This window comes from Nicotiana tabacum, chromosome 19 (assembly GCF_000715075.1).
Source record: "Nicotiana tabacum cultivar K326 chromosome 19, ASM71507v2, whole genome shotgun sequence".
Lineage (NCBI taxonomy): Eukaryota > Viridiplantae > Streptophyta > Magnoliopsida > Solanales > Solanaceae > Nicotiana > Nicotiana tabacum.
This window is the reverse complement of record NC_134098.1, coordinates 87,967,833-88,039,921: the sequence shown is the minus strand read 5'-3', so window position 1 is coordinate 88,039,921 and position 72,089 is coordinate 87,967,833. Positions and strand designations below refer to the sequence as shown.

Sequence of the window (72,089 nt, the reverse complement as noted above, 5' to 3'; positions counted from 1 at the left end):
GAAGTTGAGGGGCAAAAGAGTCTCATAAATAAATAAATAAATAAGGAGAATATAACAGGCTGTCAATGAATGTGAAGGGAAAACGTAGGAATGTGCGGGTGACGGTGGTGAGTGATGACCACTACTTGTCACCACTCACCTTGTTTAAAATGCTGAGTAGTTTTTAGTTGGGGGGTTTCATATCATTTCTCTCCGAAAGGAAAGCCCCATCTGAACTACATTAATTTCCCTCTTCATCACCACCGAATCCCATTAATCATAAACCATGAGCTCTCTTCTTCAGAGTTTTCAGAGCAAGGAAGCTCTGCCGATGTCGCAACCTGCAGAAGAAACAGCAGGAGGAGGACTTGGCGTCCGCAAAAGGCTGTCTTCACTCTCCCTAAGGATCAACATGCGCGCGAGGTCTGCTTGTCAACAACCCATCCTCTCATTCTACTCCACCTCTAACACCTCTTCCTCCTCATGGGCATTTCGCCGATCCAAATCCTTGTCCTCTTTATCAGCCGGAATGGGAGAATACGCTGGCAGTTCGATAAGGAAATGGTGGGAGTGGGGATTGGGCTGGATCATGTCCAAGAAGCCCACGTTCGCCCAGGATCTGGAAATGAACGAAGAGGAGAAAGCCGTATTGGGATGCCACAGCAGAGGCAGTTTGAGGCACGTGTTTTACAAAGTAAGGTCGGAGCTGCGGAGGTTCGTCCGCTCCGACAACAACGTCGGTCTACCTCAAACCTTCCGCTATGACTCTTTCAACTACTCCAAGAACTTCGATGACGGCAAGGCAATGACAAACTGATCATATATATATATATATGCATGCGTCAAATTACCATTTCTTTTGGAAGATCTATAAGCTCTTTTTGTGATGTTGGTTCATTCATTGATTGATTCCAAGTTGTTGATAGATTCGAGTGGTTGCCAAATCATAGATCGATCGGGGAGTTAAAATGTACGTCTCATTATGCAGGCAGACACAGTAAATGTGCTTCGTAGTACTACTTTATATATCCATGTTAAAGTATAATTTGTGGTGAGTACGTATAAATGTATAAATTAGTAGAAATTGAATTAATTCATAGCGGTCCCCTGTTCCTGGAAGCATTGCATTCATCTTCATCGTATAGTCGAACGGAGCAGCTACACAGGCACAGAATGCTAGTTGAGTGAAAGTGAAACCAATCCGAGCCTGATCATGCCGTTGTATTAATTTTTGGTTTTCCCCCTCTTCGTTGTCCTTGTAATTCTTTTCCAGTACCATTCTTGTGCTTTATGTCATATTATGTACTTTCTCCGTTTGATTTATGTATAAATGTAAATTTTGTTGGCCAAAAATTAAAGTCACCGTCCGATTGGATTCAGCCTTTGCATATATGTCTCTAATCAAATGCAGTAGTATAGTCTTTTGTTTAAACGTGTTGATTCTCAAACAATAACCGCGAGGGTCCTATTTTGATCGATTTGAAACCAACAACCTGGGGAGTAATATGAGTACGTATATCCTTAGAAACCTAGTAGCTACTGAAATTAATGATCATCAAGTTTTCCAACTTGTAACACAAAAAAACAATTGCCGTATCATCTCCTCGGAATGAGTGTTCCTACTGATTGAGGTTTGAGAGTTGAGACCAGGCTATATAGATAAAAGTAACCCATGAGTTAAAAACAGAAAGTTGAAGAACGTGTCGGCGGTCATAGTGGGACCGGGCAATGTGTGTGTTCAATAAGTAGTAGTCGAGAGGCAGCATTGGCAATTGAGTGCACATGGGGTACCCACTGGAACGTGCTCACCGACAGCTATTTTGCTCTTTGGCAGTCGGTGGCCGAATATGCGGTTTGGTCTTATTAGCACCTTTTTTTTTTTATAACTCTTTCACATACGCCGCTACTCTTTGTCACAGGGATCTATATATCTATTTTTTCCCTTTTTCTTCTGTGTTTTTCTAGTCAAGGACGGATAGGGTTGAATCTCAGACATTATGTGGATACAATTCCCTTAAATAGTCCTTATATTATTGGAGACGTCAATGATAAAGATAGAATATAAATTTTCTCTCAAACCATTTTTTCCCTTCTAAGATCTAAAATCAAAGGTGAGGTTTCAAAAAACTAGCACATACAGTCAAACATTATTTTCTCAAAAAGTAATTGGAAAACTGTCACGACCTGGAATTCCCACCGTCGAGATCGTGATGACGCATAATATTTCTCTTTATAGACAAGCCAACGTTAGAGAATCATTAAACCAATCCTTATTCCATTAAGTAAATAACAACAATTAGCTAAGATGGAATATAGTGAGTGCGAAATAATATAAAAACTGCATTAATTTCTACCACCCGGATCTAGAGTCACAATTCACGAGCATTCTGAAATTCACTACAAGTAATAGTCTAAAAGAAATACAACTGTCTGAATGAAAAAAACAGTAGAACATAAAAGATAGACGGGGACTTCAAAGTCTGTGAACGCCGACAGATCTACCTTGAGTCTCCGGATAGCGGTCCAGTAGAAAAATCTTGATCAACCCGAGCCGATACCAAAATCTGCACAGAAAGTGCAGAGTATAGTATCAGTACAACCGACCCCATGTACTGGTAAGTGTCGAGCCTAACCTCGACAAAGTAGTGATGAGATTAAGCCAAGGCACCTACAAATCAACCTGTATAATTTAACAGTGTATATACAAATAACAGTAATGAAGAGTTAGACAGGAAATATCGGGAGGAAAAAACATGCTGGGGGAAATGCGAGATAAGGAACTACAGCAGAATGATGACTGGAACAACCAATATATTGTGAATCAACAGAAACAATGAATGCAGTAAAGAAAAAATGTACGGCATCACCCTTCGTGCTTTTACTCTCAATCTCACCATAAAAACAATAGAAACGGCACGGCATCACCCTTCGTGCATTAACTCTCATATCATGGCACGACATTACCCTTCGTGCATTAACACTCACAATATGGCACGACATCACCCTTCGTGCTTTTACACTCATAATATGGCACAACATCACCCTTCATGCATTAACTCTCATATCATGGCACGGCATCACCCTTCGTGCATTAACAATCTCCCTTACCATAATGCAATGAATAAATAACAACAGGGAAATAGAATAACAAGTACAAGCTTTACTTCAACATTTGATTCTACAATATCAATCTCAACTTCGAAATAATTACTCAATTATCACCAGAAGATCCGTAAACATGACAAAAACGATTAATTTAACAATATTAGACTAAACCTGTAGCAATTAGGCATGGGAAAGAGACAATATAAGAAAAATGGGAGAAACAAGGAAAACAAACTGGTAAATTGGCGGCGCATAAGTACTCGTCACCTCACATATACGCTGCTCATATGAATTTCACATAGAAAATAATCTCAGGTTCCTAATTCACTCAAGTCAGGGTTAACCACGATGCTTACCTCGTTCCGAAGGTCACTCAATACTCAATCACAGCTTTTCCTCTAGAATTCACCTCCAAACCACTCGCGTCTATTCAAAAAATGACTCAATAATATCAAATATTACTAAAGGAATCAATTATATTGCATAAATTTAGATTTCCCAAATTTTCTTCCAAATAAATCAAAATTCGACCCCGGACCCGCTTGGTCAAAACCCGAGGTCCGGACCAAAATCCATTTATCCATTCACCCCCGAGCCCGGATATATAATTGGTTTTGGAATCCGACCTCAAATTGAGGTCTAAATCCCCAAATTTTCGAAATTCCTAGTTTCTAACCAAACCCCTAATTCTACCATAAAAACTCTAGACTTTAGGTTGAAAATTCATGAAATGTAACGGGTAGTTGAAAAAAAAAATGGTTTAGAATCACTTACCAACACTTTGGGGAAGAAAATATCTCTTGCAAATCGCCTCTAGCCCGTTTGGTTTTTGAGAAAATGAGTTAATGGCCAATTCCCGTTTTTGGATTCTGTTAAGTGCTAGGCGACAGTGTTCATCGCGATTGCGTGAACACTGCCACGTTCGCGACGGGCAGCCTCCTAAGGACTTACGCGATCGCGGGAGGCTTTACGTGTTCGCAAAGGCTTACCCCGCCTTGCCTTCGCGTTCGCGAGACAAGGCTCGCGTTCACATAGTGTTTCCCAGGTCCCCTGCCCAGCCTAGCTAAAGCTACGGGTTCGCGTTCGACGGGTCGCGTTCCCGTAGAGCAACTCCCCCCAATGCTCCGCGTTCGCGACCATGGTCTCGCCTTCGCGTAGAGTAAAATCCTCCCCAGCCCAGTTTTCCCTTCGCGATCGCGAGAGTGACTACGCGATCGCGAAGCACAACATAATAGATACGAGATACAGCAAAAATACCCGATTTTCTAAGTCCAAAATATCCCGTAGCCTTTCGAAACTCACTCGAGCCCTCGGGGCTCCAAACCAAACATGCACACAAGTCTAAAAATATCATACAAACTTGCTCGCGCAATCAAATCGCCAAAATAACACCTAGAACTACGAATTTAGCACCAAATCAAATAAAATTCTCAAGAGCACTTTAATATTTCTATCTTCACTACCGGACGTCTGAATCACGTCAAATCAACTCCATTTCTCACCAAATTTCACAGACAAGTCTTAGATATTATAATGAACCTGTACCGGACTCCGAAATCAAAATACCGACCCGGTACTAACAATGCCAAACATCAATCAATTTTTAAAAATAGTTAATTTTCAGATTTTTAATTTTCATCAAAAATTCATAACTTGATATAGGGACCTCCGAATTCGATTCTAGGCATACGCCCAGGTCCCATAATTCGATACAGACCCACTGGGATTGTCAAACACGGATCCGGACCCGGTTACCAAAAATATTGACCGAAGTCAACTAAAATCAACTTTTAAGGTAAAAATTCTTATTTTCATCAATTTCAACATAAAAGTTTTTCGAAAACACACCGGACTGTGCACGTAAATAGAGGAGGGTAAAAAATGAGATTTTTAAGGCTTAAGAGCGCAGAATCGAGTTCTAAAACATAAGATGACCTTTTGGGTCATCACATTCTCCACCTCTAACATAACCGTTCGTCCTCGAACGGACATAGAAAAGTACCTAAGCTGGTGAAAAGGTGGGGATATCTACTCCGTATATCGGACTCGGACTCCTAAGTAGCTCCCTCAATAGGCTGACCTCTCCACTGCACTCGAACTGAAGGGTAACTCTTTGCTCATAACTGGAGAACTTGCCGGGCTAGAATAGCCACCGACTCCTCCTCGTAAGTCAAATCCTTGTCCAACTGGACAGAGCTGAAATCTAACACATGGGACGGATCGCCGTGATACTTTTGAAGCATGTACACATGGAATACCGGATGAATAACTGCTAAACTATGTGGCAACGTAAGCCTGTAAGCCACCTCTCCCACTCTCTCCAGAATCTCAAAAGTCTGATATACCTAGGGCTCAACTTGCCCTTCTTTCCGAACCTCATTACACCTTTTATGGGTGATACCCGAAGCAACACTCTCTCTCCGACCATGAATACAACATCACGAACTTTGCGGTCGACATAACTCTTCTGCCTGGACTGAGCTGTGCGAAGTCGATCCTGAATAATCTTGACCTTATCCAAGGCATCCTGTACTAAGTCTGTGCCCAACAACCGAGCCTCCCCCGGCTCGAACCACCCAACTGGCGACCTACACCGCCTACTATATAATGCCTCATAGGGAGCCATCTGAATGCTCGACTGGTAGCTATTGTTGTAGGCGAACTCTGCAAGGGACAAGAACTGATCCCACGATCCTCCGAAGTCTATAACATATACGCAGAGCATATCCTCCAAGATCTGAATAGTGCGCTTAGACTGCCCGTCCGTCTGAGGATGAAATATTGTGCTCAACTCAACCCGCGTACCCAACTCACGTTGTACTGCCCTCCAGAAGTGCGAGGTGAACTGTGTACCTCGATCAGAAATGATAGACTTGGGCACACCGTCAAGACGGACGATCTCACGAATCTAAATCTCTGTCAACCGCTCCGAAGAATAGGTAACTTCCACAGGAATGAAGTGCACTAACTTGATCAGCCTGTCCACAATGACCCAAACTGCATCGAACTTTCTCTGAGTCCGTGGGAGTCCAACAACAAAATCCATAGTGAAACGCTCCCACTTCCACTCAGGAATCTCTATCTTCTAAAGCAAACCACCGTGTCTCTGATGCTCGTACTTTACTTGCCAGAAATTTAGACACTGAGCTATATATGCAACTATGTCTTTCTTCATCCTCCTCGACCAATAATGTTGCCGCAAGTCCTGACGGCACCCGGATGAATAGAATACCGGGAACTGTAGGCCTCCTCAAGAATCAACTCACGAAGTCCATCCATATTAGGCACACAAATACGACCCTGCATCCTCAAAACTCCATCATCTCCAACAATAACCTACTTGGCACCACTGTGCCGCACTGTGTCTCTAAGGACAAGTAAATGAGGATCGTCATCTTGCCGATCTCTGATCTGCTCAAACAAAGAAGACCGAGCAACTGTACAAGCTAGAACACGGCTGGGCTCAGAAATATCCAACCTCACGAACTGGTTGGCCAGGGCCTGAACATCCAATGCAAGTGGTCTCTCACCAACTGGAATATAAGCAAGGCTACCCATACTAGCTGATTTTCTACTAAAAGCATCGGCCACCACATTGGCCTTCCCGGGATGATACAATATGGTGATATCATAGTCTTTCAATAGCTCCAACCACCTCCTCTGCCTCAAATTGAGTTCCTTCTGCTTGAACAAATACTGCAAGCTTCGATGATCCGTGAATACCTCACATGGCATGCCATAAAGATAGTGCCTCCAAATCTTCAGCGCGTGAACAATGGCTACCAACTCTAGATCATGAACAGGGTAATTCTTCTCGTGAACCTTCAGCTGCCGCGAAGCATATGCCATAAACTTGCCACCCTGCATCAATACCGCATCCAGACCAATACGATATGCGTCATAATATACTGTATAAGATCCTGAACCTGTGGGTAATACCAATACCGGTGCCGTAGTCAAAGCTGTCTTGAGCTTCTGGAAGCTCGCCTCACACTCGTTTGACCACCTGAACGGGGCACCCTTCTGGGTTAACCTGGTCAATGGGGCTACTATGGATGAAAACCCCTCCACAAACTGACGGTAATAACCTTCCAATCCCAAGAAACTACAGATCTCTGTAGCTGATGTGGGTCTAGGCCAGTTCTGGACTGCCTCAATCTTCTTAGGATCCACCTGATTACCCTCTGCTGATACAACGTGACCCAAGAAAGCAACAGAACTCAACCAAAACTTGCATTTTGAGAACTTAGCATATAATTGGTTGTCTTTCAGAGTCTGAAGAACGATCCGAAGGTGCTGCTCATGCTCTTCTCGACTGCAGGAGTAGATCAAGATATCATCAATAAATACGATCACAAATGAATCCAGATAGGGCTTGAACACCCAGTTCATCAAATCCATGAATGCTGCTGGGGCATTTGTCAGCCCAAAGGACATCACCAGAAACTCATAATGCCTGTAACGAGTCCGAAAAGCTGTCTTAGGGACATCGGATGCCCTAATCCTCAACTGATGGTAGCCAGATCTCAAATCAATCTTCGAAAACACCTGGGCACCCTGAAGATGATCAAATAAATCATCAATCCTCGGCAATGGGTACTTGATCTTGATGGTGACTTTGTTCAACGGATGATAATCTATACACATCCTCATCGATCTATCTTTCTTCTTCACAAACAACACAGGTGCACCCCAGGGCGAGACGTTAGGTCTAATGAAGCCCTTATCAAGCAAATCTTGTAACTATTCCTTCAATTCTTTCAACTCTGGCGGGGCCATGCGGTATGGCGGAATGGAAATGGGCTAAGTGCCCGAAGCCAAATCAATATCCCTGTTGGGTGGCATCCCCGGCAGATCTGCAGGAAAAACCTTTGGAAATTCACAAACAACCGGCACTAACTCCATGGAAGGAACATCCGTACTAAAATCGCGGACATAAGCCAAATAAGCTAGACACCCCTTCTTGACCATATATCGAGCCTTCACATAAGAGATAACCCTACTGGTAGAATGACCAAGAGTCCCTCTCCACTCTAATCGAGTCAACCCCGGCAAGGCTAAGGTCACCATCCTGGCATGACAATCCAATATAGCGTGATAAGGTGACAGCCAATCCATACCCAAGATGACATCAAAATCAACCATATCGAGAAGTAGAATGTCTACACTAGTCACAAAACTCCCAATGGTGACTACCAAGAACGATAAACACGATCTACAACAATAGCATCTCCCAAAGGTGTGGACACATATACAGGAGCACTTAAATAATCATGAGGAACAACCAAATATGAAGCAAAATAGGATGACACATAGGAGTAAGTAGACCCCGGATCAAATAGAATTGAAGCATCTCTACTGCAAACTGAAACAGTACCTATAATAACAACATCGGATGACTCAGCCTCAGGCCTGGCTAGAAAAGCATAACACCGGGGCTGGGCCCCACTGTCACGCCCCAAAACTGAGGAGCGCGACCGGCGCTCAACCGACAGAACCCGGCCGAGCAAGCCGGTTAGATTTCCTTCTACCCAAACTCATCCATGAATAAAGAGGAGATGTACTCCATTAATCAACACTAAAAAGATTTCATTAATAACTTCCATTTCATTCCTATTAGCAGCTTCATTTATAAATTCCAAAATATTACGAGTTTATAGAATTAATGAAAAACATGATTTCCAAGTACCAACATTACTAGTTCAATTCCCAACATCAATCGTAACCCACAATCTGTCTATAGAGCCTCTAAGTACAATAGAAGATTAATATGGAAATACCGGCAACAAGGCCCCGGCTATACCTCAAAATACGGTACATGAGAAACAAAAGATACATGACCCCGAAATAAAGTGGGGCTCACCAAATAAGCTGAAAAGAGTGTACTGATATCACTGATCAATATCTCCGGCTGTGAAACCACCTGCATCCATTTAAAGATGCAGCGCACCCGGCAAAAGGGACGTTAGTACCGTTGAATAACACTAGTATGTATAACTAAACACCCTCTCAATAGAATGACAAACAATACAAACAAGATTATCATAATATCAATGAAAGCCTTAATCAACATCAAACCTCAATTTAGGATCAAGACAATGTTCAAATTAATTTCCATATCTCATATTGGGAGATTTTTAATATCGATATACCATTGTCCAAAATACCATTATTCACAAAACCGGTACCACTATACTCTTAGCACGGAGTCCGATCACGACCCAATCGGCTAGGCTATCTCATTAGAGACATCAACCACAATTTCTCTCAATATCAATACCACTGTCTTTAACACAGAGTCCGATCACGACCCGATCGGCTAGGCTATCCATTAGGGACAACGACCACAATCACAATTTTAATTACAATTTCAAGCACAATCACCACCATGTATGCGGCATGGTGTCCGATCACGACCCGATCGGCTAGGTTATCTTATTCGAGGCATTAACCTTTTTGTATCAATTATCGCATTTCATATTACTTTCACATCTTTTCATTTCATTGGCACTAATGGCCATAATTATAAGATCATTCTGGGCACGTTGGCCATGTTTAGTATTTCATGCTCACCTTTTCAATTTCAACTATCATCATCATCATTAACAACAAATACAATTCAAATCAAGGTGTGTAGTACACATGTGAGCAATTTAGAGTCTAAGGCACATAGAGATATTTCACAAAATTTGGAATAATAGCCTTCATTTGAACTTGACTTAAAGTCGAAACATTATTAATGCACAACCCATATTTTAACACATCCTCAATTGGTAACATAACATGAATAAAGTATTTGGGATGCTTGTTAAACATATATCTTTCAACCCCATCTTACTCGGAATAGCTAGTTTCATAATGAATCACTCGGGACTTACATAATTTACATGAATATAGTGGGATTCAATTCTAAGAGAAGAGTTTAGCCAACATACCTCACTTGAGCTTCCTTACACTCTAAATGTTCTGGAATTCTTAGCAATTTCAATCTATTTTAGAAATATAACAAATTGCACCAAAATTAGGAAGATGATCATGGTTCTAGCTCACTTGAGCATTTTATCAAACACTAAGTATGCATAAGGTTTCAAGGTCCTTTTTATGAAGGATTCCATCATTCCACAACCCAATTATTACCATTTTTAGCACAACAATTTTCCTACACCCTTTGATAACACATGCATGTAAAATAAATAACCCTCATGCCCAAATATTATCTTGCTAATTATCCATTCCTACACAAAATTCGAAGTTGAGGGTTAGGGTGTAGAATCTTACCTCTAGGATGAAGACCTAGTGAGTTTCCCTCCTTAATCTTCCAAAACTTGAGCAAGAATTGAAGAACAATTATTGAAGAATACCTTCTCACTTTAGGGCACTCTCTCTCACTCTAAAGTGTTAGATTATTGCTCAAAAATAGCCCAAAGAGTGTATTTAATGAAATAGGGTCAGGTTTTAAAAATCCAAAAGTGGAGCTCCGGAACGGTTCTATATGCGGACCGCATATCGGTCGCATAATTGCTGACAAAAATGATCAAAATCTGTCTGTGTATGCGGTCACTATGTGGTGAGCATAACTGTTATGTGGTCGCATAATGCACCGCATAACAGTTATGCGGTCACATAGTCGACCGCATAGCTGCTTCCAGAATGGCCCTCTCCTGCTCACTTCTGCGGCCGTTATGCGGCCCGCAGAGTGATTATGCGGTCGCATAATAGACCGCATAAACGCACCTTTCCGCCAAAAAATTTCCTTTATTTTCTCGTGTATTGTTCAACCCAAAAAGTCCGAGCCATGAAATATCAACACGTAAGCCTAGTCCGGCACTATGAAATATTATTTTCTTAGCAAATTTTACCGCTTTACACTTAAGTACTTCGAAATTTTTTGGGGTGTTACATTCTCCCCCGCTTAGGATCATTCGTCCTCGAATGAGGGTAAAAATCCGTCATTAGCATCTTATGCAACTTAGTTTGTTTTATACCACAAACTAGCAGCCCAAAATTTGACTAACTCCCTAAATTTTCAAAAATTTTGCCAGAGTTTCCTTTGTAATTAGGCATATCCACCTGTCAGAGAGCCCCAGAAACACATCCTAACAGCATATACATAATCCAACGACGTAACATAATATGAAACAACACCAACTGTGGCCTCATAAGCAATATATTTCCAGAACGGAACACCCTCAACATCAAATATACAAATCATACATAATTCATAGAAAGTAAGTCTTATAATTTTCCTAGATCACATCTTTATAAATACATGGTCATTCAAACAAATAAGGATACTTTTTCTTCATTTATTCCTCGGCCTCCCAAGTAGCCTCTTCAACCTGTTGGTTTCGCCACAACAGTTTCACGGAGGTAATTTCATTATTTCTCAATTTTCGGACTTGGCAATCAATAATAGAAACCAGAATCTCATAAGTCAATTTATCATTTATCTCAATAGTCTCAACCGGAACAATGAGTCTCGAATCTCCAACTACTTTCTTCATCATAGACACATGAAACACCGGGTGTACTAATGACATCGCAGGTGGTAGGTCAAGCTTGTACGCCACCTCACCGATTCTCTGAATGATTTTGTACGGTCCGACATACCTCGGACTCAATTTCCCTTTCTTACCAAAATTTTAAGAATACCCAATCATCGTTTTTGAACTTCAAATCCCTACGACGAACATCCGAATAGGATTTCTGATGACTTTGAGCAGTCTTTAACCGTTCCTTAATGATTTTAACTTTTTTCATAGCCTGATGCACGAGGTCTGGCCTTATCAACTCTGCTTCCCCAATTTCGAACCACCCAATGGGAGATCTACTTCTCCTACCATATAAAGCCTCGAACGGTGCCATCTGAATGCTAGCATGATAGCTATTGTTGTATGCAAATTCTATGAGTGGTAAATGATCATCCCAGCTACTTTTGAAGTCTAGAACACAAGCACGCAACATATCCTCAAGCATTTGAATAGTCCACTCTGCCTGCCCGTCAGTCTGCGGGTGAAAGGTTGTACTAAGATTCACCTGAGTAGCCAAGCCTTGCTGAAATTTCTTCCAAAACTTAGCAGTGAATTATGCTTCCCAATCAGAAATGATGGAAACTGGGGTGCCATGCAACCTGACTATTTCTTTGATATACAACTGAGCATACTGCTCCACTATGTCGGTAGACTTAACCGGCAAAAAATGTGCTGATTTTGTGATTCGATCCACAATCACCCAAATCGAGTCAAACTTACGTGGGGTGCATGGTAATCCAACCACAAAATCCATATTAATCATTTTCCACTTCCACATTAGAATTTCTATGTTCTGTGCCAACCCACCGGGCGTTTGGTGTTCGGCCTTCACTTGCTGACAATTCGGACATCTTGCCACAAAGTCCGCCACATTCCTCTTCATATTATTCCATTAATAGACTTCCTTAAGATCATGATACATTTTTGTAGAACTTGGGTGCACAAAATACCTAGAAGTGTGAGCTTCAGTCAAAATTCTTTCACGGAGATCATCCACATTTGGAACATATAGTCGCCCTTGGTACTTTAGTGTACCATCATCCATGCCAAGAGAATAGGCCATGGTCTTATGTTTATGAATCCCCTCTTTCAATTGCGCTAATAATGGATCGTTGTATTGTTTCTCTTTGACTTCCACAACAAACGATGATTCAGCCCTATTTTGCACAATTATCCCTCCTTCACTAGAGTCCGCAAGACGAACTCCCAAACTAGCCAATCGGTGAACTTCATTGGCCAATGTCCTTTGATATGCCTCCAAGTGTGCTAAGCTACCCATAGATTTTCGGCTAAGAGCATCTTCCACAACATTAGCCTTCCCCAGATGGTATAAAATATCAATGTCATAATCCTTGAGTAATTCAAGCCATCTTCTCTGCCACAGATTCAATTCCTTCTGTTTGAAAATACATTGAAGGCTCTTATGGTCCGTGAATATATCCACATGGACCCTATATAAATAACGACGCCAAATTTTCAATGCAAATACCGCCGCCGCAAGTTCTAAGTCAAGTGTTAGATAATTCTTTTCATGATTCTTGAGTTGCCTATAGGCATAAATGATCATCTTGCCACGTTGCATTATTAGTGGAACATCTATATCAGATTTCTCTTTCATATGACCTCCTATGAATTGAGTTATACAAAGATTTCCTTGATATAGTTACAATCTTATTAGTAATTGCAACTTGTTTGTTTTTTAAAATTTCTCAACAAAAGACATTACTAGGTAAGTTTTCTTATAGGACCATCTGTTTCAAATGAATAACATCTACTAGCTTGCACGCATACCCTGATAACATCAACTTGCATGGCATTGCCTCAAATGTGAAGTAACAACGTGCTCAGACCTTTCTTAGCCACCCTCTTTCCTAATTATAAATCTTATAGGGTTTTAAGGAACCACTCTACTTCTCCTGTGAACATTCTCACAATCCCTCTTTACTACTAAACACTTCCCAAGCACATATCAACACCTTTCATATGTATTCAATTCAACAAGAGTCATTGGCCTGAACAAGGCCTTTTCTGAAACTTGAGATCCTCCTAAATTCGTCAACGACCACTTCTTGTTTTCCTTATAAGTGTAGGACTTAGTCCACCTGATTCCATCCTCGATGAGTAACTCACCTTATTCCCAGTATTATAGTCACCAATAGTGTTTCCTGGTATTGCGGCCTAAGAGCTATCATGTTAAACATGTTTGGTTCGTAACAAGTGTTCATCCTTTCTCAATCTGTTTCGAACACTTTGGTCTAGACAATATGTTGATACTATATTTCCTTTGTGACTAGAGCATTCACTCCCATCACATTTTTCCCTTAATTTATAGTTGACAACCTTATTGTGCCACACACTTGTTTGCCTCCCATGAACTTGTAGTATTATTTGCCTGGTTTGTTGAGTTTATCACACCACCACTTCATCACCAGTAGTCTCACTTTCCAATGTAATATGTATACATGAAGTCCCTCTATATATTTTAGTTGATATTCGGCGTCACTCAAATCGGCTGCATTACAGTTGATCCATTATATCTTCTATTAACACTTGTGCTCTAGGCGAGTCCACCATTCTAATACGAACTATTTTGCGATAACCATGACCATCTCAATTTATATATTTTATTCCAATTCCTCTCACCTAATTCTTCCTAGTTAGTGAATAGCTATGCGCTTTTCCATACGCTACGTGGTCTTTTCCATTACTTGGGAATTCATCCTGCTCGCCTCTCGACACTTGTTGGGATATCCGTGGGAAAGTGTGTTCATCCACGTATCACTTAACACTTCCTTGCTTGTAAGATTCTTAAGAGACTCTCCTTCAAGTCCAGATGCACTCTTGGGTTATTATCACATCACATTTATCTCTCCCACTCGTTCCGTATTTCTTAAAGCCTTGGAACTTTAGCTAAATCGCAAATCCGTGATTAACTCATACTAAGAACTCGCAAGCCTTTCACATTTGATCTGTAGTACTTCCTTGGGTTCCATTGTCCCTGACTTTCTAACAAGTATAAAACCCCTTTGCAAACCTTACTCTTAGTTTTTAGTATCGTTGACCTTGTCATGTATATTGTCACGTACAAAGAATTTATATTTCTTAACCTTCCACATTATTTTTATACTAGTGGTTTATCTTTTGCATTTCCTTTCAGAGAATCACGCTACCCGTGATCTCTTTTCGAGACTACACCTGTCTTCAACAAAATATTCAAACATCATTGCTACATGGTCTTACTCTTGTTTCATTGTATTTAAGTGGCCTCTCTATGGCCCTTCCTCCCCCACTTGGGGTGAATGATTCATAATTTGACACAAGTCTTGAATTTAGCAACTTTAGGGACATATGTCTCATGTCCCTATCCCCCATATATATGTTCGACTATTAGGGAGATTTAAGTCACCATGGCATTAACCTCATAAGTTCTCTACTCTTATTCAGCAACATAGGCTTGGTGTCACGACCCAACTGGAGGGTCATGACTAGCACCCGGGCCATACTTGCCGAGCACCAACGTACATTTTATCTAACCTTCCTTATTATCTTTAAGGGCCGACAAGATCAATATAAATAGTAGACATGGATCATGAACATCCAACAATGAAAGATAATGTCATGAACATACATAACATGGGACGACAAGACTGTCAAGAAACTATATATAAGGTACGAGCTATCATGATGCCATGAAAGACTATACAACAAAAATCAGCCGAAAAGGCATTCTAAACCATACATAAGTCGACACCTATCTATGAGCCTCTAAAAGAACATAAGTGCTACAACATTGCCGGAACAGGGCCCCGACATACCCATAATGTCTATAACAAAAATGCATACCAAGACCACGGCAAGTCCGGAGAAGGGATCTCGCCAATAACCGCTGAACTGGACAGCCTACTGTGGTGGGGGAGCTACGTCTACCTGTCTATCAGGACCTGCAGCACGACATGCAGCGTCCACAAATAAAAAGGACGTCAGTACGAATAAAGTACTGAGTATGTGAGGCAAGAAAGCATAAGTAAGAATAGTAATGTAAACATGGATAGAGAATATACAACCTGTGACATCTGGGTACCTCTGAGGGCTACTGACATGAAATACATGATACATACATATATATACATAAACTTTTAAAACATACGCCTTTGTGGGCATCACCATCATCATATCGTACCCGGCCATAATAGGCTCGGTAAAACGTACCCGGCCATCATAGGGCTCGGTAGAATCGTACCCGGCCACGTGGAGCTCGGTAAAACCCAACTGATCAGTGGTTGCACAATAGGTTCCATACCCGGCCAACTATAGCGCGGCTCGGTAGAGTAAAATAGATACATATATATGATGCATGCTGGACTCATTGGAATCACATTTTGAACCTTTCGGAGTGACGTAAGGTCGGTATCCTTCGTACACGTTATTAGGATTAACTCTTCATCAAGAAACTTATAAGAATCAGGAACTACCAACAACATTGATAATATAAGAATAAGAGAAGTAACATCAATACCAATCGTTTCATAAGAAGGGCAGCAATGTAAGTACTGCTAGCTTCTAAGAGTAGAGTATCTTTGGGAGCTCGTTCATTACATTATGTACAATCGGAGTCGTGCAAAAGAATGAAGGGGATAGCCTCACATACCTTGTATATACTGCCCAACCTCAAGCGATGCAAATATCACGACTCCTTAGTCTACAATAAGACAAATGACACTATCATTATCGTTTAAGCGTCGTAACTATTATGTATCGACCACAACCTATTTTACGATGAAACGGACAGCACCTCCCCTATTTATATGACTTCCCACAAGTCAATACAATCACCAAACAGCCCAAACAACATCATTAATAATCATATTGAGCCTCCAAAACAATCCACCAACCAACAACATTACTACCAAGCCTTTCGATATATATTTCACAAGTTCTAGCTTCAACGACTTAGATGCAACTTGGATAATCTTAAATATATATAGAGTAAGAGGTTCCTTACCTTTAAACAGAAAGAACAACTCCAATTTGACCTTAATTTTCCACGAAATATCCCTTCAATTCTGCCACAAGAACAAGGAAGCGAAACTAGCAATTAATTCGGATTTTTCGGCACTAGAATTACTTTAGAAGACTTGAAATTACCTAGGGTTGATATTAAAAACTTGAAGGTGTATTTACAGGACATAAAACACTTAAAACAACCTCCCACACGAGCTGGAACAACACAAAAATCAGCAACAACAAGAAGAACAAGAAACTTACTAGCGCCACGGGATTCCCGACATTTGATTTGTGTTGTTTGCCCTTTGTTTGGGTCTTGGATCATGAGAGAACCTTGAGAGACTGTTTTTAGGGTTATAAGGTCTGAATATACTGAAAAATAATGACTTAAAACGGGGTTGAGGTATCTTATATATGTCCATATGTCTTAAACCGCCTTTGTGGGCCCCATAGAGAGCAGCTTGGCGCACTCTCGCAAAAATGCGAATATCTCTCTATTCCGAGATCGTATCAACGAACGGTTTAATGCGTTGGAAACTAGAATCATAGATCTTCAATTTTATAGGTAGATCACCCCATAATTCCAAGCACATTGGGAGAAAAATGCAGTAACATTTGACCTAAAGTTTAAGTAAAATTATAAACCTAAGTTGCGACAACTTTTATCGACTTTTGTTTCATAACTCGCTTGACTTCAAGACTTATGATGCGGATATTATATGATTCAAATACATTAAAACAAGACCTCTTGGGACAGTTAATCACCTCTAGTGTTACCCGAAAATACGGGTTACAACATCCTTGATTCGTTTAACTTCTAATATTTGTTAACCACTCTTATACACCCTTGTATCATTTAAGACCAATAGGATTAACTTCTTATCATCTCAAAGATAATCTCTTCTTGGATTTACATCGACTAACTTACGACGTGATCTATGGTATGCGAATTTGGGTTGTAACACCCTCTCCCCCTTAGGAACATTCGTCCTCGAATGTAAGGATTTATGGGGTGTCTAACTCATCGTGGATTCCGACGGAGATTTCCGGCTGAGTTTCCCCTATAAAATGGATACTAGCCAAACTTGCAAGCAGTTAAACCCAACCTATGGCCTTACAAGACTATACAAAGCATTATGGATATGTACATTATCTGCATATCACCATTTTGTATTAAAAAAAGAGTATTCACAAGCTATTGCTTACCTCATAGAGCCGTTTCACCTTATAATGCGTCCTTCTTTCCCCCGGCATCCTCCTTATCTTCACTCTGGAATAGGTAAGGGTATTTAGACTTCATCTCCTCTTCTGCTTCCCATGTCATTTCTTCTATATTCTTGTTCCTCCATAATACTTTCACGGAAGCTACATCCTTTGTTCTCAGCTTGCGGACTTGTCGATCTAATATAGCCACTGGCACTTCATCATATGATAGATCCTTTGTAACTTGTACATCTTTGATAGGGACGACCCGAGAAGGGTCTCCAATACATTTCCTCAACATAGATACATGGAATACCGGGTGGACAAATTCCAATTCAGATGGCAATTCTAACTCGTAAGCAACCTGTCTAATTTGTCGAAGAATTTTGTACGGCCCAATATACCGCGGACTCAACTTACCCTTCTTCCCAAAATGCATAACACCCTTCATCGACGAGATCTTCAGGAAAACCCAATCACCAACCTCAAATTCCAGATCACGACGTCGGACATCAGAATAAGACTTTTGCCTGCTTTGTGCCGTCCTCAGTCGCTCTTGTATCACTTTCACCTTCTCAATGGCTTGGTGAATCAAATCTGGCCCATATAATTCTGTCTCACCGACTTCGAACCATCCAACTGGTGATCTACATCTCCTCCCGTACAGTGCCTCATACGGGGCCATTTTAATACTGGAATGGTAGCTATTATTGTAGGCAAATTCTATAAGTGCCAGATGGTCATCCCAATTCCCCTTGAAATCTAGAACACATGCTCGTAGCATATCTTCAAGCATCTGGATGGTACGTTCAGCCTGTCCGTCAGTCTGCGGATGGAATGCAGTGCTGAGATTTACTTGTGTGCCTAAACCCTTCTGAAAAGACCTCCAAAAGTTAGCCGTAAATTGAGCTCCTTGGTCTGATATAATAGATACCGGCACACCATGAAGCCTAACAATCTCCTTGATATACAACTTCGCATAATCTTCAGCCGTGTAAGTTGTCTTAACTGGCAGAAAATGGGCAGATTTTGTAAGTCGATCAACTATCACCCAGATGGAGTCAAACTTATGATAAGATTGAGGTAATCCAATAATGAAGTCCATATTAATCACCTCCCATTTCCAGGTCGGAATCTCTATATTCTGAATCAATCCACTAGGTTTCTGATGCTCAATCTTTACTTGTTGACAATTAGGACACTGGGCTACAAATTTTGCAATAGACTTCTTCATGTTATCCCACCAATACTGCTCCTTAACGTCATGATACATCTTTGTCGAGCCAGGATGGATAGAATATCGGGACTGGTGAATCTCAATCATAATCTTCTCTCGCAACCCTGCCACACTAGGTACACATAATCGGCCCTGGTATCTCAGTGTCCCATCTCCTCCGATCTTGAAAGCTGTAATCTTACACTGCTGAATTCCCTCTCTCAATCTTACTAAGGTAGGATCTTCATATTGCCGTGCTTTTACCTCGGCTACCAAAGATGATTCTGCTGTATTCTGTACAGTAATACCTCCGTCATCAGAGTCCAACAATCTGATTCTCATATTGGCCAGCTGGTGAAGCTCTTTGGTCAACCCTTGTCTACCTGCCTCAATATGTATTAAGCTTCCCATTGACTTACGGCTGAGAGCGTCTGCCACAACATTAGCTTTACCGGGATGGTACAATATCTCGACATCGTAGTCTTTCAGTAATTCAAGCCACCTACGCTGCCTCAAATTCAACTCCTTCTGCTTGAAGATGTATTGTAAACTCTTATGATCTGTGTAGATGTCAACATGGACGCCGTATAAGTAGTGCCGCCATATCTTCAAAGCATATATTACTGCAGCCAATTCCAAATCATGAGTCGGGTAATTCTTTTCATGCTTCTTTAATTGTCTTGATGCATAAGCAATCACCTTCCCACGTTGCATCAATACGCATCCCAAACCTATACCTGAGGCATCACAATATACCACATAACCTTCTGTTCCTTCTGGGAGAGTGAGCACTGGCGCGGATGTCAATCGATTCTTTAGCTCCTGAAAACTATGTTCACAAGCATCAGACCCCTGGAACTTGGTAGCTTTCTGTGTTAACTTAGTCAATGGTGCTGATATAGAGGAAAACCCTTCTACAAACCGCCTATAATATCCTGCTAGCCCCAGGAAGCTGCGGACTTCTGACGGTATTGTAGGTCTCGGTCAATTCTTCACTGCATCGATCTTCTGAGTGTCGACACTAATACCCTCATCAAATATCACATGGCCAAGGAATGCTACTGAGTTCAGCCAGAATTCACATTTAGAGAGCTTAGCATATAACTTATGATCCTGAAGGGTCTGTAATACTATCCGCAAGTGGCCCGCATGTTCCGCCTCCGAACGAGAATACACCAGAATGTCATCAATGAATACGATCACGAACACATCAAGATAGGGCCTGAATACACTATTCATGAGATCCATAAAAGCTGCTGGGGCATTTGTTAGCCCGAACGACATCACCAAGAACTCAAAATGCCCATATCTTGTCCGGAAGGCCGTCTTTGGAATATCCTTCTCCTTAACCCTCACCTGATGATACCCTGAACGCAAGTCAATCTTGGAGAAATACTTGGCACCCTGGAGTTGGTCAAACAGGTCATCAATTCTTGGAAGTGGATACTTGTTCTTTATTATAAACTTATTCAACTGTCGATAATCGATACACATCCTTAACGACCCATCTTTCTTCCGCACGAACAAGACTGGCGCACCCCAAGGTGAAGTGCTAGGCCTAATGAAACCCTTATCCAGCAAGTCTTTCAACTGTGCCTTCAACTCTTGCAACTCTGCCGGGGCCATCCTGTATGGAGGGATAGAGATCGGTTGAGTGTCAGGCAATGCATCAATGCTAAACTCAATCTCCCTTTCAGGAGGAAGGCCTGGGAGTTCATCTGGGAAAACATCTGGAAATTCATTGACCACGGGGATTAATTGTAGAGTAGGCGGTTTCGCCTCCGCATCCCTAACGCGAACAAGATGATAAATGTAACCTTTTGAGATCATCTTCCTTGCCTTAAGATAGGAAATAAACCTACCTTTCGGCGTAGCAATGTTCCCCTTCCATTCAATGGCGGGTTCACAAGGAAACTGAAACCTAACCATCTTCGTACGACAGTCAACATTTGCATAGCATGAGGCCAACCAGTCCATTCCCATTATCACATCGAAATCAACCATTTCTAACTCAAATAAATTTGCCGAGGTTTGATGACTACAAATCATCACAGTGCAACCTTTATAAACCCTTCTAGCAATCACAGAATCTCCTATCGGAGTGGATACCGCAAGTGGTTTACTTATCAATTCAGGTTCAATGCCAAACTTATTAGCCACAAAGGGTGTAACATATGATAAGGTAGATCCTGGATCAATTAGCGCATATACATCATAAGAAAACACAGACAATATACCTGTAACAACATCCGGAGATGACTCGAGATCTTGTCGACCTATTAGAGCATAGGTTCGATTTTGAGCACCATTCGAACTCGACACTGAACCTCTACCTCTACCACGACCTGTCGACTGTTAAAAACCTTGTGCTGGAGGTCGAACTGATGAGGAAGAACCAGACACAGATCCAGTCGGTTGAGCCATACCACCACCTCTTCTGTTAGGACAATCCCGCATCATATGGCCACGCTGTCCGCAAGAATAGCACGCATCGGAACCTCGATGGCACAGTCCAAAGTGGGCCTTGCCGCACTGATCACAACGAGGTGCTGGGGGTCTCGTCTGACTAGTATCTCTATGAAATTGTGAGCCTGATGCCCTCAAACTCTGACCTGAACCAAAATAGGTAAATCGATCATACCGAGGCCTCTGAAACTTTGGAGGAGCACTAGCCACAGGTGGCGCCGAACTCCTCAAAGATTGGGGCCTGATACTGCCTCTGAACTCATCAGAATACCCTACAAATCTCGCCCTCTTATGCTGGCCCCTATCCTGCTCCCTATCTGCCCTTTGCTGGCGCTTACGATCCTCTAGGGTCTGGGCATAAGCCTGAATACGGGAAATATCCATGCCCTCTACCAAGGAGGCTATTGTGCACTCATTTATCAGATGTGGTCCTAACCCGTTCACGAACAGATGCACCCTATCACTCATCTCTGACACCATATGGGGAGCATACCTTGCTAAAGAATCAAACTGTATACTATACTCTCGTACACTCATATTACCCTGTCGAAGGTTCAAGAACTTATCAGCTCTAGCTCGTCGTATCTCAACTGGCAAGTAGTGACGAAGAAAGGCCTCAGAAAATTCCTTCCACACGGCTGGAGGAGCGTTCGGACCCCTAGATCTCTCCCAACTATCATACCAGAAAACCGCTAAATCCTGTAACCGATAAGAAGCCAACTCTACTGCCTCCGTATCACTAGCATGCATAACCCGCAATGTACGATGAATCTGATCAATAAATGTTTGTGGGTCCTCCTTGGGGTCTGATCCGGTAAACACTGGAGGGTCTAGATTAATAAAATCACGAACTCTCGCACTAACCGATTTATCAGCAGCACCGGTATTCTGCCTCTGAGCCTGAGCAGCTACCAAGCTAGTCAACAATTGCACCGCACTGTGCATATCGTGGTCTGTAGTGCTAGACGGAGGAACTGGATGTACTGGGTGCCTCCTAATATCCTCTGGAGGAGACGGAGAGGTATGAGACGGCATCTCACTCTGAGCCTCACTTTGGCCTGCTCTGGCTGGAGGCACCTGAATGTTACCCTCTCCCACAGCTGTATCAAGACGTTTACTAATTGCTTGCTTCCTAGTCGAAGGCATCGCTGAAAGAAAACAAGGTGAATATTAGATATGAACACTTACTACTCAACTCTACGCACGATCTAGATTCAGGAAGAAGGTAACAACCCTAGATGTCACGTAGCCTCCTGATTATAAATATGGCGCGCTACACATCCATAATCAAAACTCTACTAGACACGGCTCATAGACATCCCCTAGGACAGACTTGCTCTGATACCAAGTTTGTCACGACCCAACTGGAGGGTCATGACTAGCACCCGGGCCATACTTGCCGAGCACCAACGTACATTTTATCTAACCTTCCTTATTATCTTTAAGGGCCGACAAGATCAATATAAATAGTAGACATGGATCATGAACATCCAACAATGAAAGATAATGTCATGAACATACATAACATGGGACGACAAGACTGTCAAGAAACTATATATAAGGTACGAGCTATCATGATGCCATGAAAGACTATACAACAAAAATCAGCCGAAAAGGCATTCTAAACCATACATAAGTCGACACCTGTCTATGAGCCTCTAAAAGAACATAAGTGCTACAACATTGCCGGAACACAGGGCCCTGACATACCCATAATGTCTATAACAAAAATGCATACCAAGACCACGGCAAGTCCGGAGAAGGGATCTCGCCAATAACCGCTGAACTGGACAGCCTACTGTGGTGGGGGAGCTACGTCTACCTGTCTATCAGGACCTGCAGCACGACATGCAGCGTCCACAAATAAAAAGAACGTCAGTACGAATAAAGTACTGAGTATGTGAGGCAAGAAAGCATAAGTAAGAACAGTAATGTAAACATGGATAGAGAATATACAACCTGTGACATCTGGGTACCTCTGAGGGCTACTCACATGAAATACATGATACATACATATATATACATAAACTTTTAAAACATACGCCTTAGTGGGCATCACCATCATCATATCGTACCCGGCCATAATAGGCTCGGTAAAACGTACCCGGCCATCATAGGGCTCGGTAGAATCGTACCCGGCCACGTGGAGCTCGGTAAAACCCAACTGATCAGTGGTTGCACACTAGGTGCCATACCCGGCCAACTATAGCGCGGCTCGGTAGAGTAAAATAGATACATATATATGATGCATGCTGGACTCATTGGAATCACATTTTGAACCTTTCGGAGTGACGTAAGGTCGGTATCCTTCGTACACGTTATTAGGATTAACTCTTCATCAAGAAACTTATAAGAATCAGGAACTACCAACAACATTGATAATATAAGAATAAGAGAAGTAACATCAATACCAATCGTTTCATAAGAAGGGCAGCAATGTAAGTACTGCTAGCTTCTAAGAGTAGAGTATCTTTGGGAGCTCGTTCATTACATTATGTACAATCGGAGTCGTGCAAAAGAATGAAGGGGATAGCCTCACATACCTTGTATATACTGCCCAACCTCAAGCGATGCAAATATCACGACTCCTTAGTCTACAATAAGACAAATGACACTATCATTATCGTTTAAGCGTCGTAACTATTATGTATCGACCACAACCTATTTTACGATGAAACGGACAGCACCTCCCCTATTTATATGACTTCCCACAAGTCAATACAATCACCAAACAGCCCAAACAACATCATTAATAATCATATTGAGCCTCCAAAACAATCCACCAACCAACAACATTACTACCAAGCCTTTCGATATATATTTCACAAGTTCTAGCTTCAACGACTTAGATGCAACTTGGATAATCTTAAATATATATAGAGTAAGAGGTTCCTTACCTTTAAACAGAAAGAACAACTCCAATTTGACCTTAATTTTCCACGAAATATCCCTTCAATTCTGCCACAAGAACAAGGAAGCGAAACTAGCAATTAATTCGGATTTTTCGGCACTAGAATTACTTTAGAAGACTTGAAATTACCTAGGGTTGATATTAAAAACTTGAAGGTGTATTTACAGGACATAAAACACTTAAAACAACCTCCCACACGAGCTGGAACAACACAAAAATCAGCAACAACAAGAAGAACAAGAAACTTACTAGCGCCACGGGATTCCCGACATTTGATTTGTGTTGTTTGCCCTTTGTTTGGGTCTTGGATCATGAGAGAACCTTGAGAGACTGTTTTTAGGGTTATAAGGTCTGAATATACTGAAAAATAATGACTTAAAACGGGGTTGAGGTATCTTATATATGTCCATATGTCTTAAACCGCCTTTGTGGGCCCCATAGATAGCAGCTTGCGCACTCTCGCAAAAACGCGAATATCTCTCTATTCCGAGATCGTATCGACGAACGGTTTAATGCGTTGGAAACTAGACTCATAGATCTTCAATTTTATAGGTAGATCACCCCATAATTCCAAGCACATTGGGAGAAAAATGTAGTAACATTTGACCTAAAGTTTAAGTAAAATTATAAACCTAAGTTGCGACAACTTTTATCGACTTTTGTTTCATAACTCGCTTGACTTCAAGACTTATGATGCGGATATTATATGATTCAAATACATTAAAACAAGATCTCTTGGGACAGTTAATCACCTCTAGTGTTACCCGAAAATACGGGTTACAATATCCTTGATTCGTTTAACTTCTAATATTTGTTAACCACTCTTATACACCCTTGTATCATTTAAGACCAATAGGATTAACTTCTTATCATCTCAAAGATAATATCTTCTTGGATTTACATCGACTAACTTACGACGTTATCTATGGTATGCGAATTTGTGTTGTAACACTTGGGATCCAAATCCCTCATGTCAATATCCTTTTTGGAGTGTAACACCACTTCGCACATTTCTGGGATTTTTATAACATTCATAGTGCTAGGGTCTTCTCATTGTGGGTTCAATCAACTCTCCTTTCATAACTTCTTGTCTCCCGTGAGAGACCTACACATTTATCATTACTCTCCAGGCCATGCCTTTCATATATCACATGCCTATGTAACATGTTTACATCTTAGAATCATATACATGGTTCCCACACTATTCACATGTACTAGTTAAGCTTAGGTCTCATTTATCACGTTAATGCCTCTTTGGAGGTGGGTAATCACTTGTAGCACTCTTCCCATATAAAGTATGCTCATGGTACGATATACTTGTCTTATATGGTCATACTATTCATTCAACATGGTACATGTGCCATCTGTTTAATATTCAAGCCTTTACCCTTTCGTCATATCACATGACCACATTACTTGGAATAAACCAAAAGAGCATTTAAACTTACATTGAACCTCAACGCACGAGTTGGAGGAAGAACAATTTCACAACCAGTTTCATCGCACGATTCAGAATATCAAAGAAGGGTATTATTCCTAAATGCCCATGTAGCATCCTAATTATAGATGTGGTCGACAACACGCCGATAATAAGGACTCTACTAGACACGGCTCCGAGACATCCTAGGACACTTTAAAACCTTAGGCTCTGATACCAAGTTTGTCATGCCCCAAAACCGAGGAGCGCGACCGGTGCTCAACCGAGAGAACCCGGCCGAGCAGGCCTGTTAGATTTGCTTCTACCCAAACTCATCCATGAATAAAGAGGAGATGTACTCCATTAATCAATACTGAAAAGATTTCATTAATAACTTTCATTACATTCTCATTGGCAGCTTCATTTATAAATTTTAAAATATTATGAGTTTATAGAATTAATGAAAAACATAATTTCCAAGTACCAATATTACTAGTTCAATTCCCAACATCAACCATAACCCACAATTTGTCTACAGAGCCTCTAAGTACAATAGAAGAATAATATGAAAATGCCGGCAACAAGGCCCCGACTATACCTCAAAACACGGTACATGAGAAACAAAAGATACATGACCCCAAAATGAAGTGGGGCTCACCAAATCAGCTGAAAAGAGTGTACTACTATCACTGATCAATGTCTCCGGCTGTGGAACCACCCGCATCCATTTAAAGATGCAGCGCACCCGGCAAAAGGGACGTTAGTACTGTCGAATAGCACTAGTATGTATAACTAAACACCCTCTCAATAGAATGACAAATAATACAAACAAGATTATCATAATATCAATGAAAGCCTTAATCAACATCAAACCTCAATTTAGGATCAAGACAGTGTTCAAATTAATTTCCATATCTCACATTGGGAGATTTTTAGTATCGATATACCATTGTCCACAATACCATTATTTACAAAACCGGTACCACCGTACTCTTAGCACAGAGTCCGATCACGACCCGATCGGCTAGGCTATCTCATTAGAGACATCAACCACAATTTCTCTCAATATCAACACCACCGTCTTTAACACGAAGTCCGATCACAACCCAATCGGCTAGGCTATCCATTAGGGACATCGACCACAATCACAATTTCAATTACAATTTCCAGCATAATCACCACTATGTGTGTGGCATGGTGTCCGATCACGACCCGATCGGCTAGGCTGTCTTATTCGAGACATCAACCTTTTTGTATCAATCATCGCATTTCATATTACTTTCATATCTTTTCATTTCATTGGCACTAATGGCCATAATTATATGATCATTCTTGGCATGTTGGCCATGTCTAGTATTTCAAGCTCACCTTTTCAATTTCAACTATCATCATCAACAACAACAACAAATACAATTCAAATCAAGGTGTGTAGTATACATGTGAGCAATTTAGAGTCTAAGGCACATAGAGATATTTCACAAAATTTGGCATAATAGCCCTCATTTGAACTTGACTTAAAGTCGAAACATTATTAATGCACAATCCATATTTTAACACATCCTCAATTGGTAAAATAACATGAATAAATCATCTGGGATGCTAGTTAAACATATATCTTTCAACCCAATCTTACTCGGAATAGCCAGTTTCATAATGAATCACTGGGGACTTACATAATTTACATAAATATCGTGGGATTTAATTCTAAGAGAAGAGTTTAGCCAACATACCTCACTTGAGCTTCCTTACACTCTAAATGTTCCAGAATTCTTAGCAACTTCAATCTATTTTAGAAATATAACAAATTTCACCAAAATTAGGAAGATGATCATGGTTCTAGCTCACTTGAGCATTTTATCAAACACTAGGTGTGCATAAGGTTTCAAGGTCCTCTTTATGAAGGATTCCATCATCCCACAACCCAATCTTTATCATTTTTAGCTCAACAATCTTCCTACACCCTTTGATAACACATGCATGTAAAATAAACAACCCTCATGCCCAAAAATTATCTTGCTAATTCCTATACAAAATTCAAAATTGAGGGTTAGGGTGTAGAATCTTACCTGTAGGATGAAGACCTAGTGAGTTTCCCTCCTTAATCTTCCAAAACTTGAGCAAGAATTGAAGAACAATTATTGAAGAACACCTTCTCACTCTAGGGCACTCTCTCTCACTCTAAAGTGTCAGATTATTGCTCAAAATAGCCCAAAGAGTGTATTTAATGAAATAGGATCGGGTTTTAAAAACCCAAAAATGGAGATCCGGAACGGTTCGTCGAACCGCATATTGGTCGCATAATTGTTGACAAAAATGATCAAAATTCTGTCTGTGTATGCGGTCACTATGCGGTCCGCATAACTATTATGAGGTCGCATAATGCACCGCATAATAGTTATGTGGTTGCATAGTCGACCGCCTAGCTACTTCCAGAATGGCCCTCTCCTGCTCACTTCTGCGGCCATTATGTGGCCCGTAGAGTGATTATGCGCTCGCATAATGGACCACATAAATGCACTTTTCCGCCAAAAACTTTCCTTTACTTTTCTGTGCATTGTTCAACCTAAAAAGTCCAAGCCATTTCTATAATCCTCAGCACGTAAGCCTAGTCCGGCACCATAAAATATTATTTTCTTTGCAAATTTTACCGGGCTTTACACTTAAGTACTTCGAAATTTTTTGGGGTGTTACACCCACCACCCTGAACTACGTTCCTGGGACGGCCTCTAGCTAGCTGGTCTCTACCTCTAACGGCTTGACCTCCACCTCTAACAGTCTGGCCTCTACCTCTAGCTGCCTGACCCCTGCCTCTGGCTGGCTGAGCAGGTGGTGCCGAAACCATGGCACGAGAACCCTGATGCTGTGAGCTGCCCGATGTTCGAGGGAAAAATCTAGCAATGTGCCTCGGATAATCTAGCAATGTGCCTCGGATCACCACAAGTATAACATGACCTCGGCTGTTATGACTGTTGACCCTGAAACTGACCCTGTCGACCTAAGTAACCACCCTGATAACTCTGGAGTGGAGGTGCACTAATAGGAGCTGGTGGTGCGCTGTAGGCTAACTGGTCGGAATAAGGCATATGAGAACCACGACCACCCGAGGCACCGTGGGATGCCTGGAGTGCTGAATGAAATGGCCTGGGGCATAAGTACCCCGTCCTCCAGATGAGGCTCCACTGAATCCACTGGAGTGACGAGGCCTCTTGTCAGACCCCTGACCACTCCCTTGAGCTAAAACTATCTCGACTCGTCCGGCAACATTGGCAGCCGCCTGAAAAGAAATCTCACTCCCAGTCTCCTTAGCCATCTGCAATCTGATAGGCTGAGCAAGTCCATCAATAAACCTCCTCACTCTCTCTCTCTCTCTCTCTCTCTCTCTCTCTCTCCCTCTCTCGGTAGGAAGCAGAATAATAGCATGACGGGCCAAATCCACAAAACGGGTCTCATACTGAGTAACAGTCATACTGCCCTACTGGAGACACTCGAACTGACGGCGATGCTCCTCGCTCAATGTGATAGGCAGAAACTTCTCTAGGAAGAGCTGAGAGAACTGGTTCCAAGTAAGAGTAGGTGACCCCGCTGGTCTGGTCAACAAATAATCTCTCCACCATTTCTTGGCGGAACCAGTCATCTGAAATGCAGCAAAATCGACCCCATTGGTCTCCACTATACCCATGTTCCGTAGCACCTCATGACAGATGTCAAGTTACTCCTGGGATCCTCTGAAGGAGCACCACTGTAGTGAACCAGGAAGAGCTTGGTAAACCTGTCCAACATCCATAAATCCTCAAAAGACATAGCTGACCCGTCACGGGTCTGTGTCGCAACAACCGGCTGAACTATTTCGACTGGATGAGCGGCTGGAGTCTGATATTGGGAGCCATCTACTCCGGAGTGTGAGTAGCAGGAGTCTGGGCTCCTCCTCCAGTTTGAGAGACGGTTGGTGCCATGGGAAATGCGCTAGTCTGGGCCACACTCTCCATAAGGTCCACCAAATAGACCAAAGCGTCCTGAAGCACTGGGGTGCCAATGAACCCCTCCGAAACCTGAGCTGGTCTGACAGGCACAGCCTGGGCTGGAACCTCCTCATCAAACTCTGCCAGAGGCTCTACCGTTGGTGCCGCTGCTCGGGCTCTGGGCTGAGCCCTGCCCCTGCCTCGGCCTCTGGCACGGCCTCAGCCTCGACCTCTGCCCCTCGTAGGAGCTGTCACTAGAGGCTCTGGTTGCTGCTCGGCTGAAGATGCAGTACGTGTTCTCGCCATCTGCGAGAGAATAAGAGTAGAAGAGTTCAATCAGTATTGAGAAAACAACATCGCACGACAGAGAAGAATAGAAGTGAAATTTGTTCCTAAACTTCATAACCTCTGGAAGATAAGCACAGACATCTCCGTACCGATCCTCCAGACTCTACTAAGCTTGCTCGTGAATCGTGAGACCTAGGCAACCTAGTGCTCTGATGCCAACGTGTCACGACCCAAAATTTCCACCGTCGGGACCGTGATAGCGCCTAACATTTCTCTTTATAGACAAGCCAACGTTAGAGAATCATTAAACCAATCCTTATTCCATTAAGTAAATAACAACAATTAGCTAAGATGGAATATAGTGAGTGCGAAATAATATAAAAACTGCATTGATTTCTACCACCCAGATCTGGAGTCACAATTCACGAGCATTCTGGAATTCACTACAAGTAATAGTAAGAAAGAAATACAAATGTCTGAATTAAAGAAACAGTAGAACATAAAAGATAGACGGGGACTTCAAGGTCTGTGAATGCCGACAGATCTACCTTGAGTCTCCAGATAGCAGTCCAGTAGCAAAATATCGATCAACCTGAGCCGGTACCAAAATCTGCACAGAAAATACAGAGTGTAGTATCAGTACAACCGACCCCATGTACTGGTAAGTGTCGAGCCTAATCTCGACGAAGTAGTGATGAGGCTAAGGCAAGGCACCTACAAATCAACCTGTACAGTTTAATAGTGTATATATAAATAACAGTAATAAAGAGCTAGATAGGAAATATCGGGAGGGGAAAACATGTTGGGGGAAATGCGAGATAAGGAACTACAGCAGAATGATGACTGGAACAACCAATATACTATGAATCAACAGAAACAATGAATGCAGTAAAGGAAAAATGTACGGCATCAACCTTCGTGCTTTTACTCTCAATCTCACCATAAAAACAATAGAAACGGCACGACATCACCCTTCGTGCATTAACTCTCATATCATGGCACGGCACTACCCTTCGTGCATTAACACTCACAATATGGCACGACATCACCCTTCATGCTTTTACACTCACAATATGGCACGGCATCACCCTTCGTGCATTAACTCTCACATCATGGCACGGCATCACCCTTCGTGCATTAACACTCTCCCTTACCATAATGCAATGAATAAATAACAACAGGGAAATAGAATAACAAGTACAAGCTTTACTTCAACATTTGAGTCCACAATATCAATTTCAACTTCGAAATAATTACTCAATTATCACCAGAAGATCCGTAAACATGATAAGAACGATTAATTTAACAACATTAGACTAAACCTGTAGCAATTAGGCATGGGAAAGAGATAATATAAGAAAAAGGGGAGAAACACGAAAAAAAATAGGTAAATTGGCGGCGCATAAGTACTCGTCACCTCACATATACGCCGCTCTCATGAATTTCACATAGCAAATAATCTGAGGTTCCTAATTCCCTCAAGTCAAGGTTAATCACGACACTTACCTCGTTCCGAAGGCCACTCAATACTCAATCATAGCTTTTCCTCTAGAATTCACCTCCAAACCACTCGTATCTATTCAAAAAATGACTCAATAATATCAAATATTGCTAAAGAAATCAATTACATTGCATAAATTTAGATTTCCCAAATTTTCCTCCAAAAAAAATCAAAATTCGACTCCGGGCCCGCTTGGTCAAAACCTGAGGTCCGGACCAAAAATCCAATTACCCATTCACCCCCGAGCCCGGATATATAATTGGTTTTGGAATCCGACCTCAAATTGAGGTCTAAATCCTCAAATTTCCGAAATCCCTAGTTTCTACCCAAACCCCTAATTCTACCATGAGAACTCTAGATTTTAGGTTAAAAATTCATGAAATGTAATGGGTAATTGAAAGAAAATAGTTTAGAATCACTTACCAACACTTTGGGGAAGAAAATATCTCTTAAAAATCGCCTCTAGACTGTTTGGTTTTGAGAAAATGAGTTAATGGCCAATCCCTTTTTTGGATTCTGTTAAGTGCTGGGCGACAGTGTTCATCGCGATCGAGTGAACACTATCGCGTTCGCAAAGAGAAGCCTCCTAAGGACTTACGCGATCGCGGGAGGCTTTATGCGTTCGCGAAGGCTTAGCCCGCCTTGCCTTCGCGTTCGCGAGACAAGGCTCGCGTTCGCATAGAGTTTCCCAGGTCCCCTGCCCAACCTAGCTAAAGCTACGTGATGATAGACTATAATTACGTATTTAGTCGCTTATTACACTCTAATTTACTGCACTTTAATTGAGTTTGAGCTTTAATCGCTAGTATTTTGCACTAATTGTGTGTTTTATGCCTTGTAGGAGTGATTCCGAGCTATGTAGATGTTATAGAATGAATTCAAGTAATTTGGAGCTTTGAAGTCTTAGTAAAAACCCAAGAAATTAAGCCGAGATCGTGTTTGGGGATCAACGGATGATAGTTAAGAACGAACGAAGAATTGAGTAGGTATATTCTGCATTGTCTAGTAAAATACACATAACTTTTTGCTCCACACTCCATGTGAGCTCCACAATATATGGTTGGAAATCTAATTCAAAGGGCTACAACTTTCATCTTTTACGTTTTTCCAAATTCCAAACAGAATAGGGTAAAAAAATGCGGTCGAATACGCGGCCGCGGATCTAGCTGCGGATGTGAGGCAGAACACTGGGTAAAATCCGCAGCCAAATCTGCGGTTGAATCCGCGGCCGCGGACGTCCTGACCTGGAAAAGTGTCCTTTTTCGCGTAGGAGAAGGTATAATTATTTGGGCCCGACTCTACTTGGTATATATACATGGAAAAATGTTATTTTGAGGACCTTGGACATACTTTTGACATATTTTTGACACAATTTAGACCTAAGGAAGCAAGAACACACTAGGAGCAAGGCGGAGAATTCTTCTACAAGTTTCTCACTTCCTTCTTCTTGTTTCTATTATTGGTTATGAATTCTAGTATTGTAGTTATGCATACTATTATGAATAGCTAATTTGTTATCTAGGGTTTTGATGGAACCTTTTGTAGGATGAATTCTTGTTATGTTTTAATATAATTTAGCCTTTGAATTTATCTATTTGTTCAACTACGTGTTTATTTCAGTTGATTGAATGGCCATCGATTGACTGTGCCTATTTATTATATGTTGCTTGAGAAAGGATACATATTTAGGTGGTTGTTGAACAATGTCACTCCTAACGTATGTGAGAAATCAATACAGCGGGTTTAAAGGTAGGTTTAGAAATAACAAAGCCTTGACGTGGTCATAGTGAGCGGTTCGATGAAGCCAACAAGCGTAGTTCGAGAGAATATGTCTAGTAAATTGTTGTAGTTGCTCGAGAGAGAATTACAGCACCTAAAGTGCTCACGATCAGTAGAGAATACATCGGCGAAATTGTTGGGAACATAGCTGGAAGGATTCCGACAATTAGGAAAATCATAACTCTAGACCTTCTTAATTTAGTCTCCAACCCTTTGTCTCGTTAGTTGATAATTTTACCGCTTTCTAGTATTTGCTAGTTAATTCGTTAGAAATATAAATCTCAATCTTTATAATTTAGAAAATTATTCAAACTTATTTTCTTAGTGATATTAAAAAGCTATAGCTAATCCTTAGTTCTCTGTGGGATTCGACTCCGGACTTTTAGACCGGATTATATTTGCAGCGACCGCTTATCCTTTTTAGGACTAGAGTTGGGCGTGATCACTACGCGTTCGCGTTCGACGGGTGGCGTTCGCGTAGAGCAACTCCCGCCAATGCTCCGTGTTCGCGACCATGGTCTCGCGTTCGCGTAGAGTAAAATCCTCCCCAACCCAGTTTCCCCTTTGCGATCGCGAGAGTGACTACGTGATCGCGAAGCACAACATAGCAGACACCAGATACAGCAAAAATACCAGATTTTCTAAGTCCAAAACATCCCGTAACCTATCTGAAACTCACCCGAGCCCTCGGGTCTCCAAACCAAACATGCACACAAGTCTAAAAATATCATACGGACTTGCTCACGCGATCAAATCGCCAAAATAACACCTAGAACTACGAATTTAGCACCAAATCAAATGAAATTTTCAAGAATACTTTAATATTTCTATCTTCACCATCGGATGTCCGAATCACGTCAAATCAACTCCATTTCTCGCCAAATTTCACAGACAAGTCTTAGATATTATAATGAACTTGAATCGGGCTCCGGAACCAAAATACGGACCCGGTACTAACAATGCCAAACATCAATCAATTCTTAAAAATAATTAATTTTCAGACTTTAAAATTTCATCAAAAATTCATAACTCGAGCTAGGGACCTCCAAATTCAATTCCGGGCATACGCCCAGGTCCCATAATTCGATACGGACCCACCGGGACCGTCAAAACACGGATCCAGGCCCGTTTACCAAAAATATTGACTGAAGTCAAATAAAATCAACTTTTAAGGCAAAAATTCTTATTTTCATCAATTTCAACATAAAAATTTTCCGGGAGACATGCTCGAACTGCGCACGCAAATCAAGGAGGGTAAAAAATGAGATTTTTAAGACTTAAGAGCGCATAATCAAGTTCTAAACATAAGATGACCTTTTGGGTGATCACAAAAACATGCAACTTTTCTTTAGAAATATTTTTTTAGAACTTATTTCTCTGAAAAACCAAAATCCAAAGACCAGTTATGTGAATTACCCTATGTCAAGAAGTTTTACAAATTTAAGTAGAATTTTACTGTTATCTAATCTCTAAGGAAGAAATGTCCTTAGAAGATTCTATTTTCAGCGGCATTGCATCTTATCATCCTTCAAAAGCAATTATACTTTGATGGACTGAAGGAATTGGGTCACAAGTTCCACTAAAACATGCTCGTTTGATATTTCGTTTTGGTTATCCTTTATGAAATTGCTGTATCATTTGAAATTGCAGCATCCTCTCAGTAGCTTAACTCAACTGAGCAGCAGGCATACCAGAAGCTATGCGGCTGTGTCTCAGGAAAGAAAACTTGTGACCATTGCTGTCAACTGCAATTTATTATGCTGAATTGGAGAAAATCAGTCATTAATCAAGCTTGTACTCAAATGACTATGCCCTGCAAATATAGCTTATGTAAAATTTTACACCAAATCGTATGCTTTTCCTCAAAGACAATGAAGATAATCTTGCAATAGAGCAAACCTCATGGATGAAATACATAATTATGTAAATAAGAAATGTGAACTGATTTGAGAAGGATACATCTGAAGGTAAACCACCTTGTAATTGAAGCAAGCATGACGCCTCAACTAAAGAACACTAAATAAATTTGAACACATCAAGTAGCTGAAACGATTCCACACACTTGTCTACCGAGATTTCAACATTTTGTTGAGGCACACAGCAAGATGATAGCAATCTACAAGCTCTTTCAGTCATCCTCTTCTACTCCAACTTGAGAACATGGCATGCCACTGTCAGAACTGGGTAGGAAACGTGTTATCATTGCAGTTTCGTTGCCTTTGTTCTATTTTCTGAAAAACCTGCAAACTAGTCAGTATCAATGTCAGAATACCTTTTATACATTAACATGACCAAGAGATGCACCTGTTCCTGGCCTAGAAAGCCATAACAGCATCCCGGCAGAAACAGTGAGAATAAAAAATCAAAATAAAAAGGTATAGTACACCAACAAGTACACAAGCACTTGTGTAACTAAAGGACAGGTATAGTGCCCCAACAAGTACCCAGGCACTTGTGTAACTACATGACATCCGAATATTAAAATTGTGTACTATGAACCAAGTAACTCAACTATGATAATATGGCGCAGACTGCAATTTACACGAGAACAAAATACAACCTTGACGCCTAATACATGTTGGTGAAGGAAGAAAAACAAAATGACTTTATTTCATAAAGGAAATAGGCGACAGCGTACACCTAGAATCACATGGAGAAGATGATCCATGCAGGCGAAACCAACTAGTTGGAATCGAGGGTTAATTGTTGTTATTACTCATTACCCTGGTATTAGGTTCAGTGCTAGACTTTTATATTCATGTAGGAATAAGTGTGAAACACAGAGGAACTCTAATTTTATAGAACACCTAATTCGCCTTAAAAGGCAAATTAATCAGTGTCAGAATTAAATGGACTGAATAGAGCTACATGGATAATTCCCTGATATAGATGTTTAATTTAATAGCCAACCTCAGCCAGTTGGGACTAAGGCATAGGTGGCTTCATACTGGGTTAATAAATATAACTATAGTTGGTTTACCGTTCACAAATATTCTACCTAAATTTCAACAAAGTCTAACTCGATATTCTTTTTATAGAGTTAATTAATGGTTAGAAAATACAATTAATTCTACAAGTGCTAATAACCCTCCAGAGTCCAGGATATTCTCAAATGACACATCATACCAAATATTCTGAAATGATACTTCTTCTAATATGAAGGTGGTCTTGAACCCAACTTGCATGACCTCGACTATTCCACCGGATGCCTATATCCTCTTCAAAAGTACATGAATCTGGTAATTTTGTCCACTGAAACTTCCTAGATAGATGGAAAAAAAATACCCAATTTCTTTGCCTCCACAAGATGCGAAGTCTCTTATGATTTTTATTCCAACTTCATTCATCATTAGATCACACCACCCTTTGTGTGCATATTCTGAAATGACACTCTGAAGTGTCTTTGACACTTGTACAGTTAATAATATCATTCAGATTATTAATTAACTTCCACAACTTCATGTTCAGTAGAAAACAGATTATGAAATTTCCAAACATTGTTTGTCCAACAGAGATTTTTACCTAACCTAGTCTATGTGAGCTTCACAATGTTTGTCCCATACCTGGATAAAAGAAGGTCGGTTCGACTGATGGCTAGGATAAAGATAGTCATAATATTATGAAACTTCTAAACATTGAATTTGTCGGAAAGTGCTCACTTAGACATGTTCCTTGCATAGCCATGTAGGACAACCATCAATGTGGTACATAAAACTTTTGCCAAAAGGGAAGAAACTAGTACAGAAAAGATGAGAATCCAAAAAAACTCTGAATCTGAAATACATGTTTTTTGGTGTAAATGGAGCATGTAAAGGAAGCTGAATCCATTCGAGACATGTTACAGTCCGTACAGGATTAGATGGGATATACTTTTGCTGACTGTAATTTTTTGCTACACCGGTACAGTTTTACAGGACACACTTAGTGCTGTTTTATTTATAAAATTATCTTTGCCAATTCAATTTCTTAAGGATAGAACAAGGAAAGATTTTTATTGTCAAAGCAAAGGTTACTTCAGAAAGAAAAAGGAAAATACCTAAATTATGTGTCCATTCAAAAAGCTAATGAGCTCCAGGCGCATCTCTCATGCTAAAATTCAGACTATTTCGCATTGTTCGTCTTCCAATACATGGATTTCCTTTTTGCATCATAGCAACAAATTCTCCATAATCAATGCGCCCATCCTGAAAGGGAAGTCCACCGGGAAAACCAAATAAATAGTTAAAATAGCAAGAATTATAGATGCCAAAGGAATCATTTCATCCATTTAAAACACAGATCTTAAAACGTAATTTGCCTGCATCTGCCCTATACTAAGGTTTCGGAAGACTGATCAAAGTACAACAAAGATTTATTTGATTTGAAGAAAGTCAGAAAAGTTTCTGTGTTCTAACAACACTTTTTTCATTTTTATTATGCTATCACTGCTTTGTCTTGCTTTTTCCCCTCTTTTTGACAATTATCTATGCTTTGTCTTCTTATCCTACACAGACCTATTTGGACTAGAAGTGACACCAAAAAGTGAGTAGCTGGCCTAAGTGCAGTCCGACCAAACAGAACAACAGAGTATTCTTCAACAACAATTTCTGAAACATCTCAATGCATCTGAGCAATTATAAATAAATCAGTACAGCTGCAAGCTATAAAGAAATTTAGTCAAGTTTTAGTATCCTGAAACATAATTGTTATCTCCTAATATGCGTTCACTTTTTTAATAAGTTCCTAAAATACTCCAACTTTATCTTCAACAATAACTGACATACATTATCCTGATCAACTTCTCTGATAATATCCTCAAAGAAGACATCTGTAATGTTATGATCTGCACACGCTTGCTGGAGCTCATCAACTGTAATATAACCACTTGCATCCTTGTCAAAATACTGAAATGCTGCCATGAGATGTTCTTCACGGTCCAATTTGTTAAGGTGAATAGTTGCTGCTATGAATTCTCCATAGTCTATAGTTCCACTGTTGTCCACATCAGCCTGAAAACAGTAATATTATAGCTACATCAATGGCATTAAGGAGTTAGATAAGCACTTCTGTATGAACCTCATAGACAAACATGTTTAGAGAGCCAGTACAGAGATAATCACGGGCCTAATTAAAGACAAGACCCGAACCATTAACAGTAAGGTGGTTGTGATGAAGCATATACCCACCCACCCCCCCACCCAAAAAAAAAAGAGAAGACTGGGCAGCTTTCCAGTGAAGCTTCAGCAGCTACATTGAGTTTTAAGTGCTCCTCCATGAATGCTCGTAATTAATTAAACAAAGTAAAGATCCCAATCCGACTCTAGTCTTTGCACATTGAGGAACAAGCAGATTTTTACCACCAGTTCATGATCTTGTGTCATTGTGCATTTTTATGCTTCTGCCCACCTTTGGGTACAGCCACATCATCAATTGGACAAAGATGCACAAAACAAATATAATTAGTTTGCAGTAAAAGTTTTCTTACCGCATCCATAAGTTCCCGTATCTCTATATCCTTAAGAGTAGAGCCATATTTTCTCAAACCAGCTTTTAGTTCATCAAATGTAATTGCACCACTGTTATCAGTATCCATGGCCTTAAACATCTCCTTTAGACCGGCAATCTCCTCCTCCGACAAGCTTTCAGCGATCACCTGAAAGCAGAATAAGTATGAAAACTTAAATGCATTGCATTATTCAGGTACATGTCTCCCAGAGGAAAGAATCAAAAGTTTCTGGCGTAACTTCTACAATGAGGTTGATCAGACACTGAAGAACCATAATGTACAGAAAAACGACCAGATTTGTGTGCATACCCGCAAAGCCATCTTTTTTAACTTGTTCATTGCAGAAAAATGTTTAAGGCGAGAAAGTACTGCAGGATCAAGTGCTCTATCAGGAGCAACGCCATTTTCACAAATCCAAGGATGACCTGCAGAGAAAACCATAATACGAGATCAGCAGTTGGTTTACATGAATGACTCTTAGATATAAGGTGAGCATACATAATACTTCATGAGCAGTTAACCGCTCTGAAGGCCGCATGCATAACATCTTCCGGATGAGATCTTTTGCACTCTCAGATATTAAGGGCCAAGGGTCCGACTCAAAATCAATGTGCCCTTTCAGAACTGCATCAAATATCCCCTGTTGTGTTTCTGAAGAATTAAGATGGTAAGTGTACAAGGACAAAAACCAGAAAATTGACAGCTATGCTGTATAGGATTGTAACATGCATACCGGCCCAAAATGGCGGAACACCACTAAGCAGAATGTAGAGTATGACCCCTGCTGTCCAAACATCTGCTTCAGGACCATAATGCTTCAAAAGCACCTCAGGAGCAACATAATATGGACTCCCGACCACATCCGTGAAAATCTGGCCTGGAGGAGCAACCAACAAAACTCGTCAAACCAACATTACAATATAAAAAGATATACTCCTGTGGCACCAAATGAATGTCAAAAGGCAAGTAATTATTGGAAGAGAACAAGGTAGCTAAGATGTGGAGATTGACCTGGCTTAAAGAAGACAGAGAGTCCAAAGTCAATGGCCTTGAGAGAGAAATCATCATCCTTGTTAACCAACAAGAAATTCTCAGGTTTGAGATCTCTATGCATAACTCCAAGGGAATGGCAAGCCTCCACAACACCTACAATGATTTTAGTCAATTCGGCAGCATTTTTCTCGGTGTAGTGACCTCTTTGAATGATGCGATCAAACAATTCACCGCCACTACAAAGCTCCATGACAATATGAACATACAAAGGATCCTCATAAGCACCCTTGATAGAAACGATGTTCTTGTGACCTGCCAAATGGTGCATTATCTGAATTTCCCTCCTCACATCTTCAACGTCCTCCTTCGAGATGAGTTTTCTCTTGGCAATAGATTTACAGGCGTACTCGATCCCCGATGACAACTCGGTGCATAAGTAAGTGGTGCCAAACTGGCCTTGTCCTAGTTTACGACCCAGGGTATAGAGATCGCGGATGTTAGGGGTCTTATGACCCAGCACGTAATAGGACTGGTTGGCGCCTGTGCGATTCATCTCTTTTCTGAGAGGTAAATTATTAGGAGGAGGTTGTGGTTGTGACTGTTCTTTTTGGGAGGTGGGGGTGGGGGTGGGAGAGGGAGAATCAGAATCCAGATTGGTGCGCTTGGAATGGTCTTGGGGGGACTGAGCAAAAGTTTTGCCTCCGAAAGATCCACGGCATGTATTGCCCATCAAACAATCACAATCCCCAGCCCTCAGCTCAACAAAGCTTTCCTCATCCAATCCTCCTTGTTTCCTTTTTCGCATCCAAAACTTACAAAAACAATGATTGATAGATCTAACACAAGTAGCAGGCGGAGGAAGACGGTCAAATTCTATCGCTACTGCTGATGACCAAGAAGAGGAAGAAGAAGAGGAAGATGATATAGAGAGGTCAACTCCAGAACATTGTACCGATCTACTCTCCTACTATTTTCTATTTTATTTAGGTAAAACAAAATCTACTTGTAATAGAATGTCTTTTTATTACTACTACTCCCTTGGGAAAAAACTTCAGCTCTTGTTTCTTTTTAAAGCAAGGTGAGCCGTAAATAGTGGAAAATGAAAACGCAGAGCAGGAATGACTGTGTGTGAAATAGGAACTTTGCACTATCATCTCTCACTTTGTTGGTTTTGTAACTTTCATTCATCCTTGTGCTATCACAAAACATTTATATCAAATTATATTAATTTATTATTAATTAACTATTGAGTTATAGAACATGAAGAAAAAAATATGTTATGCATAAAAAATTTCCAAACTAATTGTAGGATCTTCTAGGATATGAGCACATTATATTAAATTAATCATGATGATAATACCATTACAGATAACATTTGTATTTGTATTAGTAATTGCAAAGGTGTTTCAACTGCTCAATCAAGCATACTTTATTCTTAATAAATAATGTGTTATCTTTATTGATATTGTAACTTTGTGTGGGACAAGAGAGAGCGCGTTCTTAACAATTGAGTGGGATACCACTTCCAGCTCTAGCGTCTGACTATTCAACGCATCACATTGATGACATTTAGGCCGTTTGGATTGACTTAAAAAAAATGGCTTTAAGTTAAGTCTTAAAATCACTTTATAAGTGCTGGAACTTATTTTATAAATAAGCAGTTACAGATAAAAGTGCTAAAACTTAAAATAAGTTGATGAAGTGTTTGGTAAACAAGTGCTGGTAAACTCTTTTTCTTGTTAAAATGACTAAAATATCCTTAAAGTTGTTAACATTATAAAGAAGATGATGACTATAATATTATATTTTCTGTTCATAACTTCAAATTCAGGGGTAACACGTAAATTCATTGAATGATTTGATTTTAGAATATAGTTACACCAATTTAAAAAAAAGGAAGGATTCAACAACCAAAAAAATTAAATGTTATGGAACCAAAAAAAGAAGCCAAAAGAACAATATTTATAAAATATCGGAATGTATCAAACATTATTTAAAAAACTATTCTTTGATTCACGTTAAGAACTTCAAGAAATTGACAAATATTGGAGAATGGAAGAAAAAAAATAGTATATTGTAGGGTTTTAACTTAGGGGTAATTTTGGAATTAAGAAAAATTATAAGGGATAAGAATGTAATATCGTTGGTCAAAGCAATATGGCTTTTAAGCCAATTTAGAAAAAGTTGGGTTTTCCAACTGATTTGTTTTGGCTTTTTTAAAGCAAATTTTAACTTTTTTTAAGCCCATTTTTTGGTTGTCAAACACTTTCACAAATTAAAAATTGCTTAAAAGCTGATTTAAGCCCATCCAAACAGGCTCATTGAAAAACCACTCAACTCTTTCAAACATTTCTACGCTTCAACCTAAACTATTACTCCACTGGACACTGGCTTTCGCAATTGGCTCGAGTCCAGCCACCCTTACGTGCATAAACACTACTATTAGCACCACTTGTACCCACTTCCAAATTTCTTCATCTTTTTTCCTTCAAAAATACCCTTACATTTTTTGCCATTGATTTTGGCGGCTTGTTTTTAAAACAATGTTTGTTCGTGAAATATGATTATTTTTTGAAAATAAAAATTGAAAAAAATTTCAAAGTTTCCAAAAACTAGCTAGTTTTTGAATGAAATTTTTTCTTCCACTCACAAAACTTCAATATTTTTTCAAATAAAATGCATGTTCAAACACAACTTCAAACTTCCAAAAATTATTTTTCAATATAAATTCAAAAACTCATATTTCTAATTTTAACCAAATCTATATCCAAAAGCTAGCTTAAATCCATCACAACCCTCTGCGCCTGCTACTCACAAAATATAATAGATTACCACCACAAGTCAACAAGATATACAGGAGAGATGCAGTCACCCAGGACAATTCATGTCCACTTTTCTCATTTGTTTGTCAGCAACTAATAGTAAAATGAACTCGGCATGACAAGTGGGATCCATAGTGACATGTCCAAGTAGTTAAAAAAAATTAATGTGGGGTTTGTTTGGGGGGGGGGGGGGGTTCCTTTGTTGGATCCAAGTGCAAATAATATCTTCTGAACAAACAGAAAGCGTCAATTTTATTTCGTAATACATCTTCAAAATACTCTTTAAATCTCCTTGAGAAGGAGGTGAAATGAAAGAAATGAAATCTTAAAACACATTTGTATTTTATATACAAGATGTGACAGTTGCAGAGTCATCCTTTTCTATTTTCTCTTGTAAGCAATATTGCTTCATTCACAAGTTGCAACCAGACGGGGATCAGATTGCCTGAGGAATGGAAATGAGATTCGTGAAGATGAACTGCATACAAGTAATTTCTCAAACAAGGAGAACAAACTGAGAAACACGCCGAGGAAAGTAACTGAGGGCACAGTTATGAATGACTGAAATTGATATTTTTTCTCACAAACAAGACTTAAGGGAGCTGTTGTTTATTGTAAGAGTAAGTTGGGATCCTTCTGATGTCGAGTAAGCCCCCCACTTGTCGGCCTACAGGTTAGAGACAATATAATTTTTAGCACAACAGAGAATCAAACGTGTTTTATAGGCACCAAGCATCCAGCACTATAATTCTAAACACAGCCTCAACAATTTTATGCTGGATTGCCTACTATTCTTTTGTATTCATGAAATTTCTCTGCACAAAGCTATCAATTGTCACATCAAGAAACTCGGGTTAATTTCACTGATGGTCATTGAACTATCTTTCAATTTCACTAAAGTCATTTAACTATTTTTTGTCACTTAAAAGAAACTAAACTTTATCATTGTCACTTAAAAGTCATTTTGCCTCAAACCCTTACCATAAAAATGACATGGCATTAAATTTTATGATAAAAATCCAAAAATAAATGCCACATAAGCTATTATGGGTCATACCCATTTTAGATCCATTTATCCTTTAAGGTGATTTGACCCATAATCCAAATGGGTTTCGATAAAAAAAAATATTAAGTTCCACGTTAGTTTAAAATGATTATCTTATACTACAAAGTTTTGCCTTTTCTGTTACATAATGCACATTTATAATTATTCTATACTAAAATAATCTATGCTAGAAAATTCTTATTTTGTTTGTATGCCCCATTCAAGTCATTTTATAGCTCTACTGAAGCTAAAATACTATTGTATACAATAGTATTTTAAAATGACTCGGATGGGGCATACCAACAAAATAAGAATTTTCTAGCATAGATTATTTTAGTATAGAATAATTATGAATGACTCGGATGGGGCATACAAACAAAATAAGAATTTTCTAGCACATTAGTTTGGATACAATAGTATTTTAGCTTCAGCAGAGTTATAAAATGACTCGGATGGGGCATACAAACAAAATAAGAATTTTCTAGGATAGATTATTTTAGTATAGAATAATTATGAATGTGCATTATGTAACAGAAAAGGCAAAACTTTGTAGTATAGGATAATCATTTTAAACTAATGTGGAACTTAATATTTTTTTTTTTATCGAAACCCATTTGGATTATGGGTCAAATCACATGGATAAATTGATCTAAAATGAGTATGACCCATAGTAGCTTATGTGGCATTTATTTTTGGATTTTTATCATAAAATTTAATGTCATGTCATATTTATGGTAAGGGTTTGAGGCAAAATGACTTTTAAGTGGCAATGATAAAGTTTAGTTACTTTTAAGTGACAAAAAATAATTAAGTGACTTTAGTGAAATTGAAAGATAGTTCAATGACCATCAGTGAAATTAACCCCAAGAAACTCTTATACCAAAGTTTATACAGTTGATTTCATGTTTTAGAAATTTTAAGCATCTGTGATGCTTGACAAAAATGTTCAGCAATAAAATCCGGAGCCATTACGAATCTTCATATCATAGTTTCTTTATGACTTTTTGAAGTCCAAAAGCACAAAGCGACAATAACGAAGGAAAAGCTTCCTTCCCCAGTTCTGGCCATAGTATTTGAATAGCTAATGTCTCATCACCCTTACTTGACAAATGGACAAGTTCACAAATCAAGGCACAGAATAATCGAGCATTTGGAAAGAAAATTATACAAGAACAAGTACATAGAAAGAGAATGATATACTTACAGTCCAGTTAACAGTTTAATTGTGTCATAGAGAAACCATTGCAGAGTCACAACAGGCCCTACAATTGCAATTCGAACAGGAAGACTTCTAGTAAACAAATTAACAAGCCCAATCTTCTTTATGGCCTGAAAGGATCATATTAAAAAAATTCCAACTAATTAGATTTTTTCAAATATACTTGAATACCATGAGAGTGTTTGATAGAAATTTTACCTGTCTTATTGTGTCAGCCTTTTTGTTGTAAAGAAATGAGACAATATTGTCAGCAGGATTAGATATTACAGTGCCAACAGATCCAGCAACATAGCCTGATAAGCATGTTACGCCAAGTTGCTGGGCTCTTGAGCAATCTTCCTTCCTTCTCTGTATGACCTTCCGGTACATCAGATCTACCGAGTGCTCAAATGTCGAAAACATGATCATGGAAACTGCAAACAGGAAAAGAAGCATAAAGTCAAGTCATAATTACAAACTCCAAAAGCAGAAAGCCAAATATTGGTAACTACAGCTGGTAATGTGATAATTGTATTATAAAGGGAATCTATATGCAGCAAGATTTCAAAGGCAAATATGATTTAATAAGCACTTTCTAGAAATTGTAAAATAGCCACTAAATTCAGTACCAAGTGCAGACTTGTAAGTAGCCGACAATAAAAAAAGCCAGACAGTAAATGAAGAACTGAAGCAACAAAAAAGATCCTATGCAGCAGCCACAAAATGCAAAATGCCACTTTTCAATAGTAAAAACAGATAAATTGAAGAGCAAGACAAATCTACAGGATACACAAAACCCACACCGATTACTCCATTCCATCCCCACCCAAGGGACACTGATATGAGTAAACTTTACCAGGGAAGTCCCAAAACAACCGAATGACAATATGAAGGAAACTATAGGGGAGATGGGAGGGCTAATAGAAAAAGCTAAATTAAGTAAAGATTTTACATGGAAGGTTACGCCCCCAAAGTGGAAAGAGTCCCTTGAAAAAGCTACAGTGAAGCAAAAACAAACTTCAGTATCAATGTGCAAGGTGGGCAGCAATAGAATAAACACTGCATACTTCTTGGACTTTACCCTGAAAGGCCTTCATTCGCGTACAGCTTGCGAAACCCATCAGTTAATCCCCTGGCAAAATGAGGCTGAGTCTGGACCTGAATTTTGACAGCTTCAAAGGGACAAAGTGCCACATCAGCAAATACTTGAGCTGATGCACTGCTGAGGAAGAATATAACACTCCTTTGTTGATCAACCAACAAGTCAGTATAGAACCTTTTAAAGTATTCATAAAGACCAAATTTACATCCTCCTTGGACTCCATATCCAAATAGTTTGCCCGACCAACCTCTCCAAAGAGCAGAACGGCCTTGCTCTCTCCATAGAGTAATAAATCCTGATGAAATGCCTCGATATTTGAGAGGGTTCACCTAAAGCAAATAAAGGTGTTATGAGAACATACCAGAACAGGGAAGTTACTTCTTTTCTTTCTCCCTTTAATTTTAGTTTGTCGGTCATGAGGGGTGCCGTAAGGAGTTTTTCAGATTTTGAAAAGAGGAAGGTGTGTCTTCTAGTGCAAAAATTAGTAAAGAACTCACGAGGTTCTTCAGCTGGAAATCAAGACAAGGATCGTATGAACAGAACAAGCACAAGCACATATCCAGCACCAGGAGATTCTAGTTATCAAAACAGATATTAAAAACAAAGTAAACATCTAAACATTAGACAGAAGAACAAAAACATGACATCAGAAAGAATATTAGAGTTGGAGTTTGTTTCTTAACATGTAGGAGGCCTTTATTAATGAAAGTTTGCAAAATAGGTAAGCAGACACTCCTTCAGAAGAAGTTTTCTTTAATTCTCACTTCAAAAGTTTTATTCCTTTCTCTTTACCAGGTTATGTAATAAGTTGTAAAGAAATTTCTTTTATATTCTTTCTTTTTTGGGCCTATTAACTTTCAGAAGATGAGCCTATTGAGAAAAATCCACAGAAAAGCGGTGTTGTAGTTTTGGAAATTAGATTGCAACTTTTCAACCTCTATGGAGTCTGGACAAGGAAAGCTTCTCAATGTACAATTATTAGGCACCAGAATGGCGCATGCACCTAAATTTTCTGCCAACTGTCATAGCACTTTGTAGTGACTTCAATAAAATGAGGAAGTCACTAACAGCCATTTATTTTAAGTGAGGTTCAAACTACTTTCAGGGCTCAGTTGTTTTCACAAGACATCCTGACTGAAAACAAATATTATGCACTTAAGCCTTAAGCTAGATGGTCAAAGGCTCAAGGAATAATTAAGCTCTACATAGGCAAAAGGAGACAGGGAAAAAAGGAAATTTTAAGGGCTTTTATGTGGCTGGTAAATGAGGGGAGGAATATAAGGTTTTTGTAATTGCCTCAAGTTTAAAGTCATGGGAGATACAATGGCTGGGCCTCTGACACAAATGGAAATACATGAAATGGGTAAATGAGTGAGCTAAAATACGCCTATCCATATCTATATATCTATATCTACATATCTATATAAAGCTCGGAATGTGAAAGGTGATGTGACACCTCCTATGCCCAGCAATTATATTTATCTATTTTCTCCTATTTTTGACAGTTTTTCAGTTTTATTCTTTTTTCCTATTTTTTTACATTTATGTGCTTTGAAAAAAAAAACTAAACAGTAGCTCCTTTTATTTTTTTCTCAACTAACAGTCGCTTATTTACTTCTCTTAATAAATTGTAACCGAAACATTCTCTCGCTTATCACGGTTGTCGTATTTACTGGGAAAAAACGCCTCCATCTCTTCTCCTTTTTTTTCTTCTGTCTTTGATTCTCACTTCCCTCAAGTTTTCCTCCTTCTAAAGTGATTATCCAATTGCTAATATTTTTCCCTTTACCTATTGATGACTATTGCTGAAATGTTGAGTTAATCAACCCATATTATTATTTTTCAATGTAGTAATTCAAGCACTCTGTTTCCAAACTACTATTATCATTAGGAACTGCAGGTAAAATATGCTTGCCTGTGATTATGTAGTTTAATTTTTTATTGTGGCTCCTGTATAACTTTTAATTTTGTCTTTCCTTTTCTCTTAGTAAGGAGATCCAAAAGGCATTCCTTTGACTCAACCTGTCTCCCATTAAAGTTCTTTTGATCAAACCATGAAATTTTGGCAAATTAGGAGACAGACATAAGGTATTACTTTCCTTATTGATTGCCCATTATCTCGATTAGTTCTTAATGTGTTCCTTTATTATTCAACACTGTTGCTGGACTTTTGAGGTTTTTGTTCTCCTTCCCGTGTTTCTACAATTTTGTTTTTCACGTTGACACTACTGCCATTATTTTGATAGGGATTTTAGATGTTTCAATTTTTCATCAGTTTCCAACTTGATCAAAGGGCCGTCAGAGTCTACTACGGTTTAAGTGATAACATATTTTTGATTTCCTTATCTGTTGGTATATGTATATGTTGCTGCCTGCATTTCTTTGTCAGTATTAGAATATTTAAGCCTGCCAATCGGTCAAATTTGTGAATGGATTTTTGCTGAGATCTCTATACAAAGTTTCTTGCTCTTCAGTTATCCTAGTTATGATTTTATGTTTTGATTTGGACAATATCTGGCTTCCATCTTTGGCTATGATTCTGCATTTTTTGGATTTCCCCTGGCATCACTCCAGTATTTTCTTTTTCTCTTTGGTTTCTTATTCTTTGTATTTATAGGAACAACAAAGGAGCTAATCAAGGAAAAGAAAATGTGTTTTTTATTTTGTGATTTTGCAGAAGAACGAGAATTATGCATAAGTGATTGGAGGAGGAAGACTGGGGATTTGACTGGTGAGGAGAGGAGAGTAAGGTAAACGGGAGGGAAGAGCTTTCTCGCCTTTTTGTTTTTAACGAAATTTTGCTAAAGAGAAAAGACATGCTGAATAGGGGGAGAGAAATAGAAACAGGTAAGAAGAAGAGAATTAAGGAAAAGTACAACTGATCACTCTGTTTGCCCAAAAAATACCGGATAAACTAGAAATTACTACTATATTTCAGTTTTCTTCAAAATTTCTGTGTTTGCCCTTGCTGGTTGTGGTTTCTATTCTATGAACATGCTTTTTCCCACAGTTTCAATGTGATTTTTCATATTAATTTTGAATCTAATGTTATGTTCTTTGATTGTGCGGTGGTGAAATTATAGGTAAAGAAGAGTAATCATTCTGGTTACTCCATAGAACAGGAAAATATCTGCCTAAGGAAAAAGGTGAAGAAGTTTAAGAGACATCAGAGTGATAGGAAAATATCTGCCTAAGGTATTGTTCTGTCTTTTTAGCAATCATATTCTTACTTAAACTCCGTTTGAATCTTTTTGTTCCGTGATCTTAAAATCTCATGAAATAAAGGTATTATTCTGTAATTATGAACAATTCAATTTTACTTAAAGTTTGATATGGATCTTTTTGTTCAGTAATAATAAAATTTGCATTTCATATGTGTAAAATTAGGATAAAAATTGGTTTACCTTATTTGTTATATATAACTATTTGCTACATTCTTTTGTGTATGGAAAGGGAAAAAAGTAAACTAGAGAACAGGTCTTGCAACACAATTGGCTTCTCCGTCAATAAGCTTTCTGATACTTTACCTGCTTAAATCTCTTTTATTAAAGGTACCTACTTACACAATACGTACCTATTCTTCTAAATATTTTGTTTGGTGAAAACATTTCAATTGAGTGAAAACAAAAGTGAAATGGGAAAGCTTATAGGTATATTTAGTTGTTGATTATCATTTTGCTATGTTTGGAAAGAATAAAGTTTTAACTAACATGCCTATTATCTTGGAAAGAAAGAGGGGGCTAGTTAAAGGCAAAATTACTTGTATTTTTCAGAAGAACTTTCACAAAATTGTAGTCTTTAAGTTTTTTGTGCCCTTCTATTATTTTTGACACTTCCTTCAGTACATTATTAAGAAATTTTTTTATGGGAAACTGCTTTTTTAGCTTCCTGGATGTTCACTTGATCTGTATCATCGTTTGAGCTACTTGTGGGAATTAGCTGAGACTATCGACTGCGGTAGGTCCAGAATTTAGACATGGCGAGTTTTGAATATTGCAGTCTGCCAAACTCAAAGGTGATCAACAGGTCTGATGACTGTGCAACATACAATAACAGTAGAAGTGGATGGAAATATAACAAAAATGACAGTACAGCTCAATAGTATATAACATAATCACTGAAAAAGAATGGAATCTTTTCTTTGGCCTATTTCTAGGTAAAGTTTCAATATCTTGAGATACTTTTGCTAGCTTCTACTATCGATACTTCGATAGTGAGCCCACTTCCTTAAAAGGGTGACAAACTGCTGCCATGACGACTGCTGTGGGGATTGTCTATTCAAGGCTAAAGAATCTTACTGCTATTCCGTATATTTTTAGCTCCTAAGCAGTTTTTTCACGGGTCACTAAAATTGGTTTCTGTCCATTAGAAACAAACTAACAGAATAGCTGCAGGGTTTGGATTTACAAAACTATGAAGCTGGTTTAGAGCAAAATAGTTCCTCTAGATCTTTGAGACAAGCAAAAGTCTCTTAACATGGTGAGCAATACCAAGGTGAAAGTCGTCATCAAAAGGTAAATTGGGCAGCCAAGAGCAAGACCCTCATCGGGTGAAATGTTGAAGGATCCATAATCCTTTTTGATGTTGTCAATTATTATGAGAATGATCTTGCTTAATATGGTTTGCCATCATACCTATTTTTTAAAACATTTTTATTGATTTGCCTCGTGCAAGAAGATAGTACTTGATATATCATGACTAACCTATGTTCACTCTTGATTGGTGATTGAGAGTATCAGCTATGGCATTATTAGTTGTCATTTTAGTCACTGCTTTATACAGTTCCTGATTGATGATTGGGACTTGAGAATATAAATTGTTTAATTAAGAAATAAAAAAGTCAATAAAAAACAACAAACATGAAATAACAATGGAAAAGAGATAGGTAACAGAAACGTAATTTAATGGATAGACACTGTGCCTTGCGTTTCCACTTATTTCTTTTGATTTGTATTGTTTTAGTTTTAAATTTTCTTACATCTCTTTTCATCTTCATGCTATTTTCGTTACATCTTCGTGTTTAAAGTTACACATACACAAGCACACATTTTTCATTAAGTGTTTTCAAAGTTATATTTTCTCTCTTTTTCCTTTAATACCGTATTTTGGAAATTCAATGATAATTGATACCCCAAATACAAAAGTAGAGAAAAAGAATGAACATGAAAGATAATGCAAAGATGTTATAGAAATACAAAACTAAACCTTGTGTTGATTTTTTATTTGTTTATGACTCTTATTACTTTATAAAGTATGAGAAAATAATGAAGCAGGTGAGAAATAGAAGAAAAGTCGAACCTGCATGTTAACCTTCAAGACATCGAGAGGGGTAATGGCGAGATGAGTAACGCCAGCGCTGAGCATTCCTCCAGCCGTACAGAGTCCGTAATACCCAGCTGAGAACTCCTCGCACCATCTTTCTCCTTCTACTCTTTCCAATTGTGATTTCTTCAGCATTTTCTTCTTTTTTTTAACTTTACTCTACCAACCCTGACCTAGTCGATTGCCTCTTAAGTAATGGTGGTGATGCTGAAATAAAACCAGTAATGTAATTGAATGAAAACTTGGAACTTTGGAGGCCAAGAGCTTTGGAGCTTTCTCTTGCTCCAAACATGTCCACGTCTTCTACGGCAAAGATCCAAATTTGCCCTCCATTAATAGTTTGGGTCAAAGATACCCTTGCCGTTATGCCCTTGTACACAATTTGGGACATGATTTGAATCTAATTAGTCTCTAATTAATCGAATTAGCAACAGAAAAAGCCACCTGTCCAAATTTTAACCAAAACCCCTGTAACGCCCCCCCCCCCCCCCCCCAATCACACCCCTTAATATTTTGTCAGGCCCTTTCCCCGTAATCCGAGCTCACCGTCGCCGGCAACTTCATCTCCATGCTCGACTGATGAATACAGTATTCTCCCATATAAAATCACCCGTCATCAGAATTAGTTTTCAAAAATTTACACTGAGAAAACGAGAAATATTTACGCTTCAAGAAGTCAACTTTCCACATACTAGCTTTCCAAGCAATCAAATTTTTCCCCATAAATCGGACCCAAAAATTTACAAAAAAAGACACCATCAAACTTAAAACATTTCGTGCTTCCTCAGAAAGAGCTTTTCAAATTCCTTAGGTGAAACAACTGGGCTTAGGACGCCGGTTGTGGTGTTTCTCTTTTCCATTTTTGATGGTTGACGGACATAGAGATTTTTCCGGTGAGGCTTTTTACTTTTGAAAGTGCTGTGATGGTTACAATTTGAAGAAATTTTCAGGAATGATGGATTATGGGTGCAAGGAAGGGGTCCGTCGGGTGTATATTTCATAAATCAAATTTCTTTGATGGGTCAGTGGGTGGAGGATTTCCTATGAAATTGTTTGAAAATCCACCGTCTAATTGGAATGGGGAGTAAATTACACAATTTTCGTTGTTGTTGTTTGAGTATAATTTAAGAAGAGTGATTACACTTTTCAATTCTCGTAGACTAAAAATTGGTAGATGACTTTCAAATACTTTTTTTTCTCTCTTCTAAATATTATACTATTATTCTTTTTTTTTTAAAGGAAACTCTTGCTGATTGCTCTTCCAGTTCGTGTAGATTCTTTCCTTCTCCTTAGCACCGGGTACTATTGTTTTCCTCCTCTTTTTTATTTTTATTGCATACGTAATTGTAGTACATTAGTACTTGACTTGAACTAGTCTATGTTAAGGGTGAGCACCGAAATATAAATTTTTTGAACTTTTGGTTTTGATTTCGGATTACCCGTTTAATTTTTAAAAGTTTTAAATTTTGAATTGGATGTTTGATTTGGTAATTTAAACTTTTTGGATATCCGAAAATCTAATTTTTTTATATATTATATTTAGTCTATTATCCAAATGCAAATAGTAATAAGTCTAATATCTACCAATTATATATTATCTCATATATTTAGTACTAATTATTAAGTTACTATCAGAATACTTTCTATTTGGACATGATTTTACTATTACTAATTCTTATTGGCCTTATTAATATATTTGTTTGCATTTCCTTGATGATAATTTCAGTACTTGAATATTTATTTGGATGATTGCAGTGAAAATAAGAAACTTTTTATGCAATTTAACATGAATACTTCATTTGGATATTTATTTTTGTAAGAATAAGAAACATCTTAACTAATATGCTCAAAACCAAAAATTTGAAATATCCAACTCAATTAACCCGAAACCGAACTATGAAAAATCTTATCCAATCGAGCTTATTTGGATTAGATTTGAATGTCATTTCTTCAATCCGAAGAGTCGCCAATTCATTACATGTTAGATAAATATTTTAGCAAATAAATATTATGTCAGTATATGTAACGACCCGTCCGGTTGTTTTGAGCTCTAGCGCGTCATTCAGCGGTTTGAAACCTTGAGTAGCTTCACTTCAGGTATTATGACTTGTACGTGTGGTCGGAATTGAATTTCGAGAAGTTCAGAGTTGATTTGGAAAGGAAATTTTTATTTCAGAAATTTTAAGTTGGAAAAATTGACTAAGGTTTGACTTTTGAGCAAAAAATCTCGGAATCGGGATTTGAAGGTTCTAATTGGATCGAATGATGATTTCGGACTTGGGCGTATGTTCGGGTTGAGTATCGGACCACCCTGGAGCATTCTGGCGCCTATTATAAAAGTTGGCATTTTGAAAATTTAAGAAATTCTTATGTTTGATTTGAAATGAATTTTTTGCGTTATCGATGTCCGTTTGGAGTTCTGGGCCTTGGAATATGTTCGTATCGTGATTTGTGACTAGCATGTAAAGTTTGGCATCATTCCGAGATGTTTGAGTGTAATTCAGACACGTTCGGCGAAGTTTGAAGGTTGGAAAGTTGAAAGAATTCGAGGTTTCGACTAAGTCCGTATCGTGTTGTGGGATGTGTTGGTATATTTGGACGGGGTCCCTGGGGCCTCGGGTGCGAATCAGATTGGAAACGGATCGAGTTTGGACTTGGAAGAACTGCTGAAGCTTAAGGCTTCTAGTGCGATCGCACTTGCGAGGTTATGGCCGCAAGTGCGAGACCGCAGAAGCGGCCCATGGGTCGTAGAAGCGGTAGGGAGCGAGGCTAGATGGGACTCGCAGATGCGGGCGGAGAAGCGCATAAGCGGATTTGCTAGGGAAAGGCTGGGACAGCAGGTGCGATCGAGTTTCCACATAAGCGGAACCGCACCTGCAGATGAGGCGTCGCAGAAGCGGCCAGCGACCTGGCATGGGTCCTCGCAGGTACGAGATTGAAGCTACAGAAGCGACATTTTGGACCGCAGAAGCGGGATATTCTGGGTAGTGTGTGTTTTTAAAATGGGGGTTTGGCCCATTTTCACTTCATTTCGTCCATGGGAGCCGATTTTGGAGCAATTTTGGAGTATCATTTTCATCATCTATTATTAGGTAAGTGATTTCTTCATATTGTGAGTTAAATACATGGTTTATATATGGACTTAAGCATGAGAATTTGTAGAAATTGGGATTTTGGTAGATAACCTAGAAATTTGTATTTTTAGATTTTGACCATGAATTGGACATGAAATCTGTAATAAATTATATATTTGATTTCGTAGTGTTATGGGTAAAATTTATATTCGAAAATTTTCGAAATCGGGGCACGTGGAACCGATAGTTGATTTTATTGATTTTCGAGCGGAGTTGAGAATTTTTATAAATTGTTAAATGGTAAGCATTGGAGTATATTTTGATTGAATTATACGTGGTTTGACTAGTTTAGAGACGTTTGGCTTTGAGTTGAAGTGTTAGAGAGGCGTTGGAGCCGGTTATGAAACTTCGAAGTGAGGTAAGTCTCTTGTCTAACCTTGTGAGGAGGAAACTATCCCCTAGGTGATATTTATTGTTATGTGCAACTAGTTGTGGGTGCTACGTACGCACGAGGTGACGAGAGTCCGTACGTAGCTAAAGCATGTTTATGTCCGGGTAGACTTAGGACTTTATCATGTAATAATTGAATTATTTGAACTCATTCTGCTGGCTTAATTAATTAAAGTTTTAACTAAATTTGATTTAGAAATAAATATATGTATAATAGGTCGAGCCTTAATACTTTGAGTTGTGGGTGAGTTATTTGAGAAACGGTAAAGATTATATTCATTTTGTGCTCATGTACTGTATTGTAAACACGTATCTCGTAATTTGGTAAGTTCCTTCCTTTCTTGTGGAGCGGGCCGAATGCATCGGCAGTATAATAGATGCATCTATGGTTCGTGTCGCTCGACCCTCGGCAGTGTACACATTATTCTAGATCAGGTCGAACGACCTTGGCAGAATCGTGCGTTATATCGGTACTAGTCCGAATATTCACGGGATAATCTTTCCACTGATGCCCCGCATTTTATATGGTATTCCTTATTTATTTGATATTGGCACTTTGCATTTTCTGAGCTGTTAAGGTAGAATACAAGATCGAAAAATTTATACTTTAAAAGAAATATTTGGAAGATTATGTAATTTACAGATTGACCACTATCGATGTGCACTTCATATTTGTTATGAATTACTATATTATTTTATTGGACCTCTAGTAAGTGTCGATGTCGACCCTTCGTCACTATTCCTCCGGGGTTAGGCTAGATACTTACCGGATACGCATTGATTTACATACTGATGTTGCACTTCTGCACTAAATATGCAGGATCTGACAGGTTCATTAGGTGATCATTTTGGCGTGTGGGCACACCTGTTGAGGAGACTTTATGTGAGCTGCATTCCAAGCTACGCATCGCAATCCACTGAGTCTCTACCGTATTATTTACTTTATCATGTCTTATTTATATTCTGGACAGATGTTGTATTATTATTGTACTCCTTAGAAAGTGCTCATGCACCTGTGACACCGGATCTTGGGGTTATACTAGTTGATGTTTATGATTTCGTACATCATTAACGCCTTTCAATTCTTTTATAAACTACATATGTTGTACATTCCTGTGGATTTAGGAGTGATTTCGAAACTATGATTTTGAAAGTAATCATATTATTAAAAACTATGATTTCAAAAGTAATAAAATGAGTAATTAAATGAATAAATCATTGTTGGCTTGTCTGACGGCGGCGTTAGGCGTTATCACGACCTATAGTGGATTTTGGATCGTGACTTTGCAATCTAATAGATGGAATAACTCAACATATATAGAATGCCAGAGCAATTAACACTACAACATTTTAGGATGTGATGACCCAAAAGGTCATCTTATGTTTTAGAACTCGAATCTACACTCTTAAGCCTTAAAAATCTCATTTTTACCCTCATCAATTTGCGTGCGCAGTACAAACATATTTTCGGAAAGCTTTTATGTTGAAAATTGATGAAAATAAGAATTTATGCTTTAAAAGTTGATTTTAGTTGACTTCGGTCAACATTTTTGATAAACCAGCTCGGATCCATATTTTGACGGTTTCGGTGGGTCCGTATCGAATTATGGGACCTGGGCATATACCCAGAATCGAATTCGGAGGTCCCTAGCTCAAGTTATGAATTTTTGATGAAAATTAAAAGTCTGAAAATTAATTATTTTTAAGAATTGATTGATGTTTGGCATTGTTAGTGTCGGGTCCGTATTCTGGTTTTGGATCCTGGTGCATGTTTATTTTGATATTTAAGACTTGTATGTGAAATTTGGTGAGAAACGGAGTTGATTTGACGCGATTCGGACGTCCAGTTGAGAAGATATGAATTTTAAAGTATTCTTGAGAATTTTATTCGATTTGGTGCTAAATTCGTAGTTCTAGGTGTTATTTTGGCGATTTGATCGCCCGAACAAGTTCATATTATATTTTTAGACTTGTATGCATGTTTGATTTGGAGCCCCGAGGGCTCGGGTGAGTTTCGGATAGGCCACGGGATGTTTTGGACTTGGAAAAAATCTGATTTTCTGCAGATTCTGGTGTCTGGCATATCCTTCTTCGCATTCGCGAAGGTCCTCTCGCGAACGCGTAGAGTAAACTGGTGAGGCTGAGACTTCTTCTTCGCGAACGCGAAGGCCTGGTCGCGAACGCGAAGTGATGGGGGATTTACCCTTCGCGAACGCGAACGCGAAGCACTTGGGGACCTGGGGGAGGGTTGGTCGTTCGTTCATCGCGAACGCGAGCAATGTCTCGCTAACGCTAAGGCCAGGGGGGAGTAACCATTGCGAACACGAGAAGGGTCTCGCAAACGCGAAGGCTTGGCAACCAGTACCCTTCACGAATGCGACAGTGGCCTCGCGAACGCGATGCACACTGTCGCCCAGTGCATAAAACAGAATCAAACACGGGTTTAAGCCATTTCTTCAATATTTTTCAAGAACCAAACGGGTAGAGGCGATTTTCAAGAGTCGTTTTCTTCCCCCAAAATGTTGGTGAGTGATTCTAGACCATTTTCTTTCAATTATCCATTACATTTATTGAATTATCAACCTAAAATCTAGAGTTTTCATGGTAGAATTAGGGGTTAGGATAGAAACTAGGAATTTCAGAAATTTGGGGATTTAGACCTCAATTTGAGGTCGTATTCCAAAATCAATTATATATTCGGGCTCATGAGTAAATGGATAAATGAATTTTGGTCCGAACCTCGAGTTTTGACCAAGCGGGCCCGGGGTCGATTTTTTCAACTTTTTGGAGGATTTGAAAACTTTAATTTATGCAATATAATTGATTTCTTTAATAATATTTTATATTATTGAGTCATTTTTGAATAGATACTAGTGGTTTGGAGGTAAATTCCAAAAAAAAGTTGTGATTGAGAATTAAGTAGCCTTCGGAGCGAGGTAAGTGTTGTGTCTAACCCTGACTTGAGAGAATTAGGAACCTTAGATTTCTCGCTAAGTGAAATTCATGTAAGCGGCGTATATGTGAGGTGACGAGTACTTATGCGCTGCCAATTTACCTATTTTCCATGTTTCTCTGTTTTTCTTATATTGTCTCTTTCCTATGCCTAATTGCTACGTGTTATACTAGTGTTGTTCAATTTATCGTTCTTATCATGTTTACGGATTTTCTGGTGATAATTGAGTTTTTTTTCAAAGTTGAGATTGATATTATGGAACCAAATGTTGAAGTAAGGTTTGTACTTGTTATTCTATCTCTCTGTTGTTATTTATGCATTGCATTTATGGTAAGGGGGAGTGTTAATGCACGAAAGGTGATGTCGTGCCATATTGTGAGTGTTAATGCACGAAGGGTGATGCCGTGCTATATTGTGAGTGTTAATGCACGAAGGGTGATGCCGTGCCATATTGTGAGTGCTAATGCACGAAGGGTGATGTCGTGCCATGATATGAGAGTTAATGAACGAAGGGTGATGTCGTGTCGTTTCTATTGATTTTATGGTGAGATTGAGAGTAAAAGCACGAAGGGTGATGTCGTGCATTTTTTCTTTACTGTATTCACTATTCCTGTTGATTCATGGTATGTTGACTTCTCCTATTATCATTCTGTTGTATTTCTTTATCTCGTATTCCCCTCAACATGTTCCCCTCCCGACATTTTCTGTATAGTTCTTCATTTATGTTATTTGTATATACACTGTTAAATTGTACAGGTTGATTTGTAGGTGCCTTGCCTTAGCCTCATCACTACTTTGTCGAGGTTAGGCTCGACACTTACCAGTACATGGGGTCGGTTGTACTGATGCTGCACTCTGCACTTTCTGTGCAGATTTTGGTACCGGCTCAGGTTGATCGAGATTTTGCTATTGGTCCGTTGTCCGGAGATTCAAGGTAGATTTGTCAGCGTTCACAGACCTTGAAATATCCGTCTATCCTTTATGTCCTACTATTTCCTTTCATTCAGAGTTATATTTCTTTTAGACTATTACATGTCGTAAATTCTAGAATGCTCGTGAATTGTGACTCCAGATCCGGGTGGTAGTAATTAATACAGTTTTATGATATTCCGCACTTATTATATTTTATCTTAGTTAATTATTGTTAATTACTGAATGAAAATAAAGAATTGGTTTAATGATTCTCTAACGTTATGTTAGACGCCATCATGGTCCCGTCGGTGAAAAATTTAGAGTCGTGACATAGGCCTTTGACTACCCCGAAAAAGTATGGTATAAACTAGCAAAAGGTGTGGCCTTTGGTCAAAGGCCACACTTTTCGACTTTAGGCAACGCTTTTCTGTGGGTGGCCAAAAGAAGCGTAACTGTTGACCTAAGGGCATGCTTTTCAAATGTTGCCTTACAAGCCACGCTTAAAAGCGTGGCCTATTAGGTAATAAAGACAACGCTTGTTACACCCCATAAGGCAACGCTTTTATACACTACAATTACACACAAAAAGCGTGGCATTTGTTACCTTATAGGCCACACTTGTTAACCGTGGCTTCTAAAGGAACCCCTAGAAAACGTGGTCCTTGCATATATACATGGTAGACGTACAGACATATAGCCACAAATTTAAAGCGTGGCAATTTTGGCTAGGCTATACAATTTATTTTTTATTTTTTTAAAAAAATTACATTTTACATATTGCATGTAATTACAATGATTTCAAGCATATGCATTATTATCATATATTTTGATGATGTAAAGAACTAAATTAGCTAATAAATACCAAAAACAATAGTTCAAATGAATACACGTACTAATAAAACAATGTGTCAAAATGCTCATTAACAATAAACTTTTCAAAAGTGAGTATATTCATATAGTATCATGAATATTAGACATCTTAATTATCCAAAAATTATTTGCATTCACATTAAGATCAAATTGACTTTCTGACACCATTTCCAATTGCATCACCCGCTTTCTCCTACACATAAAAAGAAATTAATAATTAGATAGAAACTAAACTTTAATCGTTCGTTTAGAAGAACAAAGACTAGAATAACATATAGTAGCACCATGTTTTGCATATTTTTTAGTCATATATAAATAAAAATTGACTAATGAGTACAATAAACAAAATATAGTAGTCCCATTTCACTCACCTAAACACTCACCCCATGACTCCCACTCCCTCACGTCACTAGCATACACCCTCACATATTTTCTCACCTCAATCTCATGTCACTCCCGAGACCAACTCCTTTGCACATTATCAGGTAACCACCAAATTTTTCTTTATAAAAGAGATAAAAAGCTAACAGAGAGGATAATTTGGGGGAAAAAACCTTAAGAGTTAGAGGATAGAATAGCTGCAGCTTTGGCTTAACACAAAGAAGACAAATTTATCTTCTTCCTCTTTGATTCTCCCCAACAAAAAAACAGCATAAAATAGTTGCAAATACAACTCCAAACAACCACCAAAATTACTGCTCAACTCTAGCCAAAAATCATGCTAAAACGCAACCTAAACAATCATGAAAACTGGCCACAAAATCCAGCGAAGCACCTCCAAACTTCAGCTCTAAATCAGCCCCAAAATGACCCCAATATACTAGTGAAAAGCAGTCACAAAAACTACCCTTTAACACCCCAAAAACCAGCCGAAAAACTCCATCTAAAACACGAAAATATCCCTATTTTTTCACACAAAAATAACAGCTCCAAAAGTTGAGTTCGTCGGCGTCGGAAAACAACCCCCTTTTTAACATATATGTAGACCCCATATCTTTCTATAACCGATGAATGATCCATGAAACTTGAGATTAATTAAAGATTTGATCAATTTAATGAACTTAATATCTATTATAACAGTTTGCAAGACAAGTTGGAGTCTAAATACCTTTTCAATTTAATGATCCTCAATTTTTGCTAAATTAGAATCAAATTCATGATGTATCCTCAACATCAAACTCATCTTCCGATTCAATTTCAACTTCTTGAGCACAAAATCTTTCTGGAGGCACATAAATTATGGTTGCAGGTACGTCACTCCTTATTAAGACAACTTCACCCTCATCATTCGGTATAGATGGGCTCATCGGATGTTCATACGACCCATTTTCATAACAGTAGGGAGCATCAGATTTAAATTGGTCACTTATGTTAAACAAGTCTCTCGGGACAGTGTTCATAACATAATGTTTGTCTTGATCATGTGGATCTTGTACATAGAAATATTGGTGTGCTTGTGATGCTAGCAAGAAGGGCTCTTCTTGGTAGCATTTCTTGTTGAAGTAGACATAAGTAAGACCATAAGTATCTTCTTCAGCCTCATACCAGTCACACTTAAACAACACAACCTTAAAATGTCCAAAATAATCTAACTCAATGATATCAATTATTCTACCATAATAAGTCAAATTTGCATCAACCGGATTTTTATCCTTGGAGCTTGCAAAACTTGTAGTTAATGCAACTAATGTAACACCACTATTTTGTGTTGTACGCCTTGCATCATGCTGCCTCTTATGGAATCTATATCCATTAATAAGATACCCAGAATATCTTTTAGCAATTGAATTTGGTCCTCTAGACAATTGTTTTATAAAATCAGGCACATCCGTGTGCATAATACGGCTTTCGAACCATTGGAAAAAGTTTTGACTATGACTCTTGGCCATGCTCCATTTAGATCTTCGCTCATGGCTATTAACTTCAAGCTCATGCTCTCTACACAGCAAGTATTGTTATTTGTTAGCAATATATATATATATATATATATATATATATATATATATATATATATATATATATATATATATATATGTATGATTTAAAATTATCCATATAAAAAAGAAAATACTACAAATGAGTTAAATTACCTAACATATTCTTCAATTTCATCACAATTGTTCAATATGTATCTATGTGCTTGACTTAGTGACTTGTCGTCTAGATCATTTGGGTCACCATTTTTTCCTCCTAAAGGACAGCCTTTGTTAGGAAACAAACTACGGGTTTGCTCATCAGTTGAACAACAATCATCATTGTTTCGCGGCCTTCTATTAAATCTGGTATGTACACCCCTATGTAGGTATCTAGAGTCAACCAAGTATGCCTCAGCAATAGATCCTTCTGGGTGATTTTTGTTGCGAACATACGACTTGTACCTACACATAAATCTTTCAGGAGGATACATCCATCTCTTTGAGGTCATAACGAGCACTTTCAAGATCCTTTATCTTGCCCGAAATTTTCAGAAGTGTTCCAATTATATTGTCAACTATGTTCTTCTCAATATGCATTACATCAAAGTTGTGGCGAAGCGAGTTATGTTGCCAATAAGGTAATTAAAAAAAATTGACCTTTTTTTTTCCATGGGCCAGAATTTGATTTCTTTTGCATCTTCCCAAATACATTTTCAACATTTTGTAACATATTGAACACATCTGTCCCCTTTAACAATTCTGGAGGAGGCCTAAATTCTGTTTTTTCATTGAAAGACCTTTTGTTGGATCTCCATGGATGATCCATGGGCAGGAAAACATGATGATCCATGTAACATATTTTCTGACTATGTTTTAGATAGCAAGAATTAGTGCCATAATTACAACAAGGACAAGCCAACTTTCCTTTTGTACTCCACCTAGATAACTTAGCATATGCAGAAAAGTCACTAATTATCCACATAAGAGCTGCTCGCATTTGAAAGGTTTGATTTCTTAAAGCATCATACGTGTCAACTCCTGACTCCCACAATACCTTCAACGCTTCTATTAATGGTTGCAAATAAATGTCAATATCATTTCCAGGAGATCGCGGCCCAGATACAAGCAACGAAAGCATGCAATATTCTTGTTTCATGCACATCTAAGGAGGTAAATTATAAACCATTAAGACAACTGGCCATGTGCTATGAGAAATGCTCATGGTCCAAAATGGATTGAATCCATCACTTGCCAAGCCAAGTCTCAGATTGCGAGAATCTTTTGCAAAATCTGGATGAAGGCTATCAAAGTCTTTCCATACTTGGCCGTCGGTAGGATGCCTTAACTTTCCATCTTTAGACTGCTCCTTGTTATGCCACCTCAATTTATCTATCGTCTTTGAGCACATAAATAGCCATTTGATTCTAGAAATTAACGGAAAGTGTCTCAAAGTTTTAGAAGCAACACGATGAGCTTTTTTGGGAGGCTCAAAATTGCTATCTACTTCAGGATATTCAATATATCGAGAAGCTCCACAAACATGGAAATATTCATCACTTTTATGATCATTCCAAAATAGCATGCAGTCATTGGGACATGCATTAATTTTCTTATAATCCAGACCTAGATTCTTTACAAAAGACTTGGCATTGTTGCATGATAAAGGAATGTTCAATTCGGTCATCGCCTCTTTCAATAACTCTAAGAGGGAAGTAAAGAACTCATTGCTCCATCCATGTAGACACTTCAACAAATATAGACGGATCGTGAATGATAATTTAGAGAATCCTTTACAACCAGGATATAATTCTTGGCTTGCCTCATTAACTAAATTATAAAAAAAATTGGCATCTTCATTTTGGCATTCATAAACTCCTTGTGCAACATCTCTAAATTGATCATTCAACAACCCATCAATATCATCATACCAATTATCTTCATCCATATCATCATCAACATCTATTGGAATTTTTTATTCCCCATGATTAATCCATCCTGTATAACCTTTAACAAAACTGTAGCATATTAAATGATCATATACTACATTCATTTGACACCAAGGGATGTTACAACACTTTGCACACGGGCATTGAATATCTTCGCCCTGAGGATCTCCATCAGAATAAGCAAAATTCAAAAAATGTTGAACACCATCAATATACTCTTTGCTATACCTTGGTAAATCCATCCAAGCCTCGGAAGGATCATTTGAAAACCTAAAATCAATGGTGATATTAGATTTCAAAATATAGATTTATTTAAGTATTAAATATACTTAACAAATATACCCTAAAAATTACGAGTAATTTTTTAAAATCAATTCTTGTATAGTAATAGGCTAATAGCATAATAAAAAATAAAGAGAATAAAAATCTCTTACCTAGTCATGACACTTATCTTAGGCCAAACCCAACTTCAAGTTCACCATAGGTAATCTAGCAGAGGCTTTAAAAATTATCAAAAGCTATACATATAAAAATTATCAAGTTATCGACACATGAACACATAGCTCCACTCTATTGAAATATTCAAGATAATATTAGCAGAAAAATCATATGGTTGGATAGAAACATATCAGGTATTACTTAACTAACCTTGTAAAGTGTATTTCTCTGCTTTGCGCTCTTAAATAAAATTTGCCAATGTGTGTCTCTTCTTGAAGAGGATGAAATTGCAGAACCAGCAACCTAAATTTAAGATGAAAAAAAAAATATCACTGAACATTGATCAAAGAATCAAGATGACAACTTAGCAAAAACAATAATTGACAAAAATATTTTAAAACTTATAAAATAAAGAAAAATAGATAAAATTAGCCAAGTTAACTAAAGCTTGCATTCTAGAATCTATAATAACTAATAGGGTCTAGTCCCCTCACGAAATTTGCTACAGAGACTAAGCAACAAAATGGGACAATAATGATCTTTTCAACAGTTTCTTTCAAACAGATAGTAAAAGTTGTAAAGTTATTAAACGGAAAGCAAAAATTTCATAGAAAACTTACAAATTTTTAGCAGTTGTAACCCTAAGCAAACGAACTTTCCAATTGAAACTGACGGCCACCAAACCCAATTAAGGAGGGTTTTGACTTTTGAGAAGAGCAATTAGAAGAAATTAAGTATTTCCATCAGTAATTTGCACAAAAACTACCCTAATCTGCTTAACTAGATGACTAGAGCCTGTTTTAGGGAAGAAGTACGGGAGTTTTCATGTAATTTGGGTAAAACTTAACTTAGTGGGATATTTTGGGGCATAATTATTTTTTGGGGACAGAAAAGATTTAGGAGAGAAAAGGATTTAGGGGAAAAGTTTTAGCGGGAATTTTTAGGGAATTACTAGAGCACACTTATATGGGGTAGCTTTTACAAAGTTAAATTACCTCGCCCAGTAAACGTCGTATTACATTTGAGTAAGCGTAGCCAATTATTTTATTATTTGACAACACTTGAAAAGTGTAGTGTTTACTGTTAAAAGGCACGCTTCATAAGTGTCGCCTAAAATCCGTAACCAAAAGTGCTTGACAAAGGCCACCCCTTATAAAGCGTTCTATAAAAGTGTGGTCTTAGGTCAAATTTGTTGTAGTGTAGATAAACTTGAATAAGTTTTTTTATTGTGAGAAATTATTTTATGAGGAAGTCTTGTTGAAAATAATTTCACATTTTGCTGCTTTCGTTTTCTATTCATTAGTATAAATATTTATTTAAAAACTCATATCTATCTTTTTTTAAAAATTGAAAAGGTTTATTTAATTTTTGACAATTATTTTTTTTGTAAATCATAAAATATTAATTCGTGTAATTACACTTATGCAATTAAATATGCCACTGAAAATTATATTGTGAATACGTTTAGACAAAAAACATATCAATGAAATTACTATGTTATGTAATTACAAGGCTATGTAATTACACAACCTAATAATTATACAATTTCTTCCAAACAGACTCTAAATTGACATGCTCCTCTTAGGGGTAGAAAGGGGAAACTGAAAAAGGGTGGTGTATTTTTTTGCCACGTGTTGGACGGGAGGAGGCTGGTTAATAAAGGCTGGTTTAAAAGTTACCATGTAGGGACACCTGGCACATCCAGATTTTAATCAGTGCTTAAGCTAGATTTAGAAAACATAATTATGCAAGATTTAGAAAAAAATTGCATAACCCTAGCAGCAATTATCAAGTAACAAAATATGGTAACAAAAATTTAAGGGTAAATTTGAACTTTTACCCTCAATTCTATACCGCACGATTGCTGTCGCTCTAAACTCTTAAGTATATGGGTGTGTGGAATATGGCGAGCAAATCGGCACCTCTAAAAAACTAGGCCAATTCAGCTTAAAATTGTCAAATTTTCAAATCTCCCCGTTTAGATTTTAGCGTAAGGAAACTTAAAACATGCTTCATGCATCTTAATTTATGTGACAGTATTTGACTGATCATAAAAAAGATTTAAAAAATCTTTCCCGTCCAACTTTAACTTTAAACATACATATTTGAAGTTAGATTTTGACAAACAAAGTTCAAAAGCATAGGTATTAAAGCAGCTGAGCTAGCAAATTTGAACTTCAACTGTAACTTAAATAGGAATCCTAAAATCGGCTAACCGTGCTTGATAAATGCTTATATTGACAGAACGTAGATAGGCTGAAGTGCACATAGCTCTTTTTGAGGTCTCTGTCTATATTTTGTCCTTGTTTTAAAAAAGTTTTACTATATATATATATATATGCTACATAATCGAAAAAAACTTCTGAATAACTTTAGACCATCAGATCTAAAGTTTGGTCAGACATATTTTAATTTACAGTTCTTCTACGTTGGGTCTAAAGTTCCCGGTAACTTGTATGAGCTAGTCATACACTAATTATACGTAGTTCAATTTTTTGATCATTGGTCAAAAAGTTCCCAACTCGTATGAAACATTTCGGACGACTTAGGCCAAAATAATTTTTATCGGTAATTCAATTTAAAGACCATGGTCTAAAAGTTTCGGTGAACTTGTATAAAACTTTTCGGGTTACTTTAAACCATAGTCTAAACTTGGTTATATATAGTTTTTTTATATAGTTGGTTCAATTTCTAGATATTGTCTAAAAGTTAAATGTAAACTTGTGTGGAACTTTTTTTCTTTCAAAATTAGATATTACGTTGGATAGGAATAGCTTTTTGTAGAGAATAAGAATATTTCACGAAACAACTTAAAGTTTATTGTTTAATGCAGATTCTGGTTCAACACATCAAAGCAATTTTTCACATGATTGAAATCACACATTAGTGCTGTACTTGTGTCTGTAGCAAAGGAGCAAGATTATTTGATTCTTTCTCCGATGTCTAATGTTGCTTTCTGCCATAAAATATCATATCAAGGGAAGAGAAGATGGAGGAGAAGGAAGAAGAAGAAAACTGAGAAGAGATTAAGCTAGATTTAGGGTGTGTTTGGTGTAGGCATATAAATTTTATTAAAATTAAATCCATAAAATAATTTGGATTATATTTTAAATTCAAGATATATTGGTCCAAATAAATATTGTATGAGCTAATATAATTGAATTAATTATATAAGTCCAACATATATAGATTAAATAAATAAGTCTTAATCTATTGGGCTAGCCCATTTAATTGGGCTACAAGTGATGAGCCCACTTCAATAAGCCCAAGATGTCATCTTCCTAGAGGCCCAGTTTGGTGCCACATGTCAAATGACGTGGCGCGCCAAGTCAAACGGAAGAGCCAATAGGATTATGCCACGTGTCAAAATGACAAGGCATGCCAAGTCACATTAAAAGGCCAATGAAACAGCGCCACGTGTGCAAGTGACATGTTCTGGCCAATCAAATGCGGCCATGTCACACTCCAATTTGATTGGTCGGAAAGAGTTTGTTCTTATCACAACTCCTCCCTTCCACAACTATAAATAGGGGTCTTCATAACCCAGAAAAGACACTAGAAGTTATAACAAGAAGCAAGAGAGAGCTCGTGGATCAAACGCCGCAAATTTCTCTACAAGCTTCAAGCAATCAAGTTCAAGTTCAAGAAATCAAGTTCAAGCTCAAGAACGAAGAACAAATCAAGATTCAAGGAGTACGAGTTCAAATCAAAGTTCGTGCTAGTTGAATTCAAGATCATCGTTCGTGGAAACAAATATAGATTCAAGATCAAGCTCAAAGGACCTTGAATTAACTTACTATTGGAAAGAAGAATCAGGGGATTCATAGAGATTGTATACCCAAATTATTTGAAATCAAATACTACGATTGTTGCGATATTTTTCAGTCTCGATTATTTTCTTGACGCAAATTTATTGTCTACAAATTTTGGTACGCCCAGTGGGACAATCTCTACATCTCATCTCAACTTTTCAATCATCAAAGTTCAAGAACATTAAAATGACTTCAAATAAAATCAACTCCAGTTCAACTTCCGCCAAGGTTGCTAATTCCAGGTTCTATGCTGACGTGGAAAACATCATCGATGTTACTTTTGGAAGCTTTGGACCAGTTACGAGGAGCAAAGCAAGCTCGTTAGGATAACAAGCACCCCATGTGCCGTCCGCATCAACCCCCATTTTCGGATCTTCATCCTCAAAAGGAGCAAGATCTTCCACAAACGCACCCGAAGGAGGAAGCGATGTTGCTGAAAAGATCAAGAAAACTCTTGCTCTGCTTGACCTCTCCGGATCCAAGCACTCTGTTGTGAAGGAAAATGATGATGCTTCAAGTGATGGATCCTCCCCACTTACACCACATAGCGTGAGCTAATCAATGATCAATCTGTGTGAAAATCCATGCTACTCTCCATCGTCCATGACAATCATGCAAGCCATGGTGACAAACACTTCATATGTGGAGGAGCAGTTGGCAAACTTGACGGAAGCAATCACAGGCTTGACCAAGTGCATGCAAAATCAAGATGCTAGAATCGACAAGCTAACAGATAGGGTGGGAATCTCGATGGAAGAAGAATCCACCCATGCACCTGGCAAACTCCCAGAAGTTCAAGAGATTGATCCTCCCCAACGACAAGTTGCATCCACTAAGGAAATTCCAGTCTCTTCGGAAGGGATGATTCCAATCAATCAACTAAAGGAGTTCATTGAAGGACTATAAAAAACAAATATGAAGTTGCTTCCAAGTCCTCCTTTACCTACGCAAAGCCGTACACTTCAAAGATTGATATGTTGAAGATGCATGCTGGCTATCAACCTCCAAAATTTTAACAGTTCGATGGCAAAGGCAATCCAAAGCAACATGTGGCGCACTTCGTTGAGACATGCAACAACGCCGAGACTTATGGAGATTACCTTGCCAAACAGTTTGTCCGCTCGCTAAAAGGAAATACTTTTGATTGGTATACAGACCTCGATGCGGGATCTATTGATAGCTGGGATCAACTAGAGCAAGAGTTCCTCAATTGCTTTTATAGCACAAGGCGCACTTTGAGCATGGTGGAACTCACAAATACTCGTCAACGGAAGGGTGAACCAGTTATCGACTTTATCAATCGTTGGAGGAACGCAAGCCTCAACTGTAAAGACATGCTTAGAGAAGCTTCTGGCATAGAGATGTGCATCCAAGGCATGCATTGGAGATTGCGCTACATCTTGTAAGGTACCAAGCCTAGCACATTTGAAGAACTTGCAACTCGTGCCCATGACATGGAATTGAGCATGGCCTCCGCTGGAAATGAAAGGTTGCCCATCTATGAACCTCACAAAGGGAATGACAAGCAAGAAGTGAGAAAATGGAGCAAGTTTGTACCAATATCTGAAAATAAAGAAGCTATGAATGTCAACACATCACCTGTGAAGTTCACGACGAAGGTGAGCAAGAAGCAGAGTATGAAATCCACTTCGTTTCAAGATAAGCCAAGTGGAAAGTTGACTCTAAAGGAAATGCAAGAGAAAGAGTCCCTATTCCTGGATTCTGATGTACCAGCCATTTTCGAAGAACTCCTCGAGTTAAATCTCATTGAGCTTCCGGAGATGAAGCGGCCAAATAAAGCTGGGAAAACTGATGACCCAAATTACTGCAAATATCATCGACTTATGAGCCACCCTCTAGAGAAGTGCTTTTTCTTCAAGGACAAAGTTATGAACTTGGCTCGTGAAAAGAAGATCGTTCTTGAAGATAAGAAAGCAAGTGCAAACCAAGTCTCTATCACATTTGGCTCATTCAGTCCGGATGAATTATATGGTTTTAAAGAAAGTAAAGATGGAGAATTACTGGAGAACAATAAAGTTGAAGTCAATCAACCTGATGACGATGAAGGTTGGACGTTGGTAACTCGTCATAGGCGCCACAAAAGGAGCCCACTAAAAGAATCAATAGAACAACCAACAAGAAAAATGATGGTAAAAAGACGAAGAAAATAGAATCCAGTTAGGCATTTGGTTAAAGCAAAAGTGGAGGTGTACCACCCTCAAAAGCCACGACATGCAGTGACCTTGGAGGATTATTTGCCATGTTGGTTTCGCATGAAGATTTCCCGTGATAGTATTGAGGCCTCTTGTTGCAATGATGAGAAAGGGCAAGAAAAGAGTGATGACCTACCATTGGAACCATCTCCAGAAAAGCTCATCGAGTCTATCCATCAAGAAGTTAACACGTGCGATGAAAAAGTTACGTTCATAAATAAGGAATTTCTACTAGGTGACACTCTTCATAACCGCATGTTGTACCTAGTTGGCTATATGCGTGATGAAAGAGTAAATCGAATTTTGGTTGATGGAGGATCCTCAGTGAACATCTTGCCAATTCGCACTGTGAAAGAACTTGGTATTCCCATGAACGAACTCTCAGAAAGTCGTGTGATAATCCAAGGATTCAACCAAGAGGGGCAAAGAGCCATAGGTGCGATCAGGTTGGGAATCACCATTGAAGATATGCAATCAAGTGCATGGCTGCATGTGATCTATGCAAAGACTTCATACAACGTCTTACTCGGAAGGCCTTGGATACATGAGAATAAAGTGGTTCCATCTACCTACCATCAATGTTTGAAGTACTACAAGGGTGAAGTCGAGAAGAAGATAGTTGTTGATGATGAGCCATTCACCGAGGCTGAGTCACACTTCGCCGATGCAAAGTTTTACTTGAAGAACCGCATTGTGAAGGAGCTAAAAGCTGATGCTGGCATGAAAAGCAAGAATGACGAGCCCACAACTAAAAGACCTGAGGTGATTGCTGGTAGAGCCAAAACTGTTACTAATGAGGTACAACCCAACGCGAATAAATCTCATAGAGGGGATATTGCATCTTATGGCAAGAAAGTAAGTCCTGCACTCCAATATGTCCCTAAAAGAAATAAAGATGAAGGCGAATCATCTAATCTCCAAACTAACATGCTAAAGGAGTTAACTCTTCTGGTAAAACAAATTGAGGCAGTAAAGTTGTCCTCGAAGCCACTTGTAGGGTTTGTAGCCCAAAATCATTCACAGAATGTGGCACTCCCTACAAAGCGAACAAATGAAGGTTTTGATCCTAATGCTTACAGATTATTTGCAAAAGCTGGATATAATCCCAATGAGCCGTCAAAGTTAGGGAAGCTCCCATCAGAAGATGCGATGAGGTAACCACGTGAAGGTTTGGGATACAAGCAACCGTCTCCGGTGCGCATCTCCATAAGAAGGGCGAGCAGTAATTATATCACTGTAGAAGACAAATCTGTCACTTCTAACAGGCTTTCTGTCTTTGATCGACTTGGAAAATCAACTGTGAGAACTTCTGTATTTGAGAGATTGGGTCCATTAAAGAAGGGGAATAAGTTTCAGAGAAATTATCGAAATACAAAAACACCCGCTTTGTCCAAAATTCAGAAGATCTCTAAAGATTTCCAAAGTTTAGTTCCTTCTAGAATGAAGTGACAAACAAAAGTCATGGTTTCATGTGATGAGGTACTGAAGGTGAAGCCATACACTATGGTCTACACTAAAGAACGTGATGAAGACGAATAAAGTGTGGGTTCTTCATATCATGTTACTGCACAAGGCGAGCATGGTATTTTATTTCTAATGGAGGATGACGAGAAATTGGACGATGTTTCACCGTGTTATCACATATCCTTCAACAATGGGGACCCTCAAAAAGATGAAGATGCGAAAGATGCTCCCCCGGAACTTGAAGAAGAGGTGGGGGAAACGATTGATGCCTTAAAAGAAGTTATTCTTGGCACTGATGAAGAACCAAGACCCACCTACCTAAGTGTTTTACTAGAAGTTGATGAAGAAAGCACTTATATTGAGTTACTAAAGGAGTTTAGGGATGTCTTTTCTTGGAGTTACAAGGAAATGCCTAGCTTGGACCCTAAAGTAGCAGTCCTTCACCTTGCAGTCAAGAATGGCACTCGTCCTGTTAAGCAAGCTCAAAGGCGCTTTAGGCCGGACTTGGTTCCCCTGATCGAAACCGAAGTTAACAAACTCATTGAAGCTGGATTTATTCGGGAAGTTAAATACCCAACGTGGGTTTCAAGTATTGTCCCTGTAGAGAAGAAGAATGGCCAGATTTGAGTGTGCGTCGACTTCAGGGATCTCAACAATGCGTGTCCCAAAGATGAATTCCCGCTTCCTATTCTGGAGTTGATGATTGACGCTACTA

At 38.7% G+C, this 72,089-nt stretch overlaps 3 protein-coding genes and 1 long non-coding RNA gene across 7 annotated transcripts; 1 reads left to right on the top strand and 3 right to left on the bottom strand.

Moving 5' to 3' along the window:
* Positions 1 to 35,154: 35,154 nt before the first annotated feature.
* LOC107789582 (calcium-dependent protein kinase 5) lies at positions 35,155 to 40,967 on the bottom strand. Of its 3 annotated transcripts, none has more exon segments than NM_001325473.1 (8): positions 35,155 to 35,606; positions 37,396 to 37,543; positions 38,123 to 38,347; positions 38,824 to 38,991; positions 39,154 to 39,269; positions 39,343 to 39,495; positions 39,578 to 39,721; positions 39,856 to 40,731. In NM_001325473.1, coding segments are annotated over 7 exon segments (1,716 nt in total). In that variant the 5' UTR covers positions 40,643 to 40,731; the 3' UTR covers positions 35,155 to 35,606; positions 37,396 to 37,420.
* A 1,905-nt stretch (positions 40,968 to 42,872) lies between these two features.
* On the bottom strand, positions 42,873 to 51,772 carry LOC107789583 (mitochondrial phosphate carrier protein 1, mitochondrial). Of its 2 annotated transcripts, none has more exons than XM_016611421.2 (6): positions 51,303 to 51,772; positions 45,984 to 46,333; positions 45,855 to 45,898; positions 45,122 to 45,336; positions 44,909 to 45,033; positions 42,873 to 43,104 (listed from the first exon to the last, which is right to left on the bottom strand). In XM_016611421.2, exons 1-6 carry the CDS (start codon positions 51,459 to 51,461, stop codon positions 43,068 to 43,070), a joined length of 930 nt encoding a protein of 309 aa, XP_016466907.1. In that variant the 5' UTR covers positions 51,462 to 51,772; the 3' UTR covers positions 42,873 to 43,067. The 2 variants fall into 2 exon arrangements, with proteins under 2 accessions (XP_016466907.1, XP_016466906.1); XM_016611420.2 differs by having other exon boundaries at positions 42,873 to 43,326; positions 51,303 to 51,768.
* Positions 46,343 to 49,561, top strand: LOC107789584 (uncharacterized). Its single transcript, XR_001648880.2, has 3 exons — positions 46,343 to 48,092; positions 48,682 to 48,754; positions 49,088 to 49,561. It is a non-coding gene; the product is annotated as an uncharacterized LOC107789584 (long non-coding RNA).
* An 8,967-nt stretch (positions 51,773 to 60,739) lies between the features above and the next one.
* LOC142173579 (uncharacterized) lies at positions 60,740 to 62,657 on the bottom strand. The gene is made up of 3 exons (XM_075239200.1): positions 62,159 to 62,657; positions 61,676 to 61,787; positions 60,740 to 61,523 (listed from the first exon to the last, which is right to left on the bottom strand). The coding sequence occupies exons 1-3, from the start codon at positions 62,655 to 62,657 to the stop codon at positions 60,740 to 60,742; spliced, it is 1,395 nt and encodes a 464-aa protein (XP_075095301.1).
* Between the last annotated feature and the right edge of the window lie 9,432 nt (positions 62,658 to 72,089).

Coding starts and splice junctions, on each gene's coding strand:
- LOC107789582 (XM_016611417.2), bottom strand. CDS start 40,642: ATGCGAAAAAGGAAACAAGGAGGATTGGATGAGGAAAGCTTTGTTGAG. Junction 39,722..39,855: donor CTCTGTCTTCTTTAAGCCAG/GTCAATCTCCAC, acceptor TTGCTCCTCCAG/GCCAGATTTTCACGGATGTG. Junction 38,348..38,823: donor TACGGGAACTTATGGATGCG/GTAAGAAAACTT, acceptor TACTGTTTTCAG/GCTGATGTGGACAACAGTGG.
- LOC107789583 (XM_016611420.2), bottom strand. CDS start 51,461: ATGCTGAAGAAATCACAATTGGAAAGAGTAGAAGGAGAAAGATGGTGC. Junction 45,337..45,854: donor TTGGGGGCGTAACCTTCCAT/GTAAAATCTTTA, acceptor TCCTGTTTGCAG/TTTCCATGATCATGTTTTCG. Junction 45,034..45,121: donor AGGCTGACACAATAAGACAG/GTAAAATTTCTA, acceptor TGATCCTTTCAG/GCCATAAAGAAGATTGGGCT.
- LOC142173579 (XM_075239200.1), bottom strand. CDS start 62,657: ATGAAACAAGAATATTGCATGCTTTCGTTGCTTGTATCTGGGCCGCGA. Junction 61,788..62,158: donor TGGCCCATGGAAAAAAAAAG/GTCAATTTTTTT, acceptor TTCCTAACAAAG/GCTGTCCTTTAGGAGGAAAA. Junction 61,524..61,675: donor GAAATTGAAGAATATGTTAG/GTAATTTAACTC, acceptor CTTGCTGTGTAG/AGAGCATGAGCTTGAAGTTA.